We start from the raw sequence: 72,089 nt of genomic DNA, 5'->3' as shown, positions 1-72,089 counted from the left end.
TCAGAGACGTAGGAGCATAATTGTACCTTGGATCAGTGTGAGATTGATTGGGGTTGAACTACAGTCCAGACCGAAGTTAGTTTGTAGTAGGCTAGTGTCTGTAGCGGCTTAATACAGTGTGTGTTCAATCTGGACTAGGTCCCGGGGTTTTTCTGCATTTTGCGGTTTTCTCGTTAACAAAATTCCGGTGTCTGTGTTATTTCTATTTCGCATTATATTTTGTTATATAATTGAAATATCACAGGTTGTGCGTTTGAATCTATCAATTGGAAATCCGACCTTTGGTTGTTGATTGAAATTGATTGATACTTGAACATTGGTCTTTGGTACCGTTCAAGTGATTTCTCTTGTCTTCAATTAGACTCGCAGATTTCTATTTGTTTGAGAAAGAATTGAATTAAGAAAGAGAGATTTAACTCTTTGATATACTTTATTAAGATTGAGTCTAGTTGATTCTCTTGAAAGTATATTGGAGTTTGTCCATACAGATTGCTAAGCGAAATATTGGGTGTGGTTTTTGCACCCCCACGTTTTCACCGTGTGTTCTTGATCTTCTTCAGTTAAAGGGATTTGATTGTAGCCTGAATGTCCATCCATTAATGATAACCTGTCATAGCTTGCAGCTGCTTCCACCTTTTGGGGTATATCTGGGAGTGGGAAGTTTTCCTTTGGGAAAGCCTTGTTTAGATCACTGAATTCGATGCAGATCCGTATTCCTTTGTTTTTCTTTGGTTCCACCACCATGTTTGCTATCCATTCTGGGTACTTTGCTGGCCTGATTATTCCTGCGTCTAGCATCTTTTGCAATTCTGCTTCTATTTGAGGATGATATGCGGTTGCTATCTTTCTTATCCTTTGTTTGAATGGCTTTATATTCTTGTTGATATATAACCTGTGACATGCAACAGAAGAATCTATACCTGGCATTTCATCCATGCTCCATGCGAATACATCTTTATATTCACGCAGAAGATTAATCGTTCTTTCATCTTCCTCTTTGCCCATCTTGGTTCCTATTTTCAACATCTTTGGTTCTTCCTCCGTCCCTATATTTACTTCTTTTGTTGGCTCTGCTGCGGTAAAGTTCGCCTTTGGCTCCCCTAATGGTGATGATTCCTTTATTTGATTCGCTGGTTCTCCTTCTTTTTTCTGGGATCTCACTCAGTATTCCCTTTCCTTCTTGTGCTCTTATCATTTATATCCTCAATTCTTCTTCTTTTCTGGATTACTTCGCCTTCCTCCATCAATCTTTTTGCTTCTTTGCGCGTCCTTCATAGTTCTTCACATCTATGAGATTGCAAATATTCGCACTCCCTGTATCTCCTTTGATTTCACCTACACCTCTTGGCATTGGAAAGCGTATGCGTTGATGAAGAGTTGATGCTACGCCTTTTATATCGTGCACCCATGGTCTTCCTAGAAGCATGTTGTATGGTGAATCCATGTCCACTACGCACAACGTTACCTGTGTTTCAATTTCTCCTAAAGGTATGCATATAATCACCTCATCTTTTGGCTTTGTTATCGCCTTATTAAAACCGTGTATGTTGTACATAGGCGGCATTAGGTGTGCGTCACTATAACCCATGTTTCTGAATGCATGGTAAAATAAGATATCAACTGATCTCCCTATGTCTACCAAAGTTTTGTCTATCGCCCACTCTTCTGATGCTTTCGCGCCGCCTCCATTTTCGTTTCGTCTGACAACCAATGGATCTGTTCGCCTTAAGCTTTCTTCTGGTATTACATCTGTTGTGAATGTTATCTTCTGCTTTTGCCTTAACCAAGGTTATCTGGTATAGTGACAACCAATGGATTTGTTCGCCTTAAGCTTTCTTCTGGTATTACATCTGTTGTGAATGTTATCTTCTGCTTTTTCCATTCATTCAGGGGTGCGAATTTATTAACAGTCAGGATCTTCCTTCCTTCATAGTCGCGCTTGTGTATTTTCCCTGTAATTCCTGCATGAAAATCTGCAACATTCAAAATCGTTTTTGTTATTGAATTGCATTGTATACGCCTTTTTCCTTCTTTTGCTCTGATTCTCCTTATTGTTTCTTCTTGTGCGCTTTGTACTTTAACGCTTGTCAAGCTTCTGCGATCATTCTCCTTCTGTACCTGTTGGAACTGAGATTGGACTTCCTTTCCTCGATTGTTCCTTTCTCCCACTTTTGATGATTCAACGATTTCACCTCTTCTTCTTCCTGCAATTCTTCTGCTTCTCCTGATTGTTGTCAATTGTTTCGCTGTAGATGCTTGCCTCACCATCTTTTGTTCCTGTAACAATATCTTTTCTTGACGAAGGAAAAAGTACTTTTTAAATAATCAAAAAAGTTACTAATGAAAATTATTTTCTGAGATGAAAACTTTGGTTATGTTTTTCAGATCTAAACTTCCACTCAAAGATTGATGATAAATTGATCAAAAACTAGAAATATTTTTAAGGATTTTTTCAATGGAATTCACCAACAAGGTATATCATCCTCCCTGTTTCTAGCACCAAAATGTAGTTGCAGAAAATCCCACAACTACACCCTAATGATAATCTATCAAATAAACTAAGAAACCATTGATGAAATACTCAAGATCTATTATTAAAAACTTAGAACAAATACAAAAGAGATATGGGGAAACCCTAACTTGGGAAACAAATAATACTCTCTCTCTTAAAATTCTAAGTTCTGCTTATCAAAAAGATCTCTCCTCTTTACAATAGTGGTTGGTCCCTTTTATAGGAGTGTACATAGTGGAGGACAGCTAATAAAGCCCCTATTTTTGGATCTGACATGCGTCAAAGTCGCTCAGACATTTATACTGCCACACGGATTCTTTTCTAACGCATAGATCTTCACACTTTTATCGTGACTTAGTGACATCATCAAATTCGTCAGCCTAAATATGAGTATGTGTTTGTCTTCGCATAGTACTAAACATACTAGTTCGCATAACTAATGAGTGTGCGGTATTTTGCACCCACACCCACAAGAATATCAGGAGGAGGGGAGACCATCTATCATGCAAGAGTCAATATATCTAAAGTAAGGATCTAAAATCGGCAATTCGGAGCAGAAAATTAAATCATCAAGATGAATAATGATTCATCCAAATCAAAAAGTCCTAAACCCTAAAATTGTTTTAAGAATTCAAGGGGGAGGGGGGGGATTTAAAGAGTGCAAATGTGACGATATAGGGCATTCAAAATAAAGATGAAAACACTTCATTAATTAATAAACTAAAATGTTTACATGGCCAGTTTGGGGTATATCCAGATTAATTGTGGTATATACGTAATGAGTGCAAAATAGGGTTATTTAGAGGTAAAACCCAAAGCCCTTAGCCATATATTTTCAAAAATGGCAAATCTATTCTTGCTTAATTAATATTAACAAATTTGTTTAGGTTAATTAATTGAGTTAGTTAATTAGTTGATTAAAATTCTGAAATTATGTTTTATTTAGATTGAACTCATGGATCATGTAGGAAGATTTTTGAGAATTTTTTTTTTTGTTTTGAGAATTTTATTTGTGACGGAACGAAACCACATTACCCAAACACTTATAAAAAGGGGATTACAAAGGCGCTGAGTGATTTCATACTCAAAATTACAAAAGAAATTCACACTTTCAGAACTAAAAGTATGAAAAGTCGGCAAGGTCGATAATATTGGAAGATAACAACCACTAGTAGTCGGCATGCTGATAATAAATCATAATGCCGACTATAAGATTTTTGACATACATGAAAGGTGTTGTAAATGCTTGATTATTCGGCATGTTAGTTATTTCTGAACCTGCCGGCTATACAGTAGTCGTCATGGTCGAAAATGCAGTACATTGACGACTGTTCATCAGTCGTCATGTTATTTAAAAAAAAAAACATGACGACCAACAACATAATTGGATACATGAAAACTTGTTTTCTGGGAGTTATTAGTCGTCAAGGTTTAGGGATGAAGACCATGACGACTCTGTAAATATTACATTCAGAAATAAAGCTCTTCGAAAATTCGTCACGCTATTCATCCTACAACCTTGACGAATAAAAATAAATACGAAAAGTTGTCATGGTCGATGAAGAGATATCATGACGACCGTGTAACTGCAAATCAACAATTCATTCAAACAACAAAACAAAGTATTAGATAAAGTTTGAAAGAATTTATCAACAACAAAAATTTCTAATCGACGATTTTTCTTTTCCATTTGAAAACGACAAAATATAGAGAAGGAGAAAGGAATTGATCATTAGATTGATGATGAAGGAGAAGGAAAAGAATAAGTTTTAGATCTAAAACCAAAAGGGGAGTAGTTTTAATTATTATTAGGGAAAGGGTAATTAGGTAACTTCTTACACACTAGACACCCCTTAACACACTATTATGGCTGGGAACAAAATTTAGATACCCCAATTTGGCCATTTATAAAAAGAGAAGAAGAGCGAAAAGCAATATTTGGAAAGAACAAAGAAAATAGAATCTCTAGATTATGTCCTCAAGGCTAGGGGTGTCAATGGATGAATATCCGTCGGATATTTAGAAATACGTATCCGATAGGTTAAGCGCTGTCGGATATTCGATATCCGATAATATCCTATAGGATATCAAAAATCAGATATCGATTCCGATAGGCTAAGCTATTGGATATCGGATATTTATCCGATAATATCCGGTTCTGACAAAAAATGTTAAAAACCCTTTAAAACATGTTCATAATTGAAATTTAAGTTCAATTTCTCAAACATTTCATATCGGATATCAGATATTTTTATCGGATATCGGATATTAGGATAAATCACAAATATGATTAGGGTAAATCACAAATAAATCCATGTTCTATCGGATATCGGATATTAACAATTCGGATGGATCCTAATCCGATTCCGATATATTAAGGAAGAAATATCCGATAGAATATCCGATCAGATATCCGATAAAACAGATAAAATCCTATACGATCTCGAATACTCGGAAACGGATTCCGGATGTCGAACATATATTGACAGGCCTACTCAAGGCCTTGATTTGAAGATGTGATTCTCCCCATCTCAGATGGAACAACAACCTCAGAAGAAAGAGATCCGGTCCCCACCTCATGCTGAAGGGCCGGATCGGAAGCTGAACCCTCTCGAGAGTAAGGATGGGACGACCCTCATCAATTGCCAAAGCCTTATTAACATGGGCTAGGTCATCCTCCAACATCATAATATTTTTCTAAAAAGGTTCTTCTCAACTCCAAGCTGAGAAAATTGATTTTGAAGAGAATTGGTATCAGAAAGATCAGTCAGGGCGAGAGACTTTAACCTCTTAACCTCAGATTGCTCATGCTCTAAACTAAACTCCATCCTCTTATATCTTTCACTGAGCTTATTAAACATAGCCTCCATGGGGCTAAATTTAGAGTTGACCGAATCGAACTTACTCTTCCATAATCTTACTTGGTGGAAGCAGGTGTCCAACTTTATTCTGACCTAACAAAGGGAAAAGAGGAATCACATGCCTTGAGAAAACAACAAACGGTGGTAAAAGAGAGAGTGTGAAAGAGTGGGAAATTACCCGACGAAGGTCGAGAGAATATTCTTCCTCCATGGCTTGAATTGACAACGGTTCAAAAGCGCTGACCTCAACATCACGGGGGAAGCTCAACATGAACTTGGTACCTTCGACATTATGAGTAATGGGATTGGTTCAGCTACCATATATGGTCTAATAACCAAGGTCATTGGTAGCCGGATGAACATACTTAGCTCTTTTATTCCGGAACTCTCTACCAGAATCCCTCTTTCTCTCTAAGAAATAACAAAGTGAGAAGAAAATAAAAATAACAAGATTAAAAAAAAAAAAAACTTACTTTTCATGACATGGTCCCTCGTGCGAGGTTCACCATCCACTAGAGCACGGCCATACACCCAAAATCTAGAAAAGATAAGCGAATGCTTATCGTTATCAGTAACATCGTTATGGTCATTAAATAAAACTTTCTTATCATAGAGAAACTCGGGTATGGTCCCATATGAGATATTACCCAGACCAGAGTCCTTGTTAACTGTACAAAAACTGGGTTTTCAATTGAAGAGCGGTAATCTTCTCGTCCTCAGCCAAACCCATGTTAGTTAGCCTCGATGATTTTATTCATGAAAGAATAAAATTTTTGAGAAAGGTCTAAAGGACAAAGGTATTCATGGATAAGATGAGGAATATGAATTTTGAAACCACAAATCAAGAGACTCTGGTATGAGGACTTCATATTCTCCATAATCCGTAACATCACGGACCAGAGATGGGGAAGATGAACAGACCAGAATGTTGGATGGAAGGAAGTAAGCCTCAATCATCTCAGTCACAGGAATTGGTTCAAAATTGGAAGCAGTGGAATCCATTAATGAAAAACTTGGAGGGTGAAAGCGTCAAAAAATTCAAGATAAAATTAAGAATTTTGGAGATCCAAGAGAAATTCTCTAAAGACGAACTAAAAAGTTGAGATTGAGAAAGAAAATTTTACAAGGCTTTCCTTTTATACTAAGTAAAAGAGGAAGAAAGTGAAAAGGTTATACTCGGTGAAATGTATACCGCAATAAATTACCAAACTCTTGGTATTCTAAGAAGGTGAACAATACAGCAAAAATTAAAAATTGTGCTAATAATTAGCAGCAGAATAAAAAAACAAATAATTGAGCATCACGAGATTGATTAGCTCTTTTACTGAGCAAAATATAGCTCAAAGATAAAGCATGATGCGAAAAAACAACAAAGACTTTATGGCGGTACAAGATACGTAGTCTTACATGACAAGACACAATATTGATGAGCTGCGGAAAATCAAATCTGAAGTATGTTTGAAAAAATACTTACCTTTTGAAGGTGTATAACCTAGAAAAACTCAGAATTCCCAGAAGAAACTAAAAGGGATAACACCTGAAGAGGCACTCGGGTACGCTACCCCACCTGAAGTAACTTGAAAGAGGGAGCGATACCCAAAGAGAAACCCAGGTGTCCCATCCAAAGAAATTTAAGAAGGAAGGTACACCTGAAGAGGCGCTTAGGTACGCCACCCCATCTGAAGTAACCCAGGTGACTCGTCCATCTAAGAAACCAACTCGTATAAGTCAGCACAGAAAGCTATAAGCTACCAAAAAGGCTAGCTAAGAGCTGAAGAAAATAAAGCCACGAGCTATTAAAGAAAAAATGAACTAGATTTTAATAAAGGAAGTCTACAGACTTACTTTAATTAAACTGGGGACAAATATGTAGATGAAAAAATATAACATCTACCCAAGAACTTAAAGTTGAAGGGTAATACAACTGATATATAGAATAAGACTCAAAGTTAGACGTCGAAGACCTGAACCAGATGTCCAAGGACCGACCCATGGGTGACCAAACAAGACAGGGACACAGAGTTAGGCGCGGAAGAGCTGAGTCCAGATCCGAAGCTAAGAAGATTCTCGATGATGTCAGCTGAAGGGAAACCTGGAAATCTATCCTAGTTCGGTACAATCACAAGGAGGGAAACTATCAAGTCCAAGTTGTGATGTGTTTAGTCATCTACATGTAATTGTCGTGTTAATATCTTGTATAAATAGCCAGAAAGTATGATGATGTAAACAAGTTCATTATGATAATAGAAAATAGACTTCAGATAATTCTCTCATCTCTGTTTCTGATTCTCTTCTAAATCGCCATTAACAATAACCCACTTAGAAGATAATCAGGAAACTAGGCTATCACATTACTGGAAACCTGATTAGAGATAAAAGAACTGAGTGATAATCAAGATCGTACTCCATAATTAAGGACATCAATCATACATTGTGAAGGTACGAGATTAACTTATCTTCAATAATGTTATTCAGGTTCCTATGGACATTCTCAAATACAAGCTTGCATATTGATTTCCAGATGTACCATCAAATAGTCGCTAAATAACAAAACCTCAGAGAGTAAAATATCATTGTCTACCTAAAGTATCCAAATTCATACAAAGAGTAGTTATATCTTTATGACTAAAAAATAATAGGTGTTAAGGCTAGAGTCTATTGATAAACACTGCAATTGCTATGAGGGTTTAAGTCGGTCTCAACTAAATTCAAGTCTGAAGTTAATTGGTAGTAGGCTAGTGTCTGTAGCGGTTTAATACAATTTGGTGTTCAGTCTAGACTAGGTCCCGGGGTTTTTCTTCATTTGCGTTTCCTCGTTAACAAAATTTATGGTGTCTATGTTATTTCTTTTTCTGCATTATATTGTTTATCTTTATAGTTGAAACATCATAGGTTGTATGTAAATCAATCAAAATAGATATATCCATCCTTGTTTGTTGTATACGACTTGATTGATTCTTGGATATTGATTTTTGAGATCGCCCAAGAACTCTCATACGTAAATCAGGTTCACGGATTTGGTTCTGTCAACTTTCTGATTGTGAAAGAAATATATATAACGCTGAAGATTATTCCTCGATTGAGATTCATTAAGTTGAACTCTCGGAATTGTATTTAGGTTTTGTCCATACAGGTTGCCTAAGAAAAAGTTGGTGGAGTATTTTGGTACCCCCGCGTTTTCAATTGGTATCAGAGCAGGCAAACACGTTTAAGACCTAATAAGTATGTATTTGAAGCAATCTGACTAAATGGACAAGAGTACAATCTCGATAAATGTACCGCCAGCATTTGATGGCTCAAATTACTTATAGTGGAAAATTGTTATGCGTTCCTTTTTACAAGCCCGTGACTATGAGATATGGAAACTTGTAGTTAATGGATACGATGCGCCGAAAGTTGTTAGAGAGGAAACCACTGTTGTGAAACCATTAGGAGAATATAGTGATACCGAGATAAGTGTTGTGAAGTATAATTTTGACGGGTTAAACACTATTACTCGTTCCATAAGCCCAGATCTTCAGCACCATGTGACTTCGTGGACTATGTCTAAAGATGCTTGGGATATTTTAGAAACCGTATTCGAAGGGGATACCTCAGAGAAAGAAGCTAGGATTCAAAACCTAAATTCTGACTGGGAAAATCTTCGTATGTCTGATGAAGAATCGTTTGATGAGTTTAATCAAAAAGTGTCTGGAATTGTTAATGCATGTTTTGTATTAGGGAAGAAAATTCCCCAAAAGGACATTGTGATGAAAATTCTCCGATCTTTACCAGCAAGATACAAGTCTAAGAAACATGCCATTATGGAAGGAAATAACCTTCGAACTCTTTCCTGAAATACTCTAGTTGGAAAGTCAAAGATCTTTGATCATGAACTGCAATCCAAAGACGGGAAGGATATTGCGTACAAGGCACTGAAAAACACGGAAACTCTTAAAAGTGTAAGTGTTGATAACTTTGTGAACAATATTGTTGATACTGATTTTCAGATGAAGATCTTGGTAACTCAGTTTCATCGATCACAAGAAAGTTTAGAGAACTTCTTAGGAAGAGAAATAAATGGTCCACTAGATAAAAGCCTCTTACGTCATCTAGGTCACATAATCGCATTTCTGTCAAAAACAGAGATTCTAACGATACTGATGAGGATATGACACAGTGCTTCAAGTGTAAAGGGTTCGGTCACTTTGCTAATGAGTGTCTGAATCGTAAGAAATACACTGACAACAAGAGTCTTGCTGCAACGCTTGATGAAACATCTGATCATTATGATTCCGAAGAGGATGATGGATGAAGTGTAGCACTCTTGGGAGAAATTATCAATTTTGATGAATGTAGCAATACTCATATCAATTTTGATGATTTAACTGATGACTCTTCATCAAAATTATTGGAGGATGTTATGGATTTTTTGTATACTAATGAAAACTCAGTTAATGTTTTAGGTACCCTGTGTTTAGCTGCTAACGCCGTCCTGAATCAATTTCCAAACCATCATGTCCTTATTGTACCATTGAGGGTCAAATACTCACACAATGTTTCAAGTACAAACACAAACTAAGGTATGTCAACAAACTGCAATGGGGGGCTAGTCGTTTGGCCAATGTGCCTAAACTTTTTCAAATGTCCAATCCTGAGGTACATAAAGTTAACTCTTCTTCTTCTAAAAGATTGATTGATTCTAAGGTTAAGGTAAGATCTCAAATGAAGAGAAGAGTCCGGACTAAATGTCTCGTAAAAAGGATATTATAAATTCCGTGCAGGAATCTAGTGATGAGCAATCTAATACTCACCTCAACTCAATTTAATTGTGTTAAAACGTGCATCTTGTCTCACGTGCCCTTAAAAGAGACAAGAACTGTGCACATCATAGCTTTGGATCAAATTTGAATATTATTACTTGGATGTCCATCTTTTATTTGTTCATTTAAATCCATGTCTTAAGTAATGGTATTGAAAATTTCGATCTATGTGAAAACTCAAGGAAGGATAAAAGTGACATTTCATTCTTTTTAAGTTTTATGTATCTTTTCTAGTACGTGAACTTTTAATGTTTCGAAACCCTGCATGGTATATATCTTCTACTTTAAGACTCATATCTCTTTCACAAGAAGTCTTGCTTGTTGAGCAATATATTTGTGTTTCACAAATCCATTTTATTCCGATGAATTATGGAGACTCCAAGCACAATATATTCTCGTAAAATCTATGATCCAATGGTTGTTGATACTCATCCAAGTAGAAAGGAACAAGAGATGTCCTATCCTTTTGAATCATCTCTTAAGAGGAAAAGGAAGAATAAGAAGAAACCTAGAGTGGATCGCTCCAATCTGAAAAAGTTTGAAACTCTTCTTGAAAAACTTAGGAAAACCAAGAAGGAGGTGCATGGATTGAAGATGAGTCTACAAGAATATCTTAAACTACAAGAAACACTTTTCAATCAACAACCTACCAGGTTTGCAAGAACTAACTCTTTCATTCATGAACCGTATGTTCCTATGCCCGTCATTGATAAGGAGTTTGGAGATGATAAAGAATTTTTCAAATATTTTAAATACTAGGAAACTTCTTGTGAGAATTTATTCTTGCTTTTGAGAAGGATAACTAGGTTTGGTATAGAAAATATTGTGATTACACAAGCTATTTCCAACGATTTTCATCTTGCATGTTTTTATATTTATTTATTTAAATTCTAGAGTTTTTGGAATATGAACTTGCAGTATGTAATCATTATTGGTTTAATATATTGCAAAGTCTTATGAGATATATGCGTCCTTTACTTTTTGTAAATTGAACTGATATCCCATATATGCTTAGATGTTAAATCTATTATGTTTTCTATAAATTAAAAATAGAACAAACTCTTTGAGAATTTTCTCGCAGTATCAATCTACTCGTGATCACATTTCTGTGTTATGACTGCATTATACACTCCATAAAAAAATTTATGATGAGTCATACCGATTAAAATTATCTCCTTGTTCGTAATTGGCGTTGAGATTAATTTAATTCGATGTTCAGGATACAAATCCATGTGATTTGTTAATGTCCGAAAAAATCCTTCTTTTTACAAAAGTAAGGTCACTAATGTTGTTCTCTTGGGAATGTCATCAAATGGAGGAGAGTTCTTAAATGAACTTGTGCTGAATTGCTATATCTTTGTGGGGTGTGTGGTTGTGGAATTTACAGGGGATGCTTGTATCTTAAATCTCCTAGATGAGCGCTAAGTATTTCATACTATGTGATATCATCTAAATAAAGTTGATATGTATTTCTTTTTAAATCCTGAAGTATATTTTGGTTGAATTCATTACAATCCCATGATTTTTATACCTTTGCCAATTTTTATAGACAAAAAGGGGGATAATTAATTAGTAGTTTCGCATTATATACATATGGTTTACAGATCACTGTGTAAGGGGAAGTGAATCAATATCTATAGGTTTCACCTATTATGTAAAAGATGTAAGTATTGATTAAGGGGGGAAACATAGTATTACTTCAAAGTTGTGATACAATTGAACTTTGGAGAAGATAATAATACTATATTTCTGTATAACGACGATTGAGAATATTTGTTTTCAAAGTTTTTATTGCTACAGATCTTCAACAACAACAATACTAAGTTGAACACATTCAGAATCATTGCAACTTGAAGTAACGAAGAATTCAAGGAGTTGAAGAAACCAAGGAAATCAAGCATGATGGATTCAAGGAGTTTTTTGAAGCTTTATTTTTTTATCCATATGTATTGATAGTTTTGTCACCAAAATTGACAAAGTGGGAGATTGTTAGAGCATTGCTCGGTCGAACTCACAAGTCTTGCTATCTCAAGCTTGTTGTCAAATTTAGTTGTCAAAACTATATCTTGATTTCTAGTCAAAAATTAGTTAAGTCTCGGATTAGGATAAAAGATGTAGTTGAGAAACGGACATCGCGGCAGTCATCATTGCGTTCTACCATTTGAAGGCGAAGATCAACCGAAGCTTTTGGAAAACTTCTTCAACAAAAGGTAAGTGAAGACTGAACCACTTATTTCTCAAGTTATATTCATCTTTCTATCTATGAGACGTTGTCGCATAACTAATTAGACTATCGTAAACATATCAAGAATTTTGAGTTAAGTTTATCTTGGTAATTAGTTCCTGATTATATATGACTAAGCTTAATAAATATTTGTTCATACTTGATGAATTTCGGTTAAGAACGATTTATAGTTCGTAATCTAAATTATGATTCAAAATTATCATTCGAAAATAGCCCGGAACATTGATATGTGCTATTGATGCTATTTGGGAATGTTTTTAATTGATCTAGAGAGAAATATATAACTACTGAAAATCTGGATACAAGATAGTTGCATACCAATTTTACAAACTGGGAAAACTGTTATAGGTACGGAGCCGTAGTACATGCATTCAGTGCACGTACCAGCGTAGCTATAGTTCGGCAGCAACTTAGTGGTACGCATACCCGGGATCCAAACCACAAAAAATCTGTGAATTCGTGAACCTGGAATGCTACGCATATCTAGTATGCATACCAAAAAAGAATTGTTGGTTCTGAAACCGGTGTGGTATCCATACTCGGTACACAAACCGAAAAAGTTATGCATGTTCTAGAACTTATATTTGTCTTAAGGGTACACATACCCGGTACATGTACCATGACAAATATAATCACGAACAAGGCTAAGTACATGTACTTTCCCTGTCGAATATTTTCAGATGCACATAAAATTATTTCTGTGAGATAATTAACATTTGAATAAATCTCTAAGAACAATATAGAGACATGATTGATCACATTATAACTTATGATTGTGATTCAGACTTAAATTATTAAGTGTTTATGAAAATGATCAAGCTTATGCTTCAATCGGATAGTTTCGGCTAACTGTCCATGAACAATGTCTTTGTACACGGTTCGGTTATGGTTCATACTAACCAGAGTGTATATCTTGATATGTCAATCATATTTCAAAGATTCATCTTGTTAGAGCATTGCTCGGTTGAACCCACTAGCGTTGGTATGTCAAGTTAGTTGTCAATTTTAGTTGCCAAAATGCATTCTTGATTTAGCATACTAAAGATAGTTTCGGACTAGATTAAGTCTAAGAAGTTTAAACGAAGCTATCCTTAAAGGATGAAGATTGAAGACTACAAGAAGACATCAACAAGTACTTCATCAACAAAGGTATGTGATTGATTTCATTTGGATTCTTGTTCAATTCTACATTTCTAATCTATCGAGATAAATGCTCACTCTATGGAACAATTCCTATCACGGTAAATGTACATTTATATATATATACTTGAGATTATTTGACTCATGACCTTGGTGACAATAACCTTTATCCCTGGAAAGGTTCTCGTGTTATAGTGAATGAGCTTACGAATTCAACGAGCCAAGAATCACTCAATCCCGAGTTATAACGATGAAGTTATGAGTGATTTATTAAAGTAACAATTATAAGTGTTGTTGTAATTGTTACAGTTCATTAGTAGGAAACAATCCATGGACTTGGGCTCAATTACGTGACTAAAAGGCATTTTTGGTCAAGTTGGTGATGTTTCCTTATCTAGGCAAAATGGCTATTAATCCAGACATATTTGATTACCATATTAAAGTTTTTGTGATAACTTTTAATTCCTACCTAAGTTAAAATGTGATTTATTCACATAAATATAATATTTGCTAATTAATTATTTAATTAATTATATTGACAAGAGTTGTAACTTAGGAAAGACTCCCAAAATTAGGAGAGTCTTGAAAAAGGAAAATAGTTATGCTTAGCTTTCAAGCTACCTTTCACTATAAATAAAGGGTTCGTGAGTGCTACACGTTTTCATCCCCTTTGGAAAATTGGTGTAAGCTCATAAGGTTGTTTTCCATGTCTTATGTTCTTCGTGAACAAGAGTGAGATAAAAGTCTTTGTATTAGGGATCACAAATCCGAGTTGGATTAATCTTCGTGATTGATTATACAACTTGTAATCTAGGTCTTTCACCTCTTGTCTATTCTAAGGTTTTCTCTTCTGAAATAAAACCATTCAAGAGTTGTTGATTATAAACCCTAGGTTTTGATAGATTCCAGTTTCCGATCGTATACCAACAATTGTTAGTCGAAATCGGAGACTAGAAAGAAAACTTCAATTAAGGTATCTCGTAAAAATCCTTAAGAATTTTTAAACAAGATATCTCTAGATTTATTCTAGTTGTTCTTGTTGTAGAATAATTAGGTTTCTCTTCCATTATTGAAGAGTGTAATAATCCCTAATCTACAGGTTTGTTTTGATATTACTTTTACCTAGTAATTGTTTTTATCAAAATAAACACAAGATTTCCAAAACCTTGATTCACATCTAAAGGGAAATCAAACCGGTGTTTTGTGCAAACAAAATATTGAATCGTATCAATCGTGTTGTTGTATCTTGTAAAGAGAGCCTTGGGTTTTGCTAGAAGATTTGCGAGAAGAATTCCTAAAGACAATCGGTGTTGTGCTAGGAGTTTTATTAGTGCTGAAGCAGGTATTACATCTAGTCCGAATAGGTAGTAGGAAATTGGTGTAACAACTTATAATCAGTGTATGTTTATTCTGGACTAGGTCCCGGGGTTTTTCTGCATTTGCGGTTTCCTCGTTAACAAAATTTCTGGTGTCTGTGTTATTTCTTTTCCACATTATATTGTTTATCTTTATAATTGAAATATCACAGGTTGTGCGTAAGTTCAATCAATTGGGAATCCGAACTTTGGTTGTTGATTAAATTGATTGACACTTGGATATTGGTTTTTGATACCGTCCAAGTTATTTCGTATATTCAATCGGGCACGCAAATTCCTATTTGTTTGATTGCGGATTGAATTGAGAAATTGAGATATCTCTTTGATATACTTTTCTTAAGATTGAGTCTGATTGTCTAGTTGATTCTCTTGAAAGTATATTGGGGTTAGTCCATACATATTGCCAAACGAATTATTGGGTGTGGTTGTTAGACCCCCGCTTTCTCAATTGGTATCAGAGAAGGAAAACACGCTAAGACCTCATAAGTCTGTGTTTGTAGCAATCTGATTCTATGGACAGAAGTGCTATCTCTATACACGTACCACCAACCTTCGATGGCACGAACTATTTATGGTGGAAAATTGCTATGCGTGATTTTATTCAAGCACGATATTTTCAATCATGGGTTCGTATTTTTAATGGCTATAATCCTCCATTAGTTACAGTAGACGGTGTAACTGTTGAAAAGGATATTGGTGATTATGATGATCTTGAGATTCTTACTGCAAAGCAAAATTATGATGGATTAAATGCTATCATCCATGCCATTACCCCAGATCTTCAGCACCACGTGACTACATGTAATAAGTCTAAAGATGCTTGGGATATCTTGGAAATCGTACTCGAAGGGAATTCCGCAGAGAAAGAAGCAAGGCTTCAAAATCTAGCGCCAAAGACTTTCTCAAATAGTTAACTCCTCGTACTCGTTAGGAAGAACTATTCCGGATAAAGTTATTGTATGCAAAATTCTCAGGTCTCTACCATCAAGATACGAGTCTAAGAAACATGTCATTAAAGAAGCAAACGATCTTTCTACACTCTCCAGAAATACTCTTGTTGGAAAGTTAAAGATCTTTGATAATGAACACGCGTCTGGAAAAGAGGTGATTTCTCTTAAAGCTGCAAACAATTCTGAATCCTCTAAGGATAAATCTGGTTCGCCAGATACTAAGGATGTTACTCCACGACAATTTAGAAAATTCTTGAGAGACAGGAAAAAGAGTTTTTCTAAAGGTGCAGCATCTCCTAATGATGATGTACAATGCTATAAATGTCGTGGTTTTGGGCACTTGTCTTCAGTATGTTCTAGCTGGAGCTGTAGACAATCGACATATGCAGCTGCTTTGACTACTCTTGATGATGGACCTGAATATTATAATACCCAAGAGTACGCAGGCGAGGTTGCATTAGCTTCTGGAAAAATTCTTTCGGACACTGATTCTGATTCTGACGAAGAAGTGTTCCATGTTGATCCAGTTGCTAATAATCTTCTTAAGGAATGTCACCAGAAACTCTCGCAAGATGAAAACACCATTTTCAGTGAGAAAGTTAAATATAACAGACTTCTTAGTCGGAATAAAGACTTGCAAGACAAACTTGATTCTAGTGGTGCAAGAGATTATCTCAACGAAATACGAAAGCTTAAAGAAGAAATTGCCGAAGGTCGAGATCGGGAAATTACTCTTCAAGCAAAGCTAGATAACTTGGAGAACATTGAGATGAACTTGTTATTTGATTCGGAACGAGAAGATCTCAAAGTTCAATATGAATCATCCAAGAATGGTCTAGTTATTTCACTTGAAAAGGTCAAAAGGTTGGAAGAAGAAAACTCGAGCTTAAAAGAGAGTTTGTCTAGAAATAGCAGCTCAGATAAATTAACCTCAATATTGGGAGCATGTAGAATGCATCGTGATACACGAGGATTGGGCTATGAAGGAATAAACGCTCTTGGTATTTGAAAAGAGGTAAAATTCGTCAGAGCTAAAGTTTCTTCTCAACTAAAACCTTTCACGGTTGACAAAAGTGAAATATCTCTACCAATTGTCGATGACGAAAAGAGGAAATTATGTCAAGCTCCAAAGCAAGCACATACATATTCAGGTAACACTAAACATAACTTTTCCCACTAAACTAAACATTGCTTCTATTGTGGAAAACCATGTCACTTGCAAAGGAATTGCAGATTTCTTAAACGAGACAAAACCAGATATGATTATGTTAATATGACAAGATCTGATGTTCCAAACTGGAGAAAAACTGAGTATCATAATTTCAATCCTTCTAGTATTCCCTCAAAGAAGTTTCATAATTATATTGGGGAGAAAAAGAAATATGTTGCTCCAAAAGATACTCAAAAATGGGTACCAAAGAAGATCAATAAAGCAACAAGTACTATTAAGAAGGATCTCCCAGACAAGAGTTCGACAAGGGATAACATCTTAAAAAGGTATGGAACAGTTATTGAAAGTTTCAAGGAAGTTGTTAAATTCCTAGAGTCCATGCATGATTTTGTTTCGAATACCTGTGGTGAGCAAGATTTTGTTCACCTCAACACAACCTGATTGTGTTGGAAGTGCATCCTCACCAAGAATCCCTAGTAAATGCGGTGAGGATTGCAAAAGAATCGGGGCGCACATATTGTGTTTGGTAATTTTTGAATATGTGGAACAATTTTTTTTGTTTCGAGCTGAGTCTAACTCGCTTACGTATCTCTCGAAATATGTGTTGGTAAGATTTTCGCTTTGGCCAAGTTCATCTTTACCTAGTGACGAAAGTCATGATACGTTTCAATCACTTTGAAAATTGCTTACTTTGACGAAAAATAGTTTGTGAATAACAACTATATAATAACGTCCTCTAAGAATGTTTCAATGATTGAAATGAGAGTTTAGATTATATAACCAATGTTGGATATAAGCATTGTGTGGCAACACATATATGCATAAGTCCTTTTTCCTTGAACCGAAGTTTGCGAACTTTGTTGATCAAGAGAACTGGAACAATAGCCGTGAACTCAGTCTGCGGACTCAGTCCGCGAACTGGCGGAAGTTCTCGACCCGAGAAAATCTGCTGGAGTTTGAGAGCTCTTCCGGGAACATAAGTCCGCGAACTAAGTCTGCGAACTTGAGTTGGTTATATCTAAAGACGATTGTTTGTGAACTTATATTTATATTAACTAAGGAATGCAAAATGCAAACCGTGGCTATAAAGTTCATGAACCGATTCGAGTGAATCAAATCGTTTTTGCTTCTATTGTGTCTTGTGTAGTTACATAAGATTTCCTTGCAATTGAACAACTCTCTAACTAGTTCATTTGAGTCATTTGAACTAGTTATGGCGAAGAAGAATATGGTTAAATACCACGCATATGATTCTTAATTACCTAAATTGATGTGTCATTGAAATTCTTATGTATAACAGGTTAGAAGCAATAATCAATGCCATTGGATGTTGGTTTTTATTGTCAAAGAATCTTTTTCATACACTTATGGTAACCATTCTTGGTGAAAATCCTTATGGAAAAGGTTATTCTTCCTTCTAAGCATATCAATTCTTGTTTATACAAGTGTGTATCTTAGAAAAGATGATCACAATACATGATCTTCGTGATTATATATTGTGTATTGTTACCATGAGATAGTTCTATTGTTTCTAGTAACACGATCTCATGAGAGACCTTCAATGATTGGTTCTTAACTCGTGTCTCCTTGTAGGGTTTCCAAAATCCAATATATAAATCCTTATCTCCGGAGTAAGTTCACTCTTGTTGTTCTTTAGGGAATGACAGTTTATGGGGGAGAGTTCTTAATTGAACTTGTGCTTAATCGCCAAATCTTTGTGGGGAGAAGCGGTTATGGAACATGTAGGGGTTAACTTGTATCTTAATAAACTCCTTGATGAAGTCACTAAGTTTCGACTCTGTGATATCATCTAAAGTAAAGTTGATATGTTCTCTTTTGGTTATGAAATACCTCCTTGAAAATTTCATGAGGATCCCACTAGTTTTCGTACCTTTGCCAATTTATATTGACAAAAAGGGGGAGAATTAATGTGTAGTTCACACTACAAATACATATGGTTTATGTATCATTATGTAAGGGGGAGTGGTTTTCATGTTGAGATGGAGTATTGACTAAGGGGGAGTGATACATATCACCGTAGTATTATTGTCAAAGTTGTGATACAATGAAACTTTGATGTTGTGTAATAATACTATGATGGATCTTCAACAAGTACAGGATGAACACACGCAGAGTTGAAGAACCAAGGAAATCAAGCATGTCGATTTTTGTTTTAACAAGTACAAGCCATATGTAAAATGGTTTTGTCACTAAAATTGACAAAGGGGGAGATTGTTAGAGCATTGCTCGGTTGAACCCACTAGCGTTGGTATGCCAAGTTAGTTGTCAATTTTAGTTTCCAAAATGCATTCTTGATTTAGCATACTAAAGATAGTTTCGGACTAGATTAAGTCTAAGAAGTTGAATCGAAGCTATCCTTAAAGGATAAAGATTGAAGACTAAAAGAAGACATCAACAAGTGCTTCATCAACAAAGGTATGTGATTGATTTCATTTGGATTCTTGTTCAATTCTACATTTCTAATTTATCGAGATAAATGCTCGCTCTATGGAACAATTCCTATCACGGTAAATGTAAATTTATGTATATATACTTGAGGTTATTTGACTCATGACCTTGGTGACAATAACCTTTATCCCTGGAAAGGTTCTCATTTTATAGTGAATGAGCTTATGAATTCAACGAGCCAAGAATCACTCAATTCCGAGTTATAACGATGAAGTTATGAGTGATTTATTAAAGTAACAATTATAAGTGTTGTTGTAATTGTTACAGTTCGTTAGTAGGAAACAATCCATGGACTGTTTGTAACGGTTCATGGATTTGGGCCCAATTACGTGACTAAAAGGCATTTTTGGTCAAGTTGGTGATGTTTCCTTATCTAGGCAAGATGGGTATTAATCCAAACATATTTGATTACCATATTAAAGTGTTTGTGATAACTTTTAATTTCTGCCTAAGTTAAAATGTGATTTATTCACATAAGTACAATATTTGCTAATTAATTATTTAGTTAATTATATTGGCAAGAGTTGTAACTTAGGAAAGACTCCCAAAATTAGGAGAGTCTTGAAAAAGGAAAATAGCTATGCTTAGCTTTCAAGCTACCTTTCATTATAAATAAAGGGTTCGTGAGTGCTACACGTTTTCATCCCCTTTGAAAATTGGTGTAAGCTCATAAGGTTGTTTTCCATGTCTTCTGTTCTTCGTGAACAAGAGTGAGATAAAAGTATTTTTATTGGGGATCACAAAGCCGAGTTGGATTAATCTTCGTGATTGATTGTACAACTTGTAATCTAGGTTTTTCACCTCTTGTCTATTCTACGGATTTCTCTTCTGAAATAAAACCATTCAAGAGTTGTTTTTTGATAGATTCCAGTTTCCGATCGTATACCAACACTTGTTAGTCGAAATCAGAGACTAGAAAGAAAACTTCGATTAAGGTATCTCGTAAAAATCCTTAAGAAGTTTTAAACAAGATATCTCTAGATTTATTCTAGTTGTTCTTGTTGTAGAATAATTAGGTTTCTCTTCCATTATTGAAGAGTGTAATAATCCCTAATCTACAAGTTTGTTTTTATATTACTTTTACCTAGTAATTGTTTTTATCAAAATAAACACAAGATTTCCAAAACCTTGATTTACATCTAAAAGGAAATCAAAACGGTGTTTTGTGCAAACAAAATATTGAATCGTATCAACCGTGTTGTTGTATCTTCTAAAGAGAGCCTTGGGTTCTGCTAGAATATTTACGAGAAGAATTCCTAAAGAAAATCGGTGTTGTGTTAGGAGTTTTATTAGTGCTGAAGCAGGTATTACATCTAGTCCGAATAGGTAGTGGGAAATTGGTGTAACAGCTTAAAATCAGTGTGTGTTTATTCTGTACTAGGTCCCTGGGTTTTTCTGCAATTGCGGTTTCCTCGTTAACAAAATTTCTGGTGTCTGTGTTATTTCTTTTCCGCATTATATTGTTTATCTTTATAATTGAAATATCACAGGTTGTGCGTAAGTTCAATCAATTGGGAATCCGAACTTTGGTTGTTGATTAAATTGATTGACACTTGGATATTGGTTTTTGATACCGTCCAAGTTATTTCTTATATTCAATCGGGCTCGCAAATTCCTATTTGTTTGATTGCGGATTGAATTGAGAAATTGAGATATAACTCTTTGATATACTTTTCTTAAGATTGAGTCTGACTGTCTAGTTGATTCTCTTGAAAGTATATTGGAGTTAGTCTATACAGATTGCCAAACGAATTATTGGATGTGGTTGTTAGACCCCCGTTTTTTCACATCTAACGATGGATATTGTTTGCTTGGTTTTAAAGCTATCTTAGCTTAAACCTAAAGCAACCTATGCTTTGAAAGTATATAAAAGGGGAACCTAAAACAACTGGGATATTTGAATCCCGACATTACTTTTGTGTGTCCTAGTTGTAAACTAAAGTCGTCATTTTCCTAAAACCCTTTTACGGTTTAGCGACTAAAAAAAATCATAGGGATCCGTGAAGCTAGGTCCAGCTACCATTTCTCTTGATAGTTCGAGTATCCGGATCTTGTTTGATTGTTGAGCTTGCTCCATCAATCAAGATAGATAGAAAATCATAAATTTCTCTTCATCTCAGACTATGTTGATTCCACAAGTTTAATACTTGTGAGGTGAATAAAAATCTAGGCTGCTCTTCGGGAAGCATAAGTCCAAATTTTGAGGTTAGATAGACTTTTTATATTGCTATCGATTTCCAGTCTCACCTTGATCTGCGATCAAAAACGAAATCACACATATAAGCTTATCTGTGAGATTCAGATTGGTTTAGTCTTCAATTGAGTTGAAGCAACTCTTAGGTTGTAAAGGACGCCAGCTAAGGGAATCAATTGTGAAAAAACGGGTGTATAACAACCACACCCAATAATTCGTTCGGAAATCTGTATGGACTATCTCTAATATAATCCGAGAGCACCAGCTTATATAGCGAGTTCAATCAAAAAATATACCAAAGAGTTATATCTCAATTTCTCAATACAATCTGCAATCGAACAGATAGAAATCTATGAGCCCGATTGATATGAGAAATAACTTGGACGGTATGAAAGACCAATGCCCAAGTGCCAATCAATTATTATCCAACAAACAAGGTCAGATCTACCAATTGATTGAACTACGCACAACCTGTGATATTTCAATTATATAAACAAATATAATGCGGAAAAGATATAACACAGACACCAGAACTTTTGTTAATGAGGAAACCGCAAACGCAAAAAAAACCCGGGAACTAGTCCAGATTTGAACACCACAATACATTAAGCCGCTACAGACACTAGCCTACTACAAGTTAACTTCATACTGGAATGTAGTTGAGCCCTAACCAAGTCTCACACCGATTAAGGTACAGTCACGTTCCTTACGCCTCTGAATCCTAGCAGGACTCTAAGCACTTGATTCCCTTAGCTGATCTCACCCACAACTAAGAGTTGCTACGATCCAAATTCGAAGACTTATAAACCTCCCACAGAGAAGTCTATTCTGATAGATAAATATGTCTCCCATAGAGAAGTCTATTCTGATAGATAAACTTGTCTCCCACAGAAGTACCTATGAAGTTTTTGTTCCGTCTTTTGATAAATCAAGGTGAACAGGAACCAATTGATAATCTGATTTTATATTCCCGAAGAACATCCTAGAAATATCAATCACCTCACAATAACTTAACTATATGGTAGTAGAAGAAGTTATTGTGAATCAAAAAGAATGAGACGAAGAGCTTTGTGATTAATTTTTATTTCTTACCTATCAGAGATAAATCTCGAGTTAATCTTAGAGAATATAGTACTCAATACGAGAAAACAAGTAAGATCAGATCATGCAACTACAGAGAAAATAGTTGGGTCTGGCTTCACGAATCCCAAATGAAGTCTTCAAGTCGTTAACCTATAATGGTTTTGGGAAAACCTAGGTTAAAGAAGAATCGACTCTAGTCGCAACTAGGACACATGAAAGTGCCGAGATTAGGTTTTCCAGTTGCTAGAGTTCTCCCTTATATATTCTTTCAAATCAGGGTTTGCTTTCAATTAAAGCTAAGATATCTTAGTAACAAAGCATTCAATATTCACCGTTAGATGAAAACCTGATTTAAGATTCAAGCTAAGTCTTCTTAAAACCAAAGCAATATCTTTCCACCATTATATGGTCTTAGCTTGTTACACACAATGAAATATACTTTCATTTAGATATGGGTAACCTACCTAAACGTGTATATTGAGTTGGCTCAATAATAGTTAACCAAAGTTAGCTATATGAACACTTTTGTCTTAACCACATTCATATAACACTTCTAGATCAACTATGATGATCAATTAAACATGAAAGATAATCAAATGAATCTAATTGTGTTTCAAAAATAGAGTTGTTCAATTGTTCACCAATTTCACAGGAACATATATGAAGCAATTGAATCAAAATCAGATTGATTCATGAGAATCAATTCATGAACATTAAGCCACGGTTTGCAAAGATTGCATTCCTTAATTCATAAATGTATATGTTCATGAGTATGGAAACATACTTAACCTCATCATCAGTGTTGACAGTGTCCCTGTTTTTAGGAGGGGCACGATCACGAGGTTTAACTAATGATCTGGGTTTATCTCTGGTGAACCGTTTACTTCTCTTCAAAAGAAGATCTCTAAACTGTCTTGTGATCAGAGAGACTGAATTGTCAAGATCCTCATCTGATGAACCAGTCTCAATAGGATCATCCACAGAGTTGCCAACACTTTTACTTTTATCAAGTAATTTAGTGTTCTTTTGTGCTTTGAAAGCAATATCCTTTCCAGCCTTGGATGTATGCTCATGATCAAAGATATTTAACTTCCCAACAAGAGTATTTCTAGAAAGTGTATCAAGGTTATTTTCTTCAACGATGGCATGTTTCTTAGAATCGTATCTAGCTGGCAGAGACCTGAGAATTTTCATCACAATGTCCTTTTTAGGAATAGTCTTACCCAATGCAAAAGATGCATTAACAATTTCAGACACTTTGTGATTAAACTCATCAAATGAATCTTCATTAGCCATACAAAGGTTTTCCCAATCAAAATTTAGGCTTTGAAGCCTAGCTTCCTTTTCAGAGGTATTCCCTTCAAATACGGTTTTTAAGATATTCCCAAGCATCTTTAGACTGAGTGCACATAGTCACATGGTGTTGAAGATATAGGGTAATGGAATGGATGATAACATTCAATCCACCATGATTTTGCTTAGCAGCAAGAATCTCGGCAGGCTCATACTCGTCAAAATCCTTTGGAACAGTTACACCATTAACTATAACCATTGGAGGATTATAGCCATTAACAACACGAACCCATGATTCAAAATCACGCGCTTGGAGAAAGGCACGCATAAAAATTTCCACCATAAGTAATTCGAGTCGTCGAAGACTGGCGGTACGTTTATAGAGATAACATTTCTGTCCATAGAATCAGATTGCTACAAACACAGACTTATGAGGTCTTTAACGTATTTTCCTGCTCTGGTACCAATTGAAAAACGGGGGGTATAACAACCACACCCAATAATTTTTTCGACAATCTGTATGGACTATCTCCAATATTATTCCGAGAACATCAGCTTATAAAGCGATCTCAATCAAAAAATATACCAAAGAGTTATATCTCAATTTCTCAATACAATCTGCAATCGGACAGATAGAAATCTATGAGTCCGATTGATATGAGAAATAACTTGGACGCTACCAAAGACCAATGCCCAAGTGCCAATCAACTAATATCCAACAAACAAGATCGGATCTACCAATTGATTGAACTACGCACAACCTGTGATATTTTAATGATATAAACGAATATAATTCGGAAAAGAAATAACACAGACACCAAAAATTTTGTTAACGAGGAAACTGCAAACGCATAAAAACCCTGGGACCTAGTCCATATTTGAACACCACGCTGTCTTAAGCCGCTACAGACACTAGCCTACTACAAGTTAACTTCAGACCGGAATGCAGTTGAGCCCTAACCAAGTCTCACACCGATTGAGGTATAGTCGCGTTGCTTACGTCTCTGAATCCCAGCAGGACTCTACGCACTTGATTCCCTTAGCTGATCTCACCCACAACTAAGAGTTGGTACGACCCAAAGTCGAAGACTTATAAACAAATCTGACTCCACAGATAAGTCTATTCTGATAGATAAATTTGTCTTCCACAGAAGTACCTATGAAGTTTTTGTTATGTATTTTAATAAATCAAGGTGAACAGGAACCAATTGACAATTCGGTCTTATATTCCCGAAGAACAGCCTAGAAATATCAATCACCTCACAATAACTTAAATATATGGTAGTAGAAGAAGTTATTGTGGAATCACAAAGAATGGGACGAAGATCTTTGTGATTAATTTTTGTATCTTACCTATCAGAGATAAATCTCGAGTTAATCTTAGAGAAGATAGTACTCAATAAGATACAACAAGTAAGATCAGATCACGCAACTACGGAGAAAATAGTTGGGTCTGGCTTCACAGATCCAAAATAAAGTCTTCAAGTCGTTAACCTATAATGATTTTGGAAAAACCTAGGTTAAAGGAGAATCGACCCTAGTCGCAACTAGGACACATGAAAGTGCAGGGATTAGGTTTTCTAGTTGCTAGAGTTCTCCCTTATATAGTCTTTCAAATCAGGGTTTGCTTTCAATCAAAGCTAAGATAGCTTAGTAACAAAGCATTCAATATTCACCGTTAGATGAAAACGTGATTTAAAATTGAAGCTAAGTTTGCTTAAAACCAAAAAAATATTTCTCCACCGTTAGAAGGTCTTAGTTTGTTACACACAAATGAAATACACTTTCATTTAGATATATGTAACCCTACCTAAACGTGTATATTGAGTTGTCTCAATAATAGTTAACCGAAGTTAGCCATATGAACACTTTTGTTTTAACCACATTCATCTAACACTTATAAATCAACTATGATGATCAATCAAACATGAAAGATAATCAATTGAATCTAATTGTGTTTCAAATAGAGTTGTTCAATTGTTCACTATTTCACAGAAATATATATGAACCTATTGAATCAAAATCGGATTGATTGATGAGAATCAATTCATGAACATTAAGCCACGGTTTGCAAAGATTGCATTCCTTAATTCATAAATGTATTTGTTCATGAGTATGAAAACATAATTAACCTATTTTAGAAATTTAACCACTAAGTTTGCAAACGGGTACGCAAACTATAGCTTCCGGACTGTGGTCTTGTCCAGCAGTTTGCAAACCGGTATGCATACTGTTGTCTCGGACCTTAACTCAGGTAGAACCGTTCGCATAATGGTCTGCAAACTTGGTTCCCCGACTTTAACATTTAAATTATTTCCAAATGTATTTTTTCATGAGTATGGGAACACCACACTGTATTAAATTATTTCCAACTAAATCGTCAAGATTATGATGAGCGTAGCTAAAGCAAAAAACTTCCAACACATATTTCGAAAAATAGATAACCGAGTTAAACTCAACTTGAAATATCAATTGTGTATAATATAAAAGTCTATATAGATTTATGACTTAGTCTCATTAGGAGATACAATAGAATAGACTTCTGAGTGATAGATAAGTTTTAGTCTCCATATACCTTTTGTTGATGAAGTTCCTCCAAGCTCTCCTCAGTAGATCTTCGTCTTCAATCGATGAACGTCGTGAAGTCTAAAGATCAACTACACATTCTATCCTAATCCGAGACATAGCTATAAGTAGACTAGAAATCAAGACTTATAGTTTTGATCAACTAAACTTGACAAACAAGCTTGAGATATCAACGCTTGCGAGTTCGACCGAGCAATACTCTAAAAAATTGCGCAGAGTCCTGCTGGGATTCAAGAGGCATAAAGAGCGTGAATGTAACTGAATTTATATGAGGGTTTAATTCGGTCTCAAATACATTCCAGTCTGAACTTAATTGGTAGTAGGCTAGTGTCTGTAGTGGCTTAATACAATTTGGTGTTCAATCTAGACTAGGTCCCGGAGTTTTTCTGCATTTGCGATTTCATCGTTAATAAAATTTCTGGTGTCTGTGTTATTTCTTTTTCCACATTATATTGTTTATCTTTATAATTGAAATATCACAGGTTGTACGTAAATCAATTAAAGTAGATACATCCATCATTGTTTATTGGATACGACTTGATTAATTATTGGATATTGATTTTTGAGATCGTCCAAGAACTCTCACACGTAAATCAAGAACACGGATTTGGTTCTCAACTTTCTGATTGTGAGAGAAAGAGATATAAATCTGAATATTATTCCTCGATTGAGATTCATTAAGTTGAACTCTCGGAATTGTATTTAAGTTTTGTCCATACATGTTGCGTAAGAAAAAATTGGTGGTGTATTTTGGTACTCCCATGTTTTCGATAGTCGTTTATGCATCAAAGATAACTGTATGACATAATTATGATATATTTGTTATTCATTGTTATTCGCAAGTTAACCAATATTTTAATTTGGTAGATGTTAAATAACACACAAAGGGTCTTGAGTTCGACCTCAAGGGTGGGAGACAAAGTGTAACACAGTCTGGTCAAAGCATATGTTTTGGGTACACAGGGATGTAGGTTCATATCCTGTCACCTTTGTTCTACTCCCGGTGGTCGAGTCAATAACGTTTTTTCCTTTTCTTAAATCCTTTTCCCAATTATTTCTTAATTTGAAAAATCTAACTGGTAATTTTCTTATTTTGAGAAGGAAATAGAGCTTTTTTGTCCAGAAATAATAATAAAATATGCAAATAAATTCTGAATCTGTTGAATTGTTTGATTCAGCACGAGTCATAATTAAAAAAAACGAGTTATAATCAAAACAATTCAGCGTTGCAATTATTTTTCCAGAAAATTAAGTGATTCATACATGGTCAAAATCATTCGGAATTATGATTCGACTTGATTTTCTAAAAACTCAAACAATTTATACGAGTTTGAAAACCATGTTTGCAATGTTTAGTTTGTTATGTTGGTATTGGATTTGTATTACCAAGTTTTGCTTGCGTAAGGAAGTGAAATGCATTCTTGACAGCAAACAAATCCACTTTGGTGAAAGGTCATTTGAGTCTATCATTGTCTGGCATTGGGATGTGATAGTTAAAAATTGAGGCACAACGAAAGGATTAAACCACTGATTACACATAGTAAATTGGGTTCTCTAGTAAGCATTTAACATAGTATCAACTTATGCGGAAACAAAAAACACTCTTTTTGCAATATCTTTTTGCAATAGATCTAAATAAAAGTCCAGTTTGGATGGGTTCAAATAAAAAACACATTGTTCATTAGATGTAAATCTGCTATTTTGTTGCTAGATATTTTTTTCTTGGCATTGATTGGTTGAGCAGCAGTCTAGGGGAAATATGTAATCGACACCCCGGCATCCAGGTACAAATACAATGCCAAATTAAAAAAGTGAAAATATCACTTTTCCTGAAATAGAGGTAGTATTTATTAAAGGGGAAAAACAAGATTTATCCCCTAATTTCAAACTGCCTGCTTCACAAGAAGTAAAAAACAAAAAAAAAACTCTGTTATTTCTTCAATAATATTCCAAATAGAAGGGTGGTGGTGGAAAGTCAAGTAATTGTCAAAGTTATTTTGACTTGGTCAAAATCCCCATTTTCGTCTCTCAATTTCTTTCAATCTCTTCTGTTATTGTTGGATCCAAACAATTTTTCTTCAATATGATATTTTCCAGTATTGATTTTATTTGTCCTTTTCTCTTCTTGTTTGATATCCGGTTTCTTGAAGTACCTACATTTTTTCATGTCTGATACTTATATTCAAGTTTTGTCTTGATGCTTGTTTGTTGCAATTTATTTTGACTGCTTATTGGATAGGTTCAAAGTTTATTCATCCTTATATGATTCAGTTCTTCATACCAGTTTCCTATCTTTAATGTTGGCAGTTACTTTGGAATAATCATTTTGTTGCTAAGCAGGTGGTGCTATAGCGTTGGCGCTCTTTTACCGGTGGCTTGATCGGTGGATGGTGGTGTCAAATTCTCGCAATTAATGGTTCCTAAATCAATAATTGAGTTGATGTTGGAAAAATTGAATAGAATTTAGGATAAGTTACACCAAATTGTGAAGGGACTCTTTTCAAGAGATGTGACTCTCCACGAAGAGACATGACTCTCCCAAAAGGCATGACTCTCCTAAGAGTCACTTATCAAGTATATAAACCCCACTCATGGTTCATTCCAAGTAGAAGAAAAACACATACCAAAATCAGATTTTACTTGCATCCATTGTTGTCATAGTATTGAGAGATAAACACTAAATTTGGTTCGTTGTTTCGTTGAGTTTGGAGTGCTTCTACTCGAGGAAGACAGATTGTTGTATCCTGGGAGACGTTTCACAAGTAAGACCCATTAGCACCGGAGTGGGGTGAATTTCGTCTTAAGAACAGAGTATCCAATACTCGACTCGATCTGTACTTAGTTCCTTTAGTCTTCTTATTTCTTTGGTCGTCGTGACTTGGGTCAACATCAGTTGAATAGAAGAAAATATCCAACGATCTTAAGACAAAGTCTTCTTTTATTTTCTTCTTTTCTTCGGCACACTTATGCCTGTTAATATTAGGCGACGATTGGTTGGGCCACGACGGTTACAGTGGGAAACTGAATCACAAAGTTTCTTTATCTCCTTCTTTCTTCTGTACGTTGTATGTTTGGTCCATTGGGCGACGGTTGGAACTAATTAATTTAAAGTGGAAGCAAGCAAATCCAATTTGGTGCTGATCACCAACTGACGGTTTGGTTTGAAAGCCACGTTATTTAATTAACGTCCTTTTCATATAGTATCTCTGCCTTACATTTTTTTCATTTTGGTTTTTGTGGAATTTATCTGTAGCCATTAATTGAAATCATTACTAAATTGTATAGTTTGTTTCAAGCAGGATCATTAGAACTAGTTGGAACAGTGAATGAGGAGAAGAGTTGCAGTAGTCGTAGAGATTGAAGCAAACAGACTACCATTTCTTTCTGAGAATTCCCATCGGGAATAACATGCGACTTCCAAAAGGACTCACTCGGAAAGTGCCTTACAGTTGTACGAAAAATCTCAAGAATCTAATGGCATGGACGCCATTAATTTACAATGGAATTTTGGATCTCATCTCTAAGAAATCGATGCATGGCAGAACCGGAAATTGGTCAGTACATTAATCAATACAATGATTCGGCCAGTTCTTTTGCAAAGATATGTTTAGAATTTGAGTTAAAATTAGGTTTTGAAATCATTATGCTAAAAGGCGTAAGATTACAAATTCAAAACATAGTTGGTTGTCAGTACCCTACTCCTCCAAACATTTTAATGGGAAATGCTAGTTAGACTCACACAATGGTGAAGTATAACCTTGTTTGGTTGGTTTCTTTACCAAAATACCAAGTGGATTTTCATTTTAATCTAGAAATGATAATTGGTATTTCTCTAATTGCATTGCACAAGGTGTAATAGATTCCGTATGTGAGTGGCGAGAGAATACAAAAACTATGCATGTGTATCCTTGTAACTTTGTTTATGAGAGATTTCTCCAATTAGGGGTTAATGTATCAAATATGATGGGAATCAAATAAGTGATACATGAACACACTTGTGTTTCATGGCATATGTAAAATGTCGTGAAATAGGAGGAACGGGGTGGAGGATTAGAATGTCATTCTAATAACTGACGTTTGGAGCGTCGACCTCAGGAGATTTGAGTGAAATCTTATAAAGGACATCAATGATATTCTTGGAAGGTCTGGAACGACGCCTTTGAAGTCAAAAGTATATAATTCTTGTGATGAGAATTATATAATCGGGTCTGGGAACTGGTGAAGATTCACTGACTATTTATATCTCCGCATTTTATCACAGAGTGTTTTGGAACAACTTAGCGGAAAATATTTTGAACTCGCAGCATGAATTCAGAAAATGAATTCGTAGCATCCTAACTATCGGATGATGAAGATATGACATCATCAAATTATGGACCTAACCACAGTTAGACATCGGAAGTTTCAAAAACTCGCCGTATTTATTAAAGACCATGTGAATGCCTATTTTCTTGCTTAATTACAAATAAAACACGAAAACATAAAAATCCCTAATTAAATAACTAGGTAGCGATGCTGATGATCATGACTTAACTGTCCATTCAAGCGTGGGGATAAGATATTGAATCCAAAAAGAAAAGAACGGAGAGCAGTGATTGGTGAAAGGCACTATATTTATATAGTGGTGATGATTTAGTGGGGTTGTTTCCTTGCCCTCAAGTTGCCTGAAACACTTAATACAAAACGAAGATCATTCAGACTGTTGCATTTATTCAGTGATGATGATAGTAGGAATATCTTGTATTTGTGATCAGCAACTTATAGTTCTGTTTAATTGATCCTTAATTAGTTTCCTTCCCCTCAAGTTGCTTGCTTTCCCTAATGACTGATTGATTGTTAGTTTAGCTATCATGTTTTTATGTCAGCTGATTTCGCCTCTGTTATTATAATATAAATCAATGCTATTTTATGCTTCGTTTTCTGCTATCATCACAAACAAAAATATATTCTAAGAGTTAGAAATAAGAACTACTGATAGATAGAAACTCTAGGTAGTTTAAAAGAATGCATGAGTCGTGAAGAATGCCCTTGTGCCAAAACTGAAAAATATATGCGATTATTTGGGAAGATAGGACGTATATTTTTAAAAAACTGGATATAACTGTGGTTAAGTCCACATTTGGATGATTATTTGATCTCCATCATCCGACAGTGAGGGTGCTGCGAATTCATTTTTGAACTCGCGGTATTTTCCCAACTTAACTTGCCCCAGTTTGTTGTTAAAGGTAACCTAGAAATGTGCACATACACATTTATGTTCCGGGTTCATGACAGTTATACATGCATGGATAGTCATGAAATGTGGGGGCATGTGATTTTTAAATCCACTAAATCATGTGGTGTAAGTAGCTACGTAATTAATCACTTTAATAAAAAAATGTGGTGTTTGACTTTGAGATTTGAGAGTCATTAAACGGACAAGATTGAACTGGGAGGCTCATCCTGCGGTCCCTATCGTCTTGATCAAGCTATGACTTGGACGGCTGTGAATGAAAGGGGGCCACACTTATGAAGCTCGAGTTTTACCGTATATATCACCTCACAGTTTTATGGAAATCATTCCGATGTTTACCACAGATGTCAAATACTTTTTACCTTTCGAATTCGAAGTTCTTTCACTATATTCTGAATAATTTTTCAGATTGATTGTGTAAAATCGAGATCTTTCACCCATATCAGCATAGTTCAAGTGGTTCTTGTTTTACTTTTATTTAAATCTACGAATGGAAACCCTAATTGCACCTTACTGGCATAGTTGCAGTGGTTCTTATTACTAGCATCATCAGATCATTAAAACGAATCGATCTGCCTCTTTCATCTCCCTTTGGATCCATCTCCTCTACGAAGCTAGGATAAAATTCTCAACAGTGGAGACTCATCCACCGGAGGAAGAAACAGAGGGGAAAATCATCTTTCAGGCTGTAAATTTTCAACCAAATCTCTCACCCTTTATTTCGGTGTTAAATTACTGCTAAAAAATCATTGATACCCTTCTTCAAATCGTTGATACCCTTTTTCAGTATCTCCATGTTTCACCAAATTCGAACTTTTGTCTCAATTTGAAAATCAGTGATGCTACCTCACAGTCCCAAACTGAAATTCTAATCCTATTTTTTGTTTAATTTTAATTGATTTTAATTTTTGTTTTAGGGGGTTATAATGCATTGTTGTTTTGATTCTGGAATAAACAGAGATTAAGTTCAAATCCTTACCTAATTATTTGGTGCTTATTGGGTGTTATTTTGCTTCAATCTAATAAGAGTCTGGCTAAAAAAGTCATCACATTCTTTCAGTTTTAGTTTTTCTAACTCATCAATTTAATGTAAATTGAACTTCTTAGTTTAGATGGGTATAAGTAGATGATGATGTGTGATTGTTGTCCTTTATCTTGATCAGGGTTACCACTTTTTGTTGATTTTGCAGGTGGATAAAAGGGTAACAGTAGGATTCATCAAAATAAAATAATTGATTTGGATTAATGTTTGGTAGAGAGGTATCTGAATAATCTTGATTCTTTGTTCATCAATTTTCTCGGATTTATATTTTACATTAATTTTGATTTGGATTAGTGGTTGTTTATTTTGATTTGGATTAGTGGTTGTTTGCGGCAGTGACCTGGATGTACAATGGCTTCATGATAATGGAGTTTGGTTTGTAGCGAGATTAGTGTTGTTTGAACCAATCTTTATGCATCAAATGAATCTTATGAGGTATTGTTCTTTTAACTGATTTGTGAAATTGATTTTAGAACTAGGTAAAAAGATTGTTTTGTCTAACCATCATTCTTTTCCTCCCCTTATCTCTAAAATTCTAGATGGTGAAGCCTATGCTATAGATGCTTATGATGATGACTAATCAACTTCTTCAGAATCATAAGACACTTTCCTTCGGTTCTATATTCCACTGACTTTAAGATTTTCATGTTGTTTTGCTTAAATTTAATAGAAATTCTGTGGGTTTTTGCTAAATTGCCGAGTTTGTGATTTTACAGGAAAAGAACAAGGAAATATTTTAGTACTGCAATTCTTAAATGTAGGAGTTTGTCGTACTTCTTAGAATGTATTTGTTGCTGTAACTCTAATGCAATTGTTTGGGTGCTCTTTTTAGGCATGTAAACTGAAATTCGGAGATTTTAAAGGAGCATCATTGGACACAGAGTTCGCCATGCGCGACGGGAAGGATAATGTCAAAATTTTGTTTCTCCAAGGACAGGTTGGTACCACTCCCAATAGCACAAAATTCTTAGTTGAAACAGCAAGCAGCCAGGGCTTTACATAACACAGTAGAAATCGCTCCACGTCATGACACTTATATATGGTGGTTTAACACAAATAGTACCAAACTGATTTTAGTTTTAGTACAATCATATTTACAATTGGAGTTTAAATGACACTTGAAGTTCTCATCATTGATATTTTTCTCCTCAACTGCAAGTGGTATATCAACCGTATTGTCTAGGCCTTGAGGTTCATATCAAATGCCCATATGTTTTCTTTTGCTACTTTACCCTGCATTCCTACTTTACATATTTGATAGAATTGTAATTTAAGGAGTAATTGTTTGTTGAACTATCAGGCATACATGACATTTAATGATGTGACGCTGTTGTGGATACCCGATTTATCATCTATTAACAAGTACAGCAGAACGTTACCTCCACTAAATTCTTTCCAGAACCCTACTTCTTCTGCAACTCTTTCAGTATACTTACAACAAACAAAAAAAAAAAACTAGAGCGGAAACCTTAAACCCTACAGAAGAAATATGTACAGATTAGCTTCAAAAGTTGCTTCGTCAATCATGTCTTTGGATCGAAATAAAGCTCCTTTAAACTGATAAATTGCTTCGAACTTTTCATGGGATTTGGTGGATGTCATAATTGTTTTCGTGGAAAAAGTTAAAGGGAGACAGTGTAGATCATAAAGCTGATTCTCCTCTATTACTATGCTTGATCTCATCGCATTAACCTTAATAGAAGCAGAAACCATAGTGTGATATTGTGTTAGATGTTATCATATTTCACCATATGCTTTCATACTAATTCCAGTGAACATCGCCTTTCAAATAGAAATTTACTGTTTTGATTTTACTTTTTCACTCATAGTATATTTATTAGTATGAATAACAACTTAATCTGTTTGATGCTTCTTTTTTCTTTTTAAATTCTTGCAGAAACTAGCAACAACTAGGATTTGAATAAACTATTGGAATAAAATATTGCAGAAATACGTGTTCAAATGGAGAGCTTCAAAACACCCGCACACAATGATAAAACTACTCGAGTTACAGATAGCCGGTTATGGAATTATTCCTTGATATGGATTAATTCCATAACTGGAATTAATTTCAGTTCATTGATATGGTTTTCTACTGTAGTAGGTATGCCACATATCATTTCAAAAAGAAAAATAAATAAAACTATTAGACGACGCCTTTGTATGTATTTTATTTTTCTCTTTAATCCATTGACATTGCCCCTGCTTGATTGAAATGTTCAAAGAATTGACTAGCAAGAGAAATGATTAAAGTTTTTGCAGTTTTTTCTTGCAGGTTTTTTCCGGGTAAAGTCAAGTCCGATAGATTCTCGGCCAGGATTATATCTTGGGGCTTTACATACATGCTTCCATTCAGTGTCGTCTAATATCTGCGTGAATTGTTCTCCTATCAGGGATCTTCCTGCATATTTTCCCATGATGCAACTCCCTTGAAGAAATCCAAGGTACAATTATTTCAGCCTTCTACGAAATACCTTTTAAGCAATCACTGTCTTGATTATAGTTTTTCAGTTCCCGTTTTAAATTAAATCTTCAGAGAGTATGAAAAGGTCCTTCAATTCCTTTTTTTTTGATGGTATTAATTTAAATTTCTATTTTGAACTCTCTTTATGTTATTGATTAAATTAGTATAATATCTGGAGGATCCTTGAAAGGGTATTCATCCGCATAGTTAACTCAGGAAAGCTATCTTTCATTACACTAAAAAATCATCTATCGTGTTTTGATATCCGACCCTAATTATCCCCTTTTGTCTCGGGGTTAATTTGACACTAAAAAATCCCATATTTATTAAAAGAAATTAGGTTGAGTTTTAATTCATCTCTTCAAAGCAAAAAGATGATGAGTAAAGATGGATGTATCCTTTTACTCTTCCAGAAGAAAGAAATCCTAAGTTCTTTCTTCTCTGTTATTCTTTTTGCTCTTTGTGCTCTAGGTTTCTGGCCGTTAAAAATTTATTACGGAAGGAATTTGAACCCTAGGTTTTAAATGTCAATATTATCAAGAATAAGATGAGGTGGGGGAGTGATGGAGATTTGCCGATCAGGTATTTTGATTTCTGCTTCCATATTCTTTCTAAATTTGTGGGATTTTATATCTTGAATTTTAATTATGGATTTTGAATAATTATTAATATGAAATATGAATTGGGGTTTTGTTTATGTTACTGATGGTACAACTCTGGGGGCTTTGTGTTACCAAACATTGATTGTCCCTCACATCACTTGAGAATGAATCTATGAATGTTGTTGAAAGTTGAACCTAATGTTACAGGTCCATCTTATATCTTCTTTTTTGTTGTTGTTGATAGTTAAGTCCATATTATACCTGCATATTTGTATTCAGCAGCGATGATTCACTTGAATAAACCTATATGAAATTATTGAAAATCCAATAAATTTAAGTGAAACATTATTGAATTTGCTTACCTCTGTAATGATATCCCCTATGAGTATTTATCTTACCACCAGCTAATGAATCTTGATCATGTGTATATTGTACAATCTCTAATAATCTCTAAATTGTGTGTGTATATTTTTGAATCCGGGCAGTGATTGTAGTGAGGTATGAAGAAGTTTACGTGCTTATTGTTCTAAAATTTAAATCTTTATTCATAACTGCACGTGAAGTACCCACACGACCCTTATTTTGTGGTGAAGCAATTCTGGAGTTAATGAATATCAAAGAATTAATTTTTTTTTAAAGCTCAGCACTCCTGATTGGGTCTTTAATACCTTGCTGTCTTGCCACAACTTGCACATCTCCTTGATACTTTATACTTTCTACCCTCCACAGCCAAGAAGTATTTTCGCCAGGAAGATGAGGCAGTTTTCACTGCGAATGACACAAATATAGGTAAATATCCATCTAATCATTTTCTTCCTAATGATGTAATTGCTAATAGTGAAATGTTGAGGGGAGTTCTCTTTGTAACTTCTCTGCAATGATTCCCAAGTTATCTGTCATGTATCATTTTCTTACATAATCTATGGATGAGCATGGTAATATGGTGTTCTCTTTGTGCTTTTCTGCATGTATTTAGGACTTGCTTCTTATGTTTTCGCAAAAAATTCAAACGTTCTAGGCGTGTATCTGAATCACTTGAATACGGAATAGTTGGGTCAATTTTAGGAATTATATTAACATAGGAGAGTGTTTTCATAGAAATCTATTCCCATTCCAAAGGTCTTAAGTTGACATAATGATCTGCGAATTTGTGAGTTTATCATGATGTTCTGTTTAGAGGAGTTAAATTGGATGCTCCTTCAGAAGAATCATTTCTGGATTGGATGAATACTCACTTTGTATAGCATCTATATTTGGTATGATTAATTGTAAAAGCTTATTTGTGGCTTTCATGATTCTATCTCTTTTGTCCTGTCAAAAGAGTTCCTTACAAACTCCAAATGTTGAGTACACACGTAGATGCTGCAATCCTCAGCGTAGATTGGTTTTGACTCTTTTCGTGATTGGTTGCTTGCAACTTTTTTGGGTCTGTTTTGTCCTGTATAGGATTTTTTTGGGTCTGTTTTGTTTTGTATAGATTTATCGAATGAATGTTAGAGAAGTTTTTAGGCTCCTAACTTTTTGTCCCTTTGTTTTCGAGTTTGCTCTCCATCTTTTGTTCTGAAGTACTGTAATTAACTTGGACTTTTGATATTTTTTTGATGAGTGCATTTGTTATTTGTTGTTTCTATTATATCAGCGACTCACCCATCTCTGTTATTGATTTCTTTGTAGGTTCAGTCTGGCTTTAAATATCTTGAAAATTAATCATCTATATACGGCTTGCAACTACCAGTCTAGGTAAGGTGTTAGTTTTCTCTTATTATCACTGATTTTCATTTTACTTTAAGTTTGCATGTTCTTATTAAAGTTTTAACATGGAAGTCTCCCTACTACAGTCGTAAGACTTTACTTTCATTTCATACCTCGGAGAGTTGATATTATTTGGGTCATTTAAACAGATAATCTGTCTTCCTTCGATGAAGTTGGTTGCATCTATTTTACTGTCATGGGTTATGCACAATAAGTGGATACAAGGTTTTCCCTTATGCAGTGAATGCATAATAGTCAGTTCTTAAGAGTGAAATGTCCTCTTTTTTCATATCGAGGAAAAGGAAAAGTTCTTCTGCGTCCGCCATCTCTTCCGTTCTTATGAATTCTCTCTGAAACCTCGTGCAATTTTTCATCAGCACTATTTCTCTGAGGAATTCCATTGAAGCAAAGCTATTGGGATGATAGTGCTGATACTTTAGGTTTCTTTTCGTAAAGAGAAGTTGTAAATCTATAACAAGAAATTCGATCTCTATTAACCTAAAATTGTTGCTTTTTATTTTGTACTGCAACAACAGCACTAAATTATTCCCATGAATTATATCAATTTGGAAAGAAATTAGGCTTTTTGCCGTAAAGTTATGGCTGAGAAAACGAAGAGAGACTCAAATTGTAGGGCTATCTTTTTTGAAAACATGGCTACAACAGCAATCGATGATTCTGGTAGATCCGTTTAGTTTATTCCATCAGTTTGTTTTGGTGGTTTTCTTGATTTTGTGTTCTGATAATTTTTTTTGTTTGAAGAAGGTACTATTGTTGATAATAGTGTGGAGATCATGATGTAGCTATTCGTGATTGTTTTTGGAATCATTAATTGCGGTTGAAGATAATAAAATTTAAAGTAGAAGCAAATCCTAGGGTTTTATCTGGGTAAGCTTTTATGATTCTCAATTTGAATTTCTCATTCAGTTTTGTTGTATATTTAGTATATCTAATTGATCAAAGGCTAAAAATCCTAGGGTTTTGCAGGCTTTAGCAAGAGAATCAATCACTTGAAGAAGATAAAGATGTATCAGTGCCACATCAATGACAATGGTGGCGAAGTTCAAAATATAAAGGTAAATAAACTCAAACTCTAATTTTTTTTTTATAGATCATGAAGTATTGATTTCTAAGTATATCTTTATTTCAAATATGAAAGTACATATACTTTGGAAGCTAATTTCAGTATGGCTTTTTTCTTATTTTTGCTGAATATGTATTAACTCAAAAAACCCAATTAATGGCCATTAGTTCAACTCTAATTAATGGATATTGGTAAACCTCTTGCGAAAGGTGATCGGGATAGGATAGACAGGACTGCCGCCTATGCTAAGCAGCTAAAGTACAATGAAGGAAGTTACTAAATGGAAGACATTAGTGAAGAGAAACATGGATGTGCCTACAATTTTCTTTGGTAAAAAACTGATATCGAGTTCGCTTCTGCAGGGACTATAGCATATGAATTATCTCCCGTGACAGAATTTGAAATAAAAAGAACTTTCAGGGTGGTGTGAGACTTATTGAACTCAACATCGTATGTAACTTATCAGGTTCTGAAGGATTAATGTGTTATAATTTGGTTTGCAACTGTCACAAGTATCCTATTGAACGTCTTAATGCCACAACTATTTGTCTTTAGTTGCTAATGTCAAGCCATGCATATAGATTTAGTTCCTGTCTTTACTAACGTACACAAATGTTGCACAGATGTCTCTTCGCACTTCCTTGGTCCTTCTAATGAAAGTGTGGTGCTGTTTTAGGAATCCAATTAATGTTTTTGTCTATTTTAGAAATGCTTCACTAATTTTGGGCCTCTAAAAAATATTCAAACATTGTTTTCATGTTTTTGTCTAAATTCTATGTTGGTTATTGCAGGCAACTTAATGTGGTGGTTGTCTCTGGGACAAAGATGATCGTCGGATTGAGCGATCCTGTGTCCTGGAAAGACTGGCAGCGAGAGTAATTCGGGGCCGTCGATTTGGGCGAGGTATATTTTTGAACATTGGATGCCCTGGGTTCCCGATTTGACCGTGTTTCCTTGGACGAAAAAAAGAAACAAGCTATATCTTTTCTGACTGCCACCGTTCTTCTGAATTATCTCTTCTGAAACTGCATGCAAACCCTTTTCTCGATTCTATCTTTGAGTTCCCGAGCTTACCATTCCATTGATAGGTTAATGAACTTTCCCTGAGTAATTCCATTGAAGCAAATCTGTTGGGATAACACGTTGATATTTTAGGTAATCCTAATCTTTCTGTATTCAATCTATTTTGTGCTCGAAATATCATTGAGGAAGTCCCAATCATAATATCACCATGAGACAATATAACACCATTGAGCTCTGTGAAATATGTTGGAGATGCTACTCTTATGCCTTGGAAATCTCCTTCTCATTATTGTTTGACAGCAACAAGGAGCTTGGGTAAATTAGGTTGCACTTGAGTTGGTTAGCTCGACCAAACTTATCTTATTAATTAAAGTTTTTTGTTTGTTTTGTTTTTATGAGCCTGATTATCTAGACATGCCAGTGAATCAATGTTGTGTCACTTTGGTGAGTATTTTATAGCCTACTCCTGTCTTTACACTCAGATTAGCTGTCTAAAACGATGGTAGTTCAACATATATTATTCTCTTTTTGTTTTGGTTTAATGATAAGAAAATACCTTTTGTTGATATTTTACTACTTACTTGGAACTTACAGGGGTCCAAATTATTGACATTTGCCTGGCAAAACAAGGTTCCTAAGTGGGGGTTTAATCAACTTTCAGGAGCTCTAATCTCTACTTGCCGAAAGTGAAATGCTGCTCAAGACTTCGTTTCTGTAGATGACTTCTTAGGTTTACTGAGTAAGCTGAAGGTAACCTCTCTTCTTACTATCCCTTTATGTCTATGAATAATTTTCGCTTAAGTGTCACTATATTTGCTGTCTTTTCTCAAATGGCAGAGCACATGGTTCTCGATCATGTAGTTGTGGGTTCGACTTCCACAGATGGCATTGTTATTATTCGAGTAGGTGAAAACGAATAAAATTATTTGCGTCATATAGCTAATATTTCCTTCCTCGCCACCGGTACCTCCTATGCAAAACCCAAGAAAATTGTTTTCTCCCTCTCGATTCACCTTGCTGAGTGATTTTGTGATGTAATGATTGGATTTGACCCATCAGAAGCTATCAATGGAAGCCCGGTGTTGATTATATTGTGTCAGGTGTGTCAAAAACTTTGTAATTTATCTTTTTTTTGTTTGCAAGTCTGTCTACTGATTACTTCGAGTAATTGATTGCATCAATCTCAATACCTCAATTCCAAACCGAAATTTAGCGTCATGAAGTGGTTTGTAAGTTTGGATTAGGATTTTTGTTTATTTTTGGTAATCTATTTTATTTTTCTGGATTTAGTTAGAGTTTTTGTTTGATTGATGCTGACGAAGAAAATGGGTTTAATTAAGATTTTTTTATTAGAATTATTAGTGTTTTATTTCATAAATTGATCAATGGAGAACCTAAACTAGAGAGACGTAAAGAGAGAAAATGAAGCCAATTTCTTGGGTTGTGGGTGAACCGAATAGGAGGCAGGTGACGCTCTGGGTTGTCGATATATCCCTATGGTTCCTGGTTGTTTGAATTCAACGCGTAAAATAGCCTTTTCACCTGTCTATTTTTTTTTGATACAAGAACGATGTTCCGACGAATTTTCACCTGTTCCTCTCCGATCATTTTTTGCTTTTACGCAGGAACCTTGAATTGCTTTACAAAAAAAAAAAAAAGGAACCTTGATTTTTTGATTGTCTGTCTCTTTTATTTTGATTCTTCCTTGCTTCCCTGACGTTTTTCATTAAGGTTTGTTGATTTTTATTCAGATTTTAAACCAGGCCAAAGTAAAACGATTAGTTAGTGAAATTTATTAGCTTTAGTGATTTTTTTGTTTGGAGGTTGATAGATTAATGGGAAGCTTATCTTCTTTATCTTATCTAGATTCTAGCAGCTTTCTCGCGTAACTCTTCTCAGATTTGTATTTGATTAGGCTTTTTGATTATTTTTCTGGTGTGGTTTGATTAGGGTTTTTAGTTTTTGATGTTGTTTTCTTCACTACCTTGGTTAGATAACATGAATAGGAGCTCTCTCTCCATCTCGCAAAAAGTTTTTGATTAGGTTACTCGGCAACAAAGTTTTAAATTCTTGCACCACCCTCTTCAGGTAATTGTGAAATTTTGATTTTGAATATCCTTTATAACTCAGCAATGGAGTATAATACAATGGTTTTTTTTTGTTTTGTACATTTAGAATTGTGTAACAGATCCCGATTAACCTAATATCCAAAACATTATGTTACTCCACTCTGATATTCTTCCAGATACGTATTTTTCTAGATACACATTAACTTGGACCTTTGTTATGTCCGGCAAGGGAAACCCTTGAAGTATTAAGATTCCCCTTTTTCAACTACTAAGTTTAATATCATTCTTGAACTTCTGAACTCTTAAATCTCTCTTTGTTAGTGCATATTTAACTGTTAAAGCATAAAATTAACTACAAGAATGTATATCTATTTTTGTCTGTCAAACTTCTCCATGTTTTCTACTACTGAAGTGTTTTTGTTTCCTTTTATTCCGTAGGAATTCAATGAAGATTTTGTCTCTTTTGGGTTTCTCAATTAGCTTATGAGTGAATTGCAGTACTGGAATAATGACAAGCAGGTATTACTATAATTGTATAGTATTGGCATTTATATGGTTTGAAGCTGTGTTTATTTTTCCATGTACTCGATTCTCAATTCTTCCTATACACGTTGGGAACTATGCAGATGTATGGGACTCGAACAAAAACCACCACAAGATTTAGATTTGTAACCAACTACCTCATTATTTTCTTCGATATACTAAAAATATCATTAGACTTTGAGTCAACTGCCTAGGTGTCTTGGATCGTTTATTTTCGTATGTCATTTATTAGGATCTATTGTTCAAATAAATTGAATATTTTGGAAGAGAATTCGTAGTTGCTTGAACTGTCAGAACATTGGTGGTCTTTGTTTTCATGATATTTGTAAATGGATAGTTTACCAGAATTCTGTGACGACTACCCCTTCTACTAATGCTAGCAAACACGGACCCAATTCAACATTGTTAGAACATTTAGGACCATAATCACACTCTGGCTTCGAAGTAACATTTTTGGTACCAAAACCAATAAAAGTTATCATGGTTTCTTCTTTTTAGTATTTGGTATAGAATCCAAGTAAAAAAGTTGAATAACAAGGCACCAATTTACATGGCATAGCTGAAGAGTTTCAATATCATTGTCTATGGGGTCGCATGGAAGTGAAACCTAATGGGTTTTTCTATCTCTTTAGTCAGTATTTCACATTGAAAATGTGACAGTATAACTTCGTGGAACTAAACGAAATACCAAAGACAAGCATACCATACCAAGTATGGTGCACGAATTGATAGATTAATTAAAAAACCATTAAAACAGGCAGAATGATACAGAACGTTTGCCTGTATCAAGAGGTCTCCTTCCCATGGGACATCTGCCCTGTGAAGGAAGCTAATAATTGATTTGGTAATAATTGATTGTTTCTATTACATGTTCCCTACCCTAAAATGACATTCAATGAATTTGTGCAAGAGCGCTGTCTCCAAAAGTCCGGTAAGAACCTGAACAAATTATCTTTGTGGACTCTCTCCTCTTCACAGACCAACCTAAGAATAATATAACAAGGAATCCAATAGTCGCATCCGGCAATGTAATTATCAACATTGGGTTGGATGGAGCCTGCAGATTCAACGGTTGACACTTTTGGTTCAATGTCCATTCCAATGTAACCTCATTACTAAACCACTCTTTGCCTTTTTACTTTCTTATATTCGTCGACCTACACATTTGGCATTAACTGTATGTATCTGCTGTTGTATACATATCCATTCATACTTAAAATTTTACGTCGTACTATCTAGAAGAATTTTGTGGACCGTCTGATGATGATGACGACATGGATACACAGAGTATTGTAAACCAGAAAGCTGATCTAGACCTATCTGGCTAGGCAATAAGCAAGTCTCATTAAAACTGCACTGGCTAGGCAATAAGCAGGACTCATTAAAACTGCAGTGTAAGCTTCTTCGACGTTGAAATAATTAGATATCTTCTCCTAAACTATATATATATATATATCTCTGGTACTTTTTGTTACTGAAAAGGTTATGTTGCATCTGTAAGCAGAATACGCACCTTTGTTCCATCTACTTATGATGGAACAGCGTGTCCAAAAATCATATGTCTCCTACATTGCTAAGAAGTCAACCTTATATGAGATGTGGTAAGCATGAATTCCACAAATCTTGGACAAATAGTCATTTACATACTCTTTAAGTCACCGATCTCCTTCATTATGTTGTTGTTGATGTTATTGTTAAGATGTCGCAGATAACTATTGAGTGGTGCAGAGCAGATTCGTTGGAGATATCACACTTTGCCTTACAAATGCTGACCTACGAAGTGTATGCAACAATCAGTGAATATGCGAAAAATCAATGAACCACTGAACTGTACAATGCCCTTGATCACTTTTAGCTAAGTTACTTGATTTTTCATTTTCTTTTATCTCACTGTCGCTGAATAGGATATATCTATATATTATATACGGCGTTTCCGATTTCAGGTTCATGCTTGGTGAAAAAGCATATAACATGCTTGGCGAAAAGGCATAGATGGTAGTTAGGAATATGATTACCAGAAAGTAAGGGAATTCAAAACACATGGGTGGTGGTGGGTTTAGGACCCTCTCTAGAGAATATGGTCCCTGGGATTGGGATTCCCTTCCCACCATCCAAATATGTTGTACGTGATCATACCTAGAAGATTTACACAAGGCCTTGAAGCTTTATTAAGAAGAACAGGTAGCAGCTGGATCCTAAACAATTTTTTTTGGCAAACACTTAGAGGTAATTCTGATGGCAAGAAAAACCTTTAAATCTGGCCACTCAACTTATTCAAATCTTCATCTGCTTTCAAACTACATAACCTTTAAATATGGAGTGGGTCATATTCTTTGTTATTTGCGGCTGTTCGATGCAAGTTTGTTTTTTTACATAGTTTCTGGATCCTTTTCCTCATCTTTCAGAGCACTTTAAACACGGTAAAGGGTTCTATGTTTTTTTTTTAAATTCTGTTTGATTTTTCAAATTTAGATTTGTATTATTGTTTATGTAACTGTATGTATTGCAACAATCTCTAATTGGGTGTATGGCGCATCGACTTATCTATTGTACGAGATTGCTGAATTTGGTGATTTATGTTATGTGAAATTAAAGTTTTTCAACTGCTCTGATTTCCAATTCATTGTTGAAAAGCTTTAATCATCTCGTCATACTAAACTTAATTGGGTATATATCTCAGCACCTGCTGTAGCTTATTTGGGACGTCTCGCAGCTGATTTATGGGCGATGGACGAAGTGATTTTTCCTCCAAACATATTCATATTCGATCGGATTTTAAGCTGATTATGTTTTTGTTTCAAAGATTTGAATATCAATTTTTTTAAAAACTATTTTAAGTTGTTTTACAATCTGGTGATTGAATTGATAGACCCTTGCTATAATAACATTAACCAGCTATATGCCTTCTTTGCTGCCTAGATCCAAAAGGGAAACGTTCTTAATTATAACTTGATGCCAAAAGAAAATAGATATAAATAGTTTGTTGCGTTTGTATGATAGTTTTAATAAATTTCTCCAAACGCATTGCATATGTCTCTGAAATGTGGGTGGCGCACTGTGCAAGAAACCAAAATGCACTTCTCCTTTAATTTTCAATTTTTTTTTTGTTTCTCTGTGAATTGGATTTCTTATGTTTTTCTTTCTTCATTATTTGGAATTTTGTAGGGGTTCAGATGTATTCTAGAGAACACCACAACTCTGAGTATTTTATGAAATGGTATCTGCTGTCTTAGCTCAAACGGAAGAGCACATGGTTCTCAACCATGTAGTTGTGGTCGACTCCTACAGATGGTATTATATGTGAGTAGGCAGCGTTGTATACTGCCAATGGTTTCGTTATTTGATTCTCCCGGAGTGGGACTCCAACATAAGATTTGGATGAATAATAAACTCTTGGCTATACTCTTGAGGTTTTGTTCTCTCGGAGTGGGACTCCAACATAACATATGGATGAATAATAAACTCTTGGCTATACTCTTGAGGTTTTGTTCTTGAAGAAGCACGATTCTGCCGTCAGCGCATATTCAACCAGATGAAGTTTTGTTACAGAGTTCTTCATTTAATTCTGATAGGTGCACTTTGGTTTCATTCAGTTTTTGAAGGGATAGCCATTGGAATTGCAGGTATTCTATTAACCGTTGCAATATGCAACTGGACAAGACGTTCACCTACTTAGAAACGATCCTGGGCTTGATTGAGGGTGGAGAGTGGTTCCACATGGTACATAAGAAATGCACTAAAAAAGTTGATTATGATGATGAGTCTTCCTGCAGTAAGTGCAAAAAAGATTTTGAAGAAGTGCCATGGTAATTGTAATCCACAAATTAAACCTAGCCGCAAGGGATGCCACATCAATTGCGGTATTTACTGTGATGGGAGAGACTGCGGAAAAAAACGGCAGAAAGTAGATTAGATGCACTGCTGATGAACATGTTAATTACAAGGTACACTGCAGCGAGGTATGCACAAATTAGCATGGATAATTATTATGATTGAATGGATGTTGTACGGTGGAATCATGTTCACCAAGTTATATTGTCTAATTGGAGGTCAACTAAGCAGAGCAGGCAGAAAGTTGATTTAACAAGATCAAGATGAAACTCTTATTTTCAAATTGGTCATTAGGGAGTGCAGTATAACCAACCAATCTGGCAAATTCACAGTTCTAAAATTTTTCGAAGTCAGATAATTTTGAGTCGAAAGATTCAGATTCGGTTGCAGATAACAAGGTACAACATTAATTATGTATGGTATGATACGGATTTCGTCATGTCCACAGGATCCAGACGCAGAAAATGTTGTGCCACCTATCAAGGAGAAAGAGGAAAAAGTTAAGAGAAGAAGGAAGAGGAAACCAACAATCAAAGTTGGAGTAACAACATGAAAGCACCAAGGACACCAGTCAAAACCGGTCAAAGCCTGATAACTATCAGGTAACAGTGTGCTGAGAATTACAATTGTTTTGTGCAACAATTTGTGGGTTAATCTTGGATGATTCCGTGTGCAGGGAGACGGGCTTCAAGATGTCATCCCCAAGAATCTTCCAAATAAGAGATAAACATAGTTGATCCATGAATATTCGATCTTTCTGTTTGCCAATCTCGACCTTTCGGGGGAGAAATCAAGGCCTTCGGACTGCAAATTTAAATTACCTCGGGGAGTTGTAAATTACCACTGAACCAAGTGTTGTTCGATGTATACTTTTAACCTAGGAATCTACGATGGCGTAGGAATGAGTGTATAAAAAATCAAAATAGGCTAAATACATTTGGTGAATAAGAATCTTAAATTTCTATGTATACTTTTAACCTACAAAAACTGATGATTTTTCTAAGCTTAAACCGTTATATGCTTCTTAGAATTCTTGATTACTTAAAATGTGAAATTAAGCTTAGAAATTGCCACCAAGATTGCTGGGAGTCCAAAGGTGCAGGCAGGCGTTGATTGAGTTGGTACATTAATTGTCTTTTAAGTACTTCAATCACGGTTGCAATATTCTTCTCATCATCAAAAGGTTTGCTAGATAAACCATCTTATATGGTTTTGGCTTTTAGATCAGAAAATTTCGTCTTGGCTTTTATATAAGAAAATTTCGTCTTGGCTTTGTCAAGAGGTATGGCCAATTGGAAAATTGCTGCAGCGGGTAAACTTATTGCATATGGTGAATTGTTACCAAAAGCAGCAGAAAGGGCAGCTAAATTTGCTTGGAATCATCTTAGATATTCTGATGGAAGCTGGAGTTTTTTCCTTATGGGTCTTAAACCAAACATCTGCGCCATTCAGTTTGAGAAGGACACTGATCAGAATTCTACCATTTATGGAACTGTTGGGAATTTTCATAACAACTTAGTGATTATGAGAATGGACACCATCAAGTGACTACCATGACTTAGACTTTTCATCCCATAAATTTTGGATGGAATTTAAACATCTTCTACCTGAATTTCTGAATGAGGAAACGATCCGACTTTTTGCGGAAACCATTGGTGAGGTTATGTGGCACCAAATTCCGAGCGTTGGTTGGAATTTCTCTCACGAACTCCCACCAAACAGGAATAAATGTAGCATCTGGTGCATGGGTGCCTCACTGGGTTGGAGTCTTTTATGAAGGTCAGCCTCGTAATATTTGTCCGGATTATATAATGATTTCCCATGATTCTTCTCTATGCTCTACACGTAGGAACAACCGTCTAGCAGCTGAAGGAGAAGTAAGGAATTTTGGACAAGCTATGCAACTCAATACGAAGTAGCGCCAAACTAGAGATGAAATTCAGCTGTACCGTCAACATCACCACAAACAAAGTGATATTATTCGCCTCATGCGCACCCGAAATACTCCTTCACCTGTTGTGAGACAACGTAATGACCCTCGAAGTGGGGCTGCGAGTTCAGATTATTCTCAGCGGAAGCGTAATAGAACATGCATGATCAACATGGAGCATTATGAAGCCACTGACATGGATGACACCACTGAATCTCCACCAACAGATCTTTTGAAACAAGCTCTCCAAGCCGCTAATGCCAAATCCATCACCACTGCTCGGCAACAGATGATACCAATTCCTTTTGTTATTTACTATTTTCAATATATACATTGTCACCTTTATACTCCTATAGCTTTTCATTTATCTGTTCCCATGAAGATTTTTCATGGAATTGCCAAGGTTGTGACAAACTAGGGACTATTTAAAGCACTGCCTTCAGAAAAATAACCCACATTTTTTCCTTATTGGACACAGAAACCCTTACTCATAAGATAATACTTATGTTCGCCACACTAATTTTCCCAATTATTGGTGTGGTTCATCTTGGGACTCTCTGGGCAATTGCTCTCGCCTGGAAAGATGGGTTTTATTTTGAAATTATGCATGCAACGAGACGTATGGTGAATATTATTGTTAAATCTGTACCTAATAACCAGGAGTGGTTACTTACATGTATGTATGCCACTAATGAGTCCGGAGATAAACGTTTTCAGTGGAAATACTTGTTAGAAATGAGCCTTCATGTAGATATTCCTTGAGCACTCATCATCGCTGATTTAAATATTATATTAACTGATGCTGAAACAACAAGCCAGCGTGTAGATCCTCATCACTTATTTGTTAAAAATTGCATTCACCAAATGGGATTAATAGATCTAGGTGTTTCTGGTAATCCATTTACTTGGTTGAACCATCTTCACGGAGTTGCACACACTTAAGTTCGCATAGATAAAGTACTTGCTGATGTACGTTGGTTAAATTTGTTTAGTTCTGCCAAGGTGATAAATATAGTGGCTCATGCTTCAGATCACTATCCTATTTTTCTTGTCACGATTATTGTTGAGCTTACGATCTACCTAGTTATAAGTTTTATAAATGTTGGTTAGCTCACCCAACATGCAAGGATGTTATTCACTCTGCTTGGCAACAAGAATGTGTTGGTTCTCCTCCATATCAACTGGTCCAGAAACTCAGGAATACCAAATGACATCTTCTACATTGGAAGAAACATGACTTTGGCCATGTCGAAACAACTATTGAGAGAGTTCAACACCAAATTCAGAATTGTGAAAAAAGGAACACATCAGCAAGTCGTTCTACACTTTCCTTGCTTCATCAACAACTTCAGCATTGGCCTCAAGTCGAGCGAGAATTTTAGTTGCAAAAATGTGGGCAATATCATATTCAACATGCAGACAGAAATAGGAGCTATTTTCACTCTTATGCTAATTTCCGAAAACGACGCAATCATATTGAAGCTCTACATGATACTATGGGTATTTCAAATAATGATAGAGATAGCATTGCTCATGTGTTACGATTTCACTTCAGCTCTGTCACTCGTACCACTCATCCCCTACTCCATTAGAAAGTGATCAGCCTTATTACCCCTTTCATTACAGATTAATACAATACCAAGTTGTTAGATATTACATCGACAGACGTGAAACAAGTAGTTTTCATGATGAAACCGTGGACAACCCCAAGAAGTGACGGTTTTTAAGCTGGGTTTTATCAGCAACTGTGTGTGATAATATTGTTTCTATGCTGCAACATTTTTTCAAGTCAAAGCACGTGCTACAAGAATCACACATATCAGGTTCTAATTCCCAAGATTGATGCGCCAACTCAACCTGCAGATTTCCAGCCAATTAGTTTATGCAACATTTCTTATAAAATTATATCCAAGCTTATAGCAAATAGACTAAAGCCTTTACTAGAAAAGATGATTTCACCTGCTCAAGCTGCTTATGTTCCTGGAAGACATAGTCAACATAATCTCATCATTGCCCATGAGCTAATACACTCAATGAAGAAAACAGAAGACACGCAAGGATGGGTGGGCATCAAACTTCATATGTCCAAAGCGTTCGATTGAATTAAATGGAGCTTCCTGAAAGCCACGTTATATCAACTTGGTTTTCATGCTGATTGGATTCAACTTATTGATAAATGCATCAGTACGGATACAATCTCAATTTTATTGAATGGCGCTCCGTGGGAGGATTTACACCAATCATAGGTCTTTGACAAGGTGATCCACTATCACCCTATTTATTCATTTTGTGTATGGAAGTTTTCTCCCGCATTTTAAGCAATGCAGAACAACAATGGCGAATTCATGAAATTAAAGCAGCGAGATCATGCCCTAGTATTGCCCATCTTTGTTTTGCGAATGACATTCTTCTCTTCCTCAAAGTAAAGCCAGCTAAACTCAGGTACCTCTAATTATTATCAGATCAATTTAGCAAAGTTTCTGGGCAAGTAGTGAATTTACTGAAATCTGCAGTTTTGTTTAACAAGCATCTTCCTCGCTTAGTACGCAACCAATATGCTCATATAATTCAGATGAAAACCATAGGTTTATGGGAGAAATATTTGAGCCTTCCTCTCCCTATCTCTCGCTCCAGGACACATGACTGTTTTTATCTGATTGAAAAAATACATACTAAGTTGCAAGGTTGGCAATGAAAAATGCTCTCTCAAGCTGCAATAAGTACTCGACTTCAAAGTGTGTTAGGTACTATGCCCCTCTACTCGATGCATTGTTTAAAGCTTCCTCAACATACCATTGATGCTTTGGACAAGGTTCAGCATAATTACTGGTGGAATCATAGCTCGGGACGCCCAAAGCATTCCAAGAATTGGACAAGCTTATGTACGCCGAAACGAAATGGAGGTATGTGATTTAAAGATTTTGGCTGTTTATAATTCTGCACTCCTAACTAAAACGACATGGCGGTTGTTACATAATCAAGATTCTCTTTGCTCTAAGATCTTCCGGGGAAAATACTGTCCTTCTCAAGCCCAGTACTTCGTGAGTATGGAAAAGCATATATCATGGGCTGCAGCAGGTTAAACGACTCTCAATCTTGCAAGTGAGAGATGGCAAATACATTAATATTTGGAGACATCGGTGGATCCCAAACTCCAATGACACTCTTTTGCAACCAAATGAGCTAAATCTCACTGACTATCAATATGTTGCTGAACTCATCGACGAGGAAAACCAACCCTGGGAAGTAGATCTCCTTCAACAATTGTTTACACAAGATCAGGTACATCAAATACTCACTATTCCTCTGGATCTGACAAGAAAAGACAAGTTGGTTTGGCCACTAACATCCACGGGAAAATTCACTACAAAATCTGCTTACAACTCTTTGACCATAACCCGCCAAACAAGTCACACCCAGCAGGAGTGTATTTTTCCCACAATATGGCAGGAAAATAAAAATGCCATATAAATTCATATATATCCTATGGAAGATTCTCCATGATATTCTCCCGGTTAGGACAAATATCTTCGGTCTGCGGTCTCAACGAGATCAAGTTTGTCCAATGTGTCACCAAGTTCCAGAGACATCAACTCAGTTACTCATGCAATGCTCGTTTGCTCGGTCTATATGGAATGCATGTGCTCCTCATTTGGCCAACAATGCTATTGCCTTCAACAATATTTGCGAATGGATTATCAACTAGGCAGATAAAAAAAGTTGTATTAAATTCCAGCTAGCATCATGACACAATTCATTACGCTTCATATATAATGTGGGTTATCTTGAAGCGTAGATGTGAGTCATGTGACCATATGTTTCAGAATAGCACCCAAAACCCGCAACATATCATAAGGCATATTAGGGATTATTTTTTTCGGCAACATCTTATGTTCACTACTAATTATGTTTTGCAGCCACTTACCAATGCTATACCTCATTGGCATCCTCCACCATAGTGTTACTTTAAATTTAATATTGATGCTTTTATGTTGCCTAATAATACTCTGGCTGGGATTTCAATTCCAATTTGAGATTTTACAGGAAGATTTGTGGACGCCGTGGGACTCCTTCAACATGCCAGAAATGTAAAACACGATGAAACGTGGGGAGTCTTACATGCTATGCATTGAGCAAATCAACTTTATTACAGGAAGGTAATATTTGAGAACGACAACTTGCACGTACTGAATCTCCTAGAATAACAACTAGCTCCTCCTTGTCAGGAAGAATGTATAATTAGTAGGTGTTTATGTATGGAATTTTTTTTCTAAATGGTCATATTTATGTGTTAATGTTGCAGGCTTGCAGCAGATCAATGTAAGAATAAATAATTTAGCCGGACGGAGGTGGTCAATGTGTCCCTCAGAGTCCATAGAAATTCTAGAGGCTGACCGTATATTGTCATCAATAAATTCAGTTTTGTCCGAAAATGTTAAAAATCCCCCTGATTTTTCCCCCAAATTTTTTACATCCCTATGTGTCGGCGTTTCATTGGCTCACTTTTAAAGCGGACTCCCTGTTTTTTTCGGGTGGGGTCGGGTGAGGAAGAAATCTATGGTAAACGGAAATGACACATAGGAGTGTAAGATGGTGGTGTATAGAAGCGGTACATGGGTAGCAGCTTCGAGTTTTGTCAAAGAATAAAAGAACAAATAAAAGCCTGCTATTTCTCCGGCAGCAAACACACGACAATGGGTGCACAAAGACAATTACGGTTGGGCTGAAATAACTATTTCAGCCCCCGTAATTCCTTTTATAAGAACCATCTTGTACAGACTACAGAGCCTAAAATTAAATCACGGTCTCTTTTTGAGAGTAAAGACTAAAAGACTGAAGAGAGAGAAACAAGCAGCCATGGAAGATGCCCTAACTGAAGCACCACCGCCATCAAGGTTTTTCAATGAAGATCTTGACAACTTTATCAAACCCTCACCTCCACTCCCATCCCCCTTTCTTCTTTTCTCTGATCCCAACTCCAATTTACTCAACCCATCTTTACTCATCATCGCCATCTCCTCTCCCTCTCTTCATCTGCTTCACCAAATCTCTTCAAAAACCCTAATTGGATCACTCATTCTTCCTGAAATACCCTTTTCAGGAAACTCCATTGAACCTTCTCCAAAGGATAAGTCATGCAATATCTACTCTATCAATGGTGATGATGAGAGATCGATCCTTTTAGTGCTTACTCAGTTTTCGATCTCCCCGGAAAGATCTCACACCGTTGCAAAATTGCTAATCGATGGAAACAAGATTCATCCAGAGAAAGTACTCATTCTCGATTCGATTGAGAGTAGAAATTTCCGTGGGGAACTTCCTCCGGATGAGATATTAGGGTTTAAACTAGAAACAATGGAGGAGAAGTTAAATAGTGAAGCAATGGTGAAAGGCTTGGATTACTTTCCATCTGGAAGTGTTATTGACGGAATTTCTGCTGCTCTTCTTGCTCGTCGTCAAATTAAGAAGATTCGTGCAACGTTATGCGTTACCTGGCCCCAAAATGGTTATTCTGTAATCTCTTATCTTAAATCTGTAGTTCTTAGAGACGTTTTACCTAAACTTACCTTGAGTAGTGTTGTTTTAGATTCTGATCTAGTTAGAGATTCTCGTTATGAATCTGAATTGTACACCTGAGATATGTTTTGGATGATACATGAATTTCTGAACTTGATAGAATGAAGAATTAGACGAATTTAATCTACTTATTATTTCTCTGATATTGATTTCTATTACATGCTCTTGTTCGTGTGAAATGTTGAGAATGGTGGGTTTTGGGATTTACATATATAAGCTTTGATGTTTTTAATGTGGGTAGAGAAATGAAACAGAATAAGGTAGATAAGTAGCAAGAGCAAGAGAAGGGTTGCCGGTGTAGATACCATGCATTGCATAACCCATAACTTCAGCCATTTCTCCTGCATATCTCATTAACATGGGTCTTAAGAATAATCCCCAGAGTCCTATTATACCCAGAACAATCTCTCCTCCAAAACTCATCTCTCTCTTCTGTACTTGATATCTGGTTAGTATCTTTCTTCTTACATACTCCCTCCGTCCCACTCCTAAGTGATCTATTTGAAATTTGCACAATTTTTAAGGCAAGCAAGGAAAATAATATTTTTAATCAGTTTTTTACAATTATACCCTTATGAATAATAACTAGTGAAATTTAAAAATGGTTTATTTCTCAAAATACTCCACGGATGTTCGCAAATTTCATATAATTGAAAAGCATTTTAAAACACCTACGTAACGAATATAAATATGCCTATCAAATTATACATATTTCATATATTATTTATAATTAACTAAAAGGATAATTCCGGAATATCTCATTGTTTAGTAACATAGGTCACTTATCATTGGGACAAAATCTAAAATCAAATAGGTCATTTAGGAGTGGGACGGAGGGAGTATTTGTTTGTCCGCATGGAAATAACTGGAGGAAACGACGGAGGGAGTATTTGTTTGTCCGCATGGAAATAACTGGAGGAAACTTTGTAAGTACATATAGAAAGCCATCAAGACAAACATACTAGTTGAGATTGACTGCTTGAGCAACTGCCGTTCTCACTCTTACCTTACAGTCATAGCCAGATTGCAAGGTCATGGTGGGTTCGCAAAGTCTTTTTGTTTTGTCTTACTACAAATTGGTCAATGTTTATTGTTGTTTTCTTATATTTCATAAAATTATCTTTTATCTACTCCCTTAACTTTACCAACCAAAATACAAAGAATTCAACTGGGTTAATGTCATTTGTGCCTTCATGGTTTTGACCTTGATCACCCTCTTAAGAGCAAAGTACGCTGGTCTCTGGAATCTGCCTAGGAAAATTTTAATGAATTCTGATTCTGATTCGCTAAATTCTGGACAGTCAAAATATTATTGTAGAGAGGAAGTGAAACAGAACCCAACCTTTCCTACTATCTCTCGAGGGCAATTTGGTTCACCTCATTAACGGTGTGATTTTACAAAAACCTAGTACTCCTAAACAATAATGAAGAAATGATGTATTTAGCCTATCTCACAACTTTTTCATACAAGTAAACTAGAAGCAGTGTTTAACTCTGCCTCAGTCCTTTATGTAAGTAAAAGTTGGCTCAGGAATCGTGACTAGTTTTTAATTGTAGATGATTATGCATTTGATGGTTGTCCACACTGTTCTTCTATCATGTATTCTTTTGTTACTTATCTTCATCCCCATAACTTCATCATCATTAATGGCGCAATAGTAGCTCTAGCAGACATGACACCCATGATATCGAATATAGAATATTTCTACTTGCCAATTGAGTCCCTCATACTCCTTCCATTGGGCGAGTTCTTTTCCTATTTATTTGTTTAGCTGCTTTAGCTTCATCTAGACATAAGAGAAAAAAAAGCTGGAATATGCTAACAGAGATTTTTGTGTATTGCGGGTGGAATAGTTGGAATCATTTTCATTGTCATATTGATGACTGGTTACTGAACTGTAAAGAACACTGTATACTGTATTGCAGAGACCCACGAAAGATGCGTGTTACCAATGGGGGTTTCATGTACTGGTGAACCTATTCATGAGGTTAATAGAGATAGAGCAAAGGTTATTTTATTTTATGTAATCGGGAGGAATAAGAATTACCCGAGGAAACACAGAAAACGGTGAGGACTCTCTAGGGTCAATGGGATTCACCAACAAGATGACTATATATACCACGAAAAAGAAGTCCAAAATCAGGTATTCTCTATAAATTGTTCTGTCTGATGATGGTAACTATTCCTTACAAAATTAAGCATTTCGTTGCATCAAAAAGAAAACAGAAGTATAAGAACAACCACAATACTAGTAGGCATGGATATAGTGGGCTGAGTAAGCTTCGATGGAAACCATGAAGGCAGTCTAACCAGAGAAGATAAAGTTGGAACTTTGATACAGAAGTAAGCACCAAGCTCTATTGCCAAAAGTAAAGCGACACAAGCTCCTGAGTCCTGATATATGTACTCGTAGACTGATCAAAGTTTATGACCAAACAAGCTCTGTATCTGTAGTAGCTGACCAGTTGGGTTCAATCCATGTACAATATAAATGCTTTCTGGTGCTGTAAAAGTTTGAAGAAGAGTATTGGCTGCCGGTTAGGAGGAGTGTCTGATACCTACATGTATCCAGCGAGAAGAAAACTATCCGTTCGTTATGTAATCTTGGGAAATATATTTTGTTCTTCATGCGACTAACTGGAGCGACAGCTGCTATACAAGAAGTATGACTGACAAACAACATATATTTCCCTAGATCTGTAACTTCAACCCAAACCCAGCCTTCAGTTTCTTCAGATGGAAGTAGCTTGAAGATCTGAACCGGCTTCGTCTTGAGAGGTTTTACAAATACAGAGAGAAGTTGCCCTTCGCATTCTACCAAAAAACTCTGATGGTAAGAAGTACAAGCCGGTACTAGCTTGTCAAGAACGTTCCAACTATGTTTACCCTGCAAATCGTAAATTCCTAAAATTCCGTGCGTATCCAAGCAGTAGAAACACCCATCGATAAAAACTGGATTAGATCGACACAAATTAAATCTCAAGTACTCTCCCTCTGAGGTGGACGAATTTGTATTTTTATAGTAATCGTCGTCCCAAAAATCATCTCCCCTTGAGATGGAGGAGGTGTAAACATAGTCTGAATGACGCCCACTGATGGCAAGCACTGTACAGTCTGAAGAAGTAGGTATGGACGAGAATGATATACCCTGGAAGTTGCACCAAAATAATGGAAACTCGGGAAGTCTTATCACATTTCTTGTGAAAGGATTGAAAAAGAACAAGTTTCTTTTGCATGACTTAGACATTAGTAGCCAACCACCTTTTGAACAATGAATTGTAGCATCTAATAAGGATTCAGAGAGATTTAAGAGATATGCCTCATTATTATGCATTGGATTTATGAATCTGTAAACACAATCCTTATTGTTTTGATGCAAAATCAGCCATGGAGATAAAGATGTAGTATGTGATCTCTCTAGCGCGGTTCTCTTGCACATAGGAGTCACCAATCGATGTGTTTTACAAACTGCTCGGAAATGTATGTAATCTACTGGATGTAGATAACTTGCAATTAACTCTATCATGTCCATGTCAAGACTACCCCAGGTGCCTGATTTTAGTATTTTGGTTCCCTCTTTACTCTTGTTCCACTCCTTTTTATCACTATCTACACTACTATTTATGTTTTGGTCAGCTTCTACGTTGACAGCTTCATTAGCGTTAACTCTGCAATTCAAACGACAAAATCACTGTTACACAATATTACTGAGAAAGATGGAAAAGGGAATAAAAATTGTTCTCAAGAGTATTTACCTTATAGACATAGGCATTTCCACCCATTCTGCCTGGAAACATCGTTTCGTTGGTTCTGAAAATGTTCTGTCGAAGGAAATAGTACCACCTTCTGGATCAAACACATACACTATTTTATCCTCGGGCAGTGTGAAATACACACGTCCTTGTGTAAGACCCAAATCAGCTGCAGAACAAGAAGCTACAGTCCTTCCTCCGAGAAATAGAACATGATCACCCAAACTTTTAACCTTTTCCCAAACCTTCAAAGAAAAATTCATCCTGAACACTTGAAAACTAATGATTTCCTCGTAACGTCCAACGTCTACATGATAATCTACAACAACTACAAATAGTTCATCACGTGATTCCAAAAGATTTATTTCTTTGTTAATATCAAGTGCTACTGGAAATTCCATTATGGTTATAAAGAGAGACATTTCGTCATCAGGCCCAAGTTGTTTTTCAATAACAAGTTGCATATTCTCTTCGCACAGAACATGCAACTTTCCTCTGAACCAAGCTATGGATCGGGGAATTACTTCGCTGGGTAGTATCTGACTTCTCCAATGCTTGTCTCCAGGGCGGCAAAACACGATGGTGTACTCAAGTGAGTACGTATCATGATCATGTATAGAAAGGAGGAAGAAAACCACGGAATCATTGTCGACTATAGGATTAATTGTTGGAGGTGCGGACAACAGACCACTTTCCACATAAATACAGCCCTCAGGATGGGTAATACTGTGCAGAGAAGGTAACAATATTTTCTTCAATGATACAGGATTCCATAAAAAGCAATCCCCATCTTTTGACCTCCATGATTCTGGATAATCGTGAGGAGGAGTATAGACAACCAACCATCCTTGATGAGATGGTGACAGAAAATATCTAAACGACGAACTCATTTCTGGTATGCTTCTCCTGTGTGTTTTAGTGTATGTTCGTTCACATGAATTACAGAAAGGCTGTTCTGGTATACCTTCTTTATGAGTAAACACAAGCCATGGGGTTGCCATAGGAACAGGTGGACGATGATATGCACTTCTGTTCTCCGTGGCTACTTCTAGATTCGCTAAATTTTCCTCCATGAAAAACTCGTATAACAACGGAAAGGAAAACAAAGGCGAAGAACAGAAACCAAATATATTTATATATTTTTTTTAACATTATATGGTCCATAACAAGGGCTGGTATATATATAGAGGGAAATTGAAACATGAGAATTTCTTTTAGGCTAGAATTATAGTCCAAGTAATATTGGGTTTCCAGGCACCGTTAGGACATGGAATTCAAAAGCCCAACAGTAAATCTTGATGACTAGATTCTGAACCATAATATTGGGCATACCAAAAACTTTATAGGCATACAAAGTCATTTTCCTAACCAGGGTGTATTGATAAGGGATGTCTAATGGGTATGAATGACCTATATACCCTTAAACACTTCGAAAATATTGATTTATAGGCTTTAGGTTCGGCTGACTCGTGTTGATGAGTTATCAGCCGAACTTCCCGCTGTAGACTGAATTCTTTCGATCTTGTTTTGATCATAACTTCTTCGTCCAATGTCGGAATGACCTCATTCTTTTTGCATTATCTTCGTATTTTCATTCTCTTGAAGATGAAGATAAAATCTACTTGATTTTAATGGGTTAAAATCTACGATTTCCATTATATAAGCTGAACCATTAACATTTTTTATTCCTGAACTCTCAGGAATAGGTTCGGCTTACATCTATGAGCCGAACCAACCCATTGATGAACAGTTCGTCTTACATCTATGAGCCGAACCTCACATAATTTTTCTTCCAGATCACACAGGACTAGGTTCGGCTCATTATGATATTTTTAAACAAGCCGAACTAGTTGGTTCGGCTCATAACAATAACACTTTCAGCTTGCCGAACTGTTCATTAGTTGTCAATATCCAGGTTTCAGATCAAGGTTCGGGGCATAATTTAGGTGAGTTGTGAGCCGAACCTAGGTTCGGCGCATAATTTAGTTGCGTTGTGAGTCGAACCTAGGTTCGGCGCATAATGTTGTTGTTTTTTAAGCCGAATGGTTCTTCAAATTTTCAGCCTGAAAGTGTATATGAACAGTTCGGCTGATACGATTTTCATTATATAAGCCGAACCATTAACATTTTTTATTCCAGAACTCTCAGGAATAGGTTCGGCTTTCTAGGAAAATTTTATACAAGCCGAACTAGTGTCTAGCAAATGTTCGGCGCATACCTAAACAGTTTCAGCTAGCCGAACTGTTCATTAAGGGATCGGTTCGGCTCATAAATGTAAGTCGAACCTTTTCATCCTCCATTGAATCATTCTCGTAATCTAGGAAATCAACCATTTGGGAATCATTGTTGTAGTTGATGTGTATTTTCCTAGATTTTTTAGATGATATATGACACTCCTCATCCTCCATTGAATCAAGAATTAGAATTTCCTCACTTTCTCCTTCTCTTTCTCTCCTTCTTAACCAAACCAAAACTTTGATTTTTTTCCCCAAATTTTTCATCTAAACAACTCTTATAATTCTGAAAATTATTTTAATCACCAAATAAAATATTTAATCACTAATCAAGATTAGTAACACTAATACGTAAAGGGCAGATTTTCCATTAAAAAATTTTGGGTTAAGGGGTTATCTGATTTTGCTATTTCACAACCTTTTTTGTCTTCATTCAGTATGCCTTGGAAGATTTTGGTATGCCCAATATTATGGTTCTAGATTCTAGAGGTGTAAGACGTGTTGGGCCAACACAGACCAGTTCATGAAATCACGTGCTCAATATGCTGTGTTGCGTTGGAGATTTTGGCGTATTATGATGTGACATTCCAAAAATAAAATAAAAGTGTGCCGTGTTTTGCTGTGCCGAACACATTTATTTTATGTTCTCTAGAGATTGTTTTTCAAAATATTTAGGTGTTGTATGCGTTGTTATAAAAATAAGTCAACATAACGAAAATAAAAGGTAACAAATTGGTTAAAATAAAGACTTTTTTTTGTGTGAAAATACACGAAATGTGACTATTATGCTATATTGTGTAGTGTTTTATGCATGTTATGACGTGCTTTCTTAACGTGTTATGTTGTGTTGTGCCACATGCTTATCCGTGACAGGTTATCCGTGACGCATGCTGTGTTGCGCCACTATACCCATTAATCTGGCTCAACACAGCCCAAGAAACTACGGTGATGTGTCGTGCTGGGCTAAGTACTCACGTGCTGAGCTAGACTGGGCTCGAATTTTAACGTACTGGGCTGGGCAGTCCTCATGCTGGCATGGTACAGTTCATACCTCTATTGATGACCTCCAATAATCATAGCAAATGAGATATATAGACTAACCAAGAGGGATCAGCGCAGTTTTCTATAAGCCTGACTTTCATACTTGTCATTAGAGGTCAGTGGAGTCCATGCACTAGAAGTTTGGAGATCTCATAAAAACTCATCCATGTAAACTTGTAAATTATGGGGATTGGATTGGGTCTTCTCTAAGAGGCATGCTCACTGACTTCAGATCTGGCAGGAGGCAAGCCCATGGCATATACAAAAAAATAAAATATAAATATAAATAAATAAATACGAGAAATGTAAATATCTAAATGTTTTAACTTCGAATGTAACCTTAAGATTGACACATGTGTTTCTCACTTTTCAAGATATTGGCCGAGAATGATTTGGGCCGAACAAAAAAATCTCTCACAGAGCGAATTTCAATTGACTCAGCCACTTTAAGCCAGAATATCTCGTTGGAGTGTGCGTGGCTCGATAAAAATCACACATAGGATTAGCCGAGGATAGGATAATCCCACATGGAACAAGTGGGATTCCATATGTCGATTAATAAGCTAGGATCTGTCCTTATATAACATCGATGCCTTTTAAGTTAAAACTCCACACCTGGTGCACAAAGGTTATATGGTCGGGTTCGGAGTGGGTCCGGCAGTTCGCAGATCCTAACAACTAGTATCACTATCAAAGGCTAGGTAGTATCACTATCAAAGGCTAGATAAGGCTAAAGGAGATGGTATCAAAGGCCAGGTGCGGTGATAGGATATCGAGCGGAGAGTGGTTATTGATGTCACCAAATACAGGGCGCAGGTGGAGCAGGCAAGGCCCATAGTAGAGTTAGTTCTGGTCTTCTAATTAACTCGAGTGGAGCAGGGCTCAAAGTTGGGAGAAAACAATGCTCAAGGTGGAGTAAAGTTCTAGAGTGCTAGTCTTCTCATTAACTCGGTGGAGCATGGCTCAAAGTTCGGAAAACAATGCTCAAGGTGGAGTAAAGTTCTAGAGTGCGTAGCGACAGTAATCATGTTCGACGGGTTACATTGGTATCATAGATGTCCATCGCAGCCTGTAACAGTGGTATCATAGATGTCCATCGCAGCCCGATGTTAAAACATCCAACCCAAACAATACCGAAGAATACAAAAATGGAACTTTATAAGCCACTTTTTCGAACTTACAAAAATGGAACTTTATATGCCACTTTTCATTGTTTTCAAACTTTGTGGTGCCAAAAGAAGACTTTCACAACTTCATGGGCATCTATTACTATCTGGGTTTCAAAAAAATCCACTTATTTCAGCTAAACTCTTTAAAGCTAATGCTAAAATGGGGGAACCTTCAATCTACCCAGGTTGTAGTTAGTTCTTACTTCTTTTCAAAATCCAGATTCATTCATGTGGGGTGTACTAACCAAAAGTTATGTTTGGAATCTTGTATTCAAAAAAGCTACTCTTGCTACCCCAGTTATTTACACCAGTGGAATTCTGGATTTGACTTGTTCAACCAGATACAAAAGATAGATTTTCGAATCTTTACCTTCAAGGTTATTTTAACGAGTCTATTAGGGATATGTTAGGCCTAAATTACGAAAGAGATTAGAAATTTATAAATCTGGATATTTTTATAATAAAAAATATTGGAAAATTACGTCTATATAACTTAGACAGAGCGAGCATCTCAGGTTGCAATAAAATGTTGTACTCTCTCCGTCCCCAAATAGATGACTTATTTATTTTTACATTTTGTTCCACTAATAGTTTACCTATATATATAATTAAACAAGGCGATATTTCTAAAACTACTCTTTTAATTGATTATTGTTAATATAAGAATTATGTATATATTTTTATTTATCTTTGGTAGATGGAATACATATGAACGAAAAACTAAATAGAGGAGAAATCTCCCAACAAAATCAGGAGGAAAAGAGAGAGATTTGGGAAGATGTCCAACTGTCTTGGACATTATGCTCAACAACATAAGAAGCGAGATTATGAGCTGACGAAATAGCTTTTCTCCCCACGAAATTGTATGTAACTGAATTGAAGTTCCTTGAGATGAATCTAATTTCCTCACCCATTCTCTAAGGAGTAACTTGACCTTCACCATTTAACACTTTCACCAATGTGAGACGATCACCTTCAATAATGAGATCCTGCAACTGCTTTTCTTGGGCAAGTTTTGCAGCAAGGAGAAAAGTATATGCCTATGACACTTAGGGTCTACTTTGTTGATGAATAAGTAGCAACTGCAACTACCCGAGCATCATGATTTTTTGCTATTGCTGCAGCAGCAGACCTACCACCAAACACGGCAGCATCCACATTAATTTTAACTATATTTTCAGGTGGAGACATCCAAGTCTAGGAATTATTTTCATTTAAGGGGTTACTCCACTCTTGCTGGTTACGATTACTCCATATGGTAATACGAAAAAAACCAATAAGAAGCATCACCAAGAATATAAGTAATATGAGGATTAACTTTGTCATAGTGAAGTCTATTTGTAGCCCTCCAAATAGCCCAGAGCAAACAGGCACCTTGGCAGAATAAGAAAAAATTATCTTACATCTTCAGCCATTGTGTCAGGCAAAGCTTGACTGTAAAATTCTGATCTCTCGGAACTCTTAAAATGAGTGGAGAACCAAATAATATTACCTTCCTTAGTTGATAATGAAGGAATAAATGATCAATGGTTTCGTCTTCGAGCTCACAGAATTGACAGGTTGAAGGAAGACCTTCGACAACGTTACTTAACTTGCTTAAAGTACCAATCCCATTATGCAGTAGTCTCCATATAAACATCTTGACTTTAGGGGAAAGGTTTGGAACTAACATATTGTGTATCATTCATGTAAGAAGTTTCACCATGGAGATCCGCCACCGCCAAGAGTTTCTGGAAGGAAGGTGTTGTGAAATTTTCATGTTCTGTTGAGCTCCAAATGAGCTTGTCTTCATTGTGTTCAGACGAAATAGGGATGAAAAGTATATGACCATCCACATAAGGTTCAAAAATTTGATGCATAATACTGTGACCCCATCTGCCTTCACCTTGAATCATGAAATCTTTCACTGTGTTAACAACAATATTTCCATCTTAAGGGAGAGAAGGAGTGTGGCCTGGTAGAGTTGGGATCCATGGATCAGTCCAAACTTTAATGTTTGAGTCCCTACCAACCAATCACAAAACCGAATTTCAAGAACTTTTATGCTTTATAACATTGCAGACCAAGTTGATAAACATTTTGGTGGTTTAGTTACTTAGAAGCTCCCGTTAAGTATTTTGCATAAAGTACTCCCCCCAATAAAGAAGTAGAGTCAGATAAAAATCTCCAAGAAAGTTTAGCTACAAGAGCCATATTTAAATGTTCTAAAGATCTCAATCCTAATCCTCCTTTTTCTTTGCTCATTGAAAACCAATTCCAATTGATATGATGCATTCTCCTCTCCTCTCAAGAATGACCCCACCAAAAACTCCTCATTGTTCGATTTAGTTTACGAAGCACATCCTTAAGCACAAAACTTATAGCCATATAAAAAAGTGGAATGGGTGCTTGCACTGATTGAATCAAAGTAGTTCTACCTGCGTGTGATAAGAAGTGTCTTCTACATCCACGCAATTTAGAATCAAACTTATCAATGAGAAAATCAAAGTTGTTTACTCTGTTATCATTGTAGAGAATATTGATTCCAAGTATTTTTTTGATATGTTCATCTTCTTAACACCCAACCTGTAAATAATTTCTCTTTGCTTGTTACAAGATACCTTTCTGCTGAACATGATTAAGGATTTATTGATATTAACATACTGTCTCGACCAAGCGGAATACTCTTGAAGAATTGTGGAGATATAAGCAGGTATTTTCGTTCATAATCCCAAAGAGTAAGGCATCAGCAGCAAAGATAAGTTAAGTAACCGGAGGATCCCACTTATTTAAGGAAAATTTCTTGTTTGATCCTAGGCCCATATAGTTATTTATAGTAGGGTCCAACCGGAATTTTTTTTTATCCGGAGGTCCAAAATTAATTAAAACATGGAAATGTCTATAATGCCCATTACTACCAAACGTGTGTGTCTACACTGCTTACAAATTTGAGTACATATCTGGTACACTGCTTAAAAATTCGAGTACATATTTGCTACACTGCTTACAAATTTGAGTACATATCTGTCTGAGTACATATCTGTCGTACTGCTTACAAATCCGATTATATATCTGAATGCTTACAAATTCGAGTACATATTTGCTGCACTGCTTCTAGGTAGAGTACAAATATGTAAGAATCAATGATAAATAAATTAGAAAACTTATTACATCACATACATTGTAGGATCATACAATGTAGCAACCCAACCTTCTATGTTCCTCCAAATCCATTTGCAGCACACCTTCTTTCAAACACACGTCACAACCAATTTGTAACTTCATCAAGACCACCACCGATTTCACAAGCTTGCAAATCTGAACCAACGACAACTCATGTTCCTATCATTCAAAATCTGTCATTTCTTGCAATAAGTTCTGAACTGCAGCTCCAGATCATCTCCATATCCAATTCCAGTACTGAATCAAACGTAACAAAGAGCATCTATTTCAGTATTTCATATACGTACTGAATCAAACATAACAAGGAGCACTTCCTATGAGTATGCGATATATGTACTGAAGATTCATGAACTACAAATCAACAATATGACAACAACAGGTGACAGATCTATGAAAAATAAGAGAATCGAAAGACATATTACAGTATTTCACATAAGTACTGAAGGGTAAGACTAAAAAAGGAGCAAAAACACAGCAAATAACACTTCCTATCAGTATTATACATACATACTCATGGATCGAACCAAAAAAATTGAAAAAACTTCAAATAAAACAAAATTAGAAGAGTTTTGTATCAGTACGCCATATATGTACTGTCAATTCATACACGAAAAACAACTGTAACAAACCTAAAAAATGTTATAATGTTGAACCAATGATAAATCACAAATAACCGCTACAGTTTTAGTTACCTGTAACCCTGGGAAAACAACATTGTTAATCGCAAATTCCATATCAACACAAAGAACATGATCTTTCTTGAAGAAAATCATGCCACCTCTGGGACCTCGTAATGACTGCAAATTGAAACAGAAGACATAGTAAACAACATGACCCTTGAACCTAAACCAATAAAAACAAATGCTGCTTGTGTTGGTGTCAGTAGTTGCAGTCTTGCAGACTTCATGAATGGGACTAGGTGTACCTTGTGAGTGGTGGTTGTTACAACATCACAGTATTCAAATGGGTCGGCAAGTACAGATGCAGCAACGAGACCACTTATGTGAGCCATATCCATCATGAGAAAAGCCCCAACAGAATCTGCAATCTTCAAGAAACATAGCAGGAAAGGGAATTAGGTGTGCGTAATGGGTTAACTAGTCTGATTCTCTGATCACTAAGAATCACAACTGTTGACAATCAAAAGATATGTGTATACCTTTCTCATTCGAGGATAATCGAAATCACGAGGATAAGCACTAGCACCACCAATGATGAGTTTTGGTCGAAAGAGGGTGGCAGTTTTCTCAAGCATATCATAATCAATAAGGCCTGCAAGTGAATTTGGTAATGAATTCAAATTATCAACGAATTATAAATGAACAACAATAAACCACATAGACATTACACAATATAAGAATGCAGAGCAGCACCTGTTGATTCATCAAGACGGTAGGGCATCGATTCAAAATAGATCGAAGTCCCAGATACCCGTCTTTTAGGAGTCATAAATCCATGTGACAAGTGACCTCCATGAGGAAGATCCAGACCCTGTGCCAGTTACATGAACAAATTAATACAACCCCATATTTTGAAAGGAGAGTTGATTACATCCCTTAGGGGTTCAAAACTGATTTCAAAAAATTGGAGAGAAAGAGAAAGAGGCCTCAACTTACCATAATACGGTCATGTGGGTTGAGAAGTGCAGTGTAAACTTCAAAGTTAGCAGGAGAACCAGACAGAGGTTGGACATTAACTCCCCATTTCTTTGGGTCTAAGTGAAATGCAGCCAAAGCCCTTTGTTGACAAAGTGTCTCTAGCTCATCAATGTACTCATTGCCACCATAGTACCTACATTGCAGAATGAAATGATCAAATGCATTTCAATACAAATACAGGAAAAAATACAACATTAAGCACCATCTTTACCTTTTACCATGAAGCCCTTCTGAATACTTGTTTGTGAGACAAGAACCCACATCTTCCATCACTGCGCGAGATGTAAAATTCTCTGAAGCAATGAGCTCCAAGCTGTTAAACTGACAATTCTTCTCACTATCAATTATTGAACGTACTTCAGGGTCTGCTTAACTTGAGAAGGTAATCTATCCGCAGTAGTAGTACCCAACTTGGGAAAAAAAGTTGAAGAACCTTTAGTAAAAAGATTGGGTTGTTGTACATTAGCACCCATTATTGCATCTCCACTGTATGCCTGCATCTTCTTCACTTCTCCTTAAACATAACAAGGAGCACTTCCTATGAGTATGCGATATATGTACTGAAGATTCATGAACTACAAATCAACAGTATGACAACAACAAGTGACAGATCTATGAAAAATAAGAGAATCGAAAGACATATTACAGTATTTCACATAAGTACTGAAGGGTAAGACTAAAAAAGGAGCAAAAACACAGCAAATAGCACTTCCTATCAGTATTATACATGCATACTCATGGATCGAACCAAAAAAATTGGAAAAACTTCAAATAAAACAAAATTAGAAGAGTTTTGTATCAGTACGCCATATATGTGCTGTCAATACATACACGAAAAACAACTGTAACAAACCTAAAAACCATAAAAGCGTCAATCAAATCGATTTGATTATCAGAATACAATCAAAAAACAAATCAAAAGAAGAAAACCGAACAAAATAATCAAACAAGATGATTAGAAAGCATACCTGGAAACAGAAAACAAATATTCTCCTCGTAAATCATAAGAATTTTATACTAGTACACCAAATATGTACTGTCAATTCATACACAAAAACAAACTGTAAAAAACCTGAAAACATAAAAACGTTAGGAAAATCGATTTCATCTTCATAATACAATCAATAGAAGAAAAACGAAAAAAATAATCAAAGAAGATGATAAGAAAACATACATGGAAACACAACAAATCTTCTTGTCGTAAGTCATAACGATGCATCTTCTTCTTCTTCATTCAAAATAAGCTAGGTTTCTGTCAATACATGATATACGTACTGTGGTTTCATACAAAAAACAAATCTAAAAACAACAAAATGGAACTAGTTAGATCAAATCTAATAACGAAATGAACCAAAAACGTGATTATTCATCTAGATCTAGTAAATAATCAAGAAATCAAACATGGAACTAGTTAGATCAAATCTAATAACGAAATGAACCAAAAATGTGATTATTCATCTAGATCTAGTAAATAATCAAGAAATCAAACATGGAGATCAAAATCTTAATCAAACACCACAACGATTAGACCATGGATCGAACAAAAAAAACTGGAAAAACTTCGAATAAAACTTGCAGAGCTCGAACAAAAAATCGTTGTGATGATTAATATCGTAAGAACAAAAAATCCACCTACCGATTACACTTGCAGAGCTCGAACTCATGAATCGAACAAGGACCTCAAATAATCTTCACTTGCAGAGTTCTTCTCTGAAAACATAAGTTGAGAGAATGAAAAAGAAACGAACGTGTTTCTTATCTTAAAAAAACTTGCGGGGTGTTTTGAGAATTATGATAATACGTCACATGTGTCCCGCACGTGTACAGGACCTAGGATTAAAAAATTAGGTCCAGTTTCATGTTTTCTTTTAATTATGGACCTATGCTTACTGGGATTTAGTGGGTGGACCTGCCATTAACTAAGACTACCATAATAGTACCTATTGGTAATTCCTAGCTTATTTAATCTGTAACCTGAGTAAAGACCATCAAGCTCCATTCTCATTATAATACTAGATAAACTTTGTGAGCAAAGAATAAATAGGTATGAAGACAATGTGAATCCCTGCCCAATTCCTCTTTCTCCCCTAAACATACCTTCAGGTTGGCCATTTACAAATACCGAAAAAGACGTAGTCTGTACACAATTCATGATTAGGGTGTGAATAGATACAACAATACCAGAACTACAAAGAACCATACTCAAAAAATCTCAATCAACTCTATCGTAATCCTTGCTCATTGATGAGTGCCAAATATTGTATATATTTATCCCTTTTTTGTTGGCATTTTAACTCATCTTTTATGCATTAATTCTACATTTTATCCCATATTCTGTATTTTCATTGTTTTCAAGAATAAATATTTTTATTAATTAATTTTGTATTTTTAGGTAATAAATAAAGTTCGGATGAGTCGCGGAGCGAAAAGAGCAGAAAAGTAGTGAAAAGCCGGGAGAAATTACGCAAGGAAGCCGCGAAGAATGGTGCGCACAACCTCATTTTCTACACACAAAAGCGCCTCCGTTCTCAGCCATCAGATCATTTCTCAGAAGCATCCGACGGTCGCTCCTTGCTGATCATCAAAATCTGATGTCTCTGCCAAGCACCACAGCGCTGAAATTCCAAGCCTTCAGATTAGATGGTAGTTGAATCCAACGGTCGCTCCCTTGCTGCGCATCGAAGTTTGATATACCCGCCTAACACTACAGTACCTAACTCCATCAAGTACCGTTCATTTTGTTGTATCATATAATCCAACGGTCTCTCATCGCTTGCCTCCGCATAACCGTCCGATCTACCTACCAGCTTCGCATCCAATGACTCAGCGTCACAGAACATCAAGATTAGATGAAGCCGCCTTACACCCTAGTGACCGAGCACCATCCACCTAACCAGACACACCCCCCTTCTCTCCCAAACCATCGAGCCATACCCTCTCCACCATCTTCTCCACAGCAGAACCATGTCCTGCCACCGTCGTCTTCACCTCCACTGCCACCACCACACCGCCACCAAACACCACCATACCACCAACTCTCTATTCTACCTAAACCCATCACGTACCATCCCTTTAATCATCATTTACAACATCAATTTCTCATCTCTCTGCCTAAAACCCTAGGTGAGAAATTGGTGATATATATGATGATTAAAGCATCAATTGGAGGCGTGGGAAGCATCAGGAGACTAAGGAGAAGCATGGGTCGAAGTCAGTAGCAGTTTTCAGAGATTAGGTATGGATTGATTTTATTTCTTATAAACCCTAATTTCATAATTTGGGGATAATTGGGGGAACATAATTGTACGTCTAATTGAAGCATGGGTTGGTTGATTGGGTTGATATCAGAAGGTTAGGTGAACCAATTTTGGGTTTAATTGTATTTTTTTTTCACCAACCCTAGCTACTGTCAGTTTAGGTGAGAAATTGGGTAGAACCCTAATGATGTAATGGGTATATAAATGGGTGTGGGTGTGTTGTAGAAATTATGTTAGGATTAGCCTACATCCAGAACTTCCAAGTTCTGTTAATTTTCAATTTTCAGTTACAATTCAACTTCAGTTAAATTTTAGTTCAATTTCAGTTGTGTTATTTTTCACTTTCATGTCATGTTTAATGCTTGCTGTTTTGATTAATCCATGCTGTTGTAGTCCAATTCTAGGTTTATGTTAGTTTTAATTTCATGTTAATTTCATTTCCTGTTAATGTTAATGTTAATTTTCAATTCAATTTCAATTCATGCACTGTTAACTGTTAGGGTTCTTGTTTGGAAAATTTTAATTCTCTGTTAGTCTAAATGCTCACTGTTAGTTCATTGTTGTTATGTTAGTTCACTGTTGTTATCATGTTAAGTCATTGTTAATTTGTCATGTTAATGTTTGTTACTTTGTTCTGTTAATGTTGTTGCTCACTGTCATGTTTAATTCACTGTCATTTGAAGGAATGCTAGGCTAGATTTCTTAGAAGCTTTGTGCTGATTGTGCAATGGCAAGAAATCAGTGCTCAAAGCAAGCTGATTTTCTTGCCATTCTCCTTGTATGCTTAGGTTGCAGTGTTGATTGTGCATTGGGAGAAGCTAGTGCTTATAGCAAGCTAGTTTTCAACCCATTCTATAGGAATGCCTGTATTCTTGCCTTAGTATTGCTTCTTGTCAGTTTCTTTATCACCCCTGCCCTTGGCCTTAGGCCTTGGTCCATTCTTGTTTTGTTCTTTGCTTTTGCTGTTGCCCTGTTGTATCTTTCATTTTATTTTCTGTTGCTTTTGCATTGTTTTGTCCACTGTAATTTTCATTTGCTTCTGTTCACTTTTATTTTGCTGTTGCTTTGTTCCTTGCTTGTACATTCTATTTGCTGTCCTCTGCTGTGCAGCTCTTTCTTTGCACTGCTTTGCTGCACTGCTTTGCTGCACTTGCATTGCCTTTGCTGCACTTGCATTGCCTTTGCTGCACTGTTTTCTTTGCATTGCTCCTGCTGTTACTGCACTGCAGTGCTGCTACCTTTCTCCCCTTGCAGCTGCTGCTGCTGCTTTTCTGCTTGTTCTGCTGCAGTTGCTGTTTCTCTTGCACTTGCCCTGCAGCACTTCTGTTGCTGCTGCCAAGCTGCTGCCTTCTTTTTCCTGCCTGCTGCTGCCAAGCTGCTGCCTTCTTTTTCCTGCCTGCTGCTGCTGAGCCCAAAGCTCAGTTCACTGCCAAAGCCAGCTGAGCCCAATCTGGTCCACTATCAAGTCCAAAGCTCAACTCAAACTGATAGCCCAATTCAGTCATCTGTGGGCTTAACCAAAGCCCATTTGTTAAAGACCAAAGCCCAAATTCACTAAGGCCCATTCCATAGTTAAGACCAAAGGCCTAGTTCAAATAGCCAAGCCCAATTTGCTTTTCAAAGACCAACTGAGCCCAAGCTCAGTTCCTTTTATTGAGAACAAACCCAATAGTACATTAAGCCCAACACTTCCAAAGGGCTTCTAAGCCCAAAGCAAATTCAGGAACCCAATTAGCTAAAACACATTTCCGAAACACACCCGATCTCTGTGGATCGACCCGTACTTGCACGAGCTACAACCGACGACCGTGCACTTGCGGTATTACTGTAGGCCCCCGTTTTTATTGCGCTCATTTTTATACATATCTCCGGGCCCACCAAGTTTTTGGCCGGGGATAATTTCTAATACCCTTTTCGGGGCCCACCAAGTTTTTGGCGCCGTTGCCGGGGACTACCAAGTTTTTGGCGTCGTTGTAGTATAGT

General features: G+C 36.0%; 2 protein-coding genes and 1 long non-coding RNA gene across 52 annotated transcripts; 2 read left to right on the top strand and 1 right to left on the bottom strand.

Moving 5' to 3' along the window:
* The first annotated feature begins 32,250 nt into the window (after positions 1-32,250).
* Positions 32,251-47,341, top strand: LOC113306102. Of its 50 annotated transcripts, none has more exons than XR_003338611.1 (21): positions 32,251-32,603; positions 33,106-33,175; positions 33,278-33,392; positions 33,790-33,894; positions 34,855-35,061; positions 35,220-35,401; positions 35,893-36,003; positions 36,753-36,812; positions 37,698-37,763; positions 38,541-38,663; positions 38,763-38,851; positions 39,651-39,762; positions 39,948-40,014; positions 40,295-40,326; positions 40,477-40,632; positions 40,720-40,982; positions 42,390-43,888; positions 43,999-44,095; positions 44,203-44,720; positions 45,660-46,927; positions 47,002-47,341. It is a non-coding gene; the product is annotated as an uncharacterized LOC113306102 (long non-coding RNA). The 50 variants fall into 50 exon arrangements; XR_003338613.1 differs by having other exon boundaries at positions 40,282-40,326; XR_003338623.1 differs by lacking the exon at positions 40,295-40,326 and having other exon boundaries at positions 40,544-40,632.
* A 5,695-nt stretch (positions 47,342-53,036) lies between these two features.
* Positions 53,037-53,975, top strand: LOC113333783. Its single transcript, XM_026580189.1, has one exon. The coding sequence runs from the start codon at positions 53,113-53,115 to the stop codon at positions 53,890-53,892; it is 780 nt and encodes a 259-aa protein (XP_026435974.1). The 5' UTR covers positions 53,037-53,112; the 3' UTR covers positions 53,893-53,975.
* A 9,110-nt stretch (positions 53,976-63,085) lies between these two features.
* On the bottom strand, positions 63,086-67,212 carry LOC113353136 (serine hydroxymethyltransferase 3, chloroplastic-like; the record flags this gene model as incomplete). The annotated part of the gene is made up of 7 exons (XM_026596835.1): positions 63,086-63,226; positions 65,884-65,988; positions 66,117-66,239; positions 66,351-66,463; positions 66,565-66,682; positions 66,808-66,982; positions 67,061-67,212. Coding segments are annotated over 7 exons (927 nt in total), but the record flags the coding sequence as incomplete, so codon positions are not given.
* Between the last annotated feature and the right edge of the window lie 4,877 nt (positions 67,213-72,089).

The sequence above is a fragment of the Papaver somniferum genome, chromosome 1 (genome assembly GCF_003573695.1).
Source record: "Papaver somniferum cultivar HN1 chromosome 1, ASM357369v1, whole genome shotgun sequence".
NCBI lineage: Eukaryota > Viridiplantae > Streptophyta > Magnoliopsida > Ranunculales > Papaveraceae > Papaver > Papaver somniferum.
Note: the sequence above shows the minus strand (reverse complement) of the source record. Positions and strands in the feature narration are given on the sequence as shown.

What these genes read in the sequence shown, in the direction of transcription:
- LOC113333783 (XM_026580189.1), top strand. Translation starts at nt 53,113, where the DNA reads ATGGAAGATGCCCTAACTGAAGCACCACCGCCATCAAGGTTTTTCAAT.